The sequence below is a fragment of the Benincasa hispida genome, chromosome 9 (assembly GCF_027475165.1).
Source record: "Benincasa hispida cultivar pf3 chromosome 9, pf3_genome.v1.1, whole genome shotgun sequence".
Classification (NCBI taxonomy): domain Eukaryota; kingdom Viridiplantae; phylum Streptophyta; class Magnoliopsida; order Cucurbitales; family Cucurbitaceae; genus Benincasa; species Benincasa hispida.
In genome coordinates, this window is record NC_143486.1 from 79780898 (window position 1) to 79845027 (window position 64130).

Consider the following 64130-nt stretch of genomic DNA (forward strand, 5'->3'; position numbering starts at 1 on the left):
TTAACGTTTAATTTTATTGTAATTAAAAAAAAAAAATAGAGAGTTCATTTAAATAGTTACTACATGAATAGTGATTCATGTTTGAATTAGGTGTTTTATTAATTTAATATTTTATATTAAATTATTGTTATTTAATTAATTATTTAAAATAAATTATTTTCAATTTATATAATTCAATTTAGAATTGCATTTTAGTTTTTGTTTAATTTGATGTTAATAGAAAATTAAATTACATAAAAATTGAAAATTGAAAAATATTTTTTAAATGGATAGTGGATTTATCCCACATTATCCATTAATCAACACTTAATTAAAGGGTTTTGAAGTGTCAAAACCTCAATTAATTGATGATGCATGGTCAATTAGATTAGATTTCAGTTGAATTAATAGACATGCAAATCAAAATTATGGAAAAATTGGGGTGAGAAATTTGGTTTTCTCCCTAACTCTCATTTCAACCAAGTTCCCTTCAATTGGAGTTTTACCGCTCTTTTTAAGACCTGAGTATTGTAGAGAAGATTCATTTGGTGATCTACTGCAAGTATTGAGGATCAATTTCGTGGAGATAGCAAGGAACAAGTGGAATTCATCAAATGTATACAAATTGAAACCCTATTGTTTGAAAACTATGAGTTTGCATGCTTGATTACTTAAATGAATGTAATTATAGTGCTTATTGATTTTGTTAGCTTCAGTGTATTGAATGTTTACTCTAACACCTTCATTTTAGACCCTAAAGTTTCGCTTCAATGAACCAACCGAAGGGAAAAATCGTCTGGGGCAAAAACTAAAGTGATTCTATCCATTTATAGAGTTCACCTTGATATTGACCTAATTCACAAACCATCCAAAGGAGGATGCTCCCACGGCGTCTCGAGGTCGTGCAATAAGATCTCACGGTGCAAACTAATTAAGGAGACTATAGGACATGTTGACACATATCCCTCTCCCACTTACTATAAATACTCTCTCCATTCACCTTGATATTGACCCATGCAAAAACCATCCGAAGAGGGACGCTCCCAGGGCGCCTCGAGGCCAAGCACGAGTCTCACAGTATGAATATTAGGAGAGAAACGTGAGTAAAAATTTGACGTATCGTATACATCTTTTTCCTCTCACTGAGTATTTTTTTTAAAAAAAAAAATAGGATTTAATTAACTTAGGAAAAATACGGTTAATTATTTTCACTAAGTGATTGTTTGAGTTTGCTCAACAGTAATACTTATTTTGGATAGTTAAACAATTTTGATTAACGTTTGTTAAACACTTTAACAAACGTAATTTAACAATTGTATGCTTGTAACAAATCTATCTAATTCACCTTTCCAGGTCAGTTCCCAGGTGGGGGTATTCCGTTTCCGTTAACTTAAATACTCCAGCCTAGATAAAACTAGCCTTAGACAAAAGGTTCCTTATAGATACGTTTGCTATAATTTTAATCTTTTATTAAAATCAATTTAACCCTATTAAACTGATTAAAAAGATTAAATTAATTTCTAATCTCATTAGAAATTTGTGATCTTAGGTCGATATGAATCATATTTTAAAACTATTTTTAAAAAATGATTTTACCTAAGTTTGCATGCAACTCTGAATTATTGATTTTAATTTCTAGTTTCATTTAATTATAACGATTATAAAATAAATGAAATAAATTAAAACCATTCATTACATTGAATGACATAATAAAATTATAACATTTATAAAATTATCTAAAGTAATGTCATGCATCATGCAATTCACATTTCATTACTAAACATACATAACACTTATATTTTAAAGTAATGAAATAATTAATAACATACGTTGCATCCATATATAATATATTCAACTATATATTATAACTCTTATAATATAAATGATGCATGACTATGTTATTAATGCATGCAAGTATATACTACACTTATATTATATGATGCATGAGCATGTTATAAAATTAAATCATGCACCTATATATTATAACATTTATAATATATATGATGCATAATCTATGGTGGAATTTTTACTATATGACACAGATTATGATATAGATTAAATAAATTAAATCATACAACGTATGCATAACTTAAAATAACAATTTATGGACCAAGATTGGACTCCTAGATCATTAATTAAACTAATATAACATTTATATTACTTTAATTAATCAAAAGTGTAACTATTACAAATGAATAGTCAAGCCGGTTCAAAACAAGTGAACTGGCCCTTGAAACGTACGAACCGGACCGCCCAACCTCCGAATCGACCATGAACCGCTTGAACCAAGCGAATCGAATCGCTCACAATCGAACACTGAACTGCGCTTCTTTCTGTCTCAGAGCGTCGCGACGCCATACCCTAGCATCGCAACACTACGGAAAAGAACTCTGCCCTCCACATCAGAGCGTTGTGACACTAAGGCATAGCGTCACGACGCTACTGTACAATCGTCTATTGTATAGTTTTGAATTCTTTCGTTTTTGCTCCGATTTTGGCCTCGTTTTCACTAGTATATCATCGGAAATATCACGAATGACTCAATACTTCAATAATAAAAACTCGATTGCAATTAATGTCCAAAAACACAGGGCTCTTACATACCAAATATATTTAACAAAAAAAAAAACTAAAACTAAAACTAAACTAAATTATATTCATATTGCCATTTTTTAATTGGATTGATTCTTAAATCATCGAGTAAAGTGTATATTAACTAGTGTGGCTTTCAAGTTAAATTTCATAATTACGACAATTTACTTCGATATGTAAAAGTAACACCATCCATATTGGGATATAACAACGTAAGATTAATTATTAAGGTACAATTTACTAATCATATTTTATAGTTATTTCAAACGCGTGAGCATGATATTATATTACTTTACCTTCCTTGAGCATTCTTTTCTTTTTATTTTAAGACAATTAGATACCAAACTTAGGTTAATTTAAAATTGATACATAACTAGTCCCTAATTGACTCTATTTATTAATTGAGACACGTGGCGTACTCTTTTTGGTCAATTAATTGACAAAAAAATCAGATATTTATATAAGAAACATAACTACCACACCTAATACTATTTTTAAAGTAGATGTTAAAAAGACATAAAAGAGTGGCCATGATTCATTTTCCCTATAAATATATAATCCATAGTTTTTGTATTCTCTAGTAGAGTCCTAACCATTTGAATAAGAGCAAATTCTAACCATGATTAAGAATACACTATAAAGAATATCTTTAAAATGTTGAATATGACCCAATGTTGATATTTTTTCAACTAAATTTAATTAAAATTAAAATACAGATTAATTTTTTTAAACGACTAATTTAAACATAGTTCAACTGTAAAAAGAATTTATCTTTAAAATATTTGAATGGATCAAATGGACAATTTAAAATTATATTTAAAATCATTGAACAGTTAAATTTTAATATGTAGTTTTAAGGAGGAAATGGTGTGCGGATTGAAGAGGTATAGAATTAATTAATTAAAATAATAATAATTGAGCATTCAGAGAAACTATTGTTTTCTTAAAAAACTAAATTAATCTATTATATCAGTTTAGAAAAAAAAAAAAAAAAAAACTTGAATTTGTTTTATTTGATTAATATATTAATAACTTAAACGACAAAATTCTTTAAAAAAAAAAATTAATATATGAGAAGGTTAAATTATAAATTTAGTTCGTATAGTTCGAAAAAAGTTATAATTTAATATATATAATTTTAAATTTATAATTTAGTTTTTATGATTTTATAATAAAATATATAAATAGTTCATATGCTTTGATAAAAACTCATATATAGTCTTTATTATAAAAAATTATTTCTAACGATTTTATCAAACTATAGAGAAATATATAAGAAAGAAATACTTCTATTCTCATGAATTAAAAGGTAATAAAAAAATTAGTGCATAATCTTCAAAAACAAAGTAATCCTATTTTGTTATTTTTGATAAATGAAACAAAGTAGCAAGGTAAAAATTCAATAACAAAAATAAAATTAGTTAACTCTGACAAAAATGTGTTAAGTGACAATTTAATCATCAAAAAATATAAAGTCACTTCATCATTTTACTAAAAGTTGACAGAAACTTAACAACAAGGATCGGATAAGCAATTTTTAAAAATTTAAAGACGAAAACGAATGTTTTTTTTAAATCTAAATACTAAAATAGAATAATCTTCAAAATCAAAATAGAATTTAAACCTATCTATTTCCACTCTATTGACAAAAATTCTTCCACTATTTATATATATAGCTCCTCTTCGTGGATGAATAAAATAAATTAGTAAGAAACAATGAAAATCTCATAATCTAACTTTTTTTTTAATGATAATAATAAATTAAATTAATAATATTTTTTATCCTATTTTTAAAAGAGTGCTTTATATATATATATATATATATATATATATATATATATATAACTTGTCACATTTTTTTATATTCAAAAGTGGATTTTTTCTCTTAATAAAAATGTGTTTTTCTTCTTGTTGCATCAAGGTTTTGAGACAATTATAAAAGTACTCGATGGACCTTCTGTCTCTCAAGTAGTTTTTTCATAAATAAAAATTTAAAATAATTTAATTACTCATATTGATAACCATTCCATTCTTTGTATTTAAAAAAATCTGATTGTTTTCACATTTTCTATATAATGATTTTCATTTTTTGTTTAATATTGGAATTTTAGCCAAAATTCAAAAAATAAAAATTATTGTTTTAGTTTCTAGAAACTTGTTTTAATTTTAATATTTATGAGAATTCAAACCTATATTTAAGAAATGTGAAAACCATGCATACTAACAAAAAAAAAAAAAAAAACTAGTTAATCAACAAACATATATTAAAAAAAATCATTATCAAATGATACCTTGAAATATCATTTTGTTTATTAAAATTTTTATAAAAAATGTTTTTTTATCATCTAAAAACATTATAGAAACTATACTAACCACACTTTAAAATTTATTAATTTAATAGAATACCTTTTTTTTTTTTAGAAAAATGATTGATAAAGGGAAAGAAATAGAATATTGGCGTGGATGTAGTCAAAACATTAAACCGATGGAGATGCACTTGAGAGTTGAAATTGCAAAGAGAAAGCATGCGTTTGGGCACTAAAATAAATAAATAAATAAAATCAAATATAAACTATAATACATGGGAGTTGCTATGTAAAGTGGAGAGCAATTTATCGCATATATAATATTTATATAGATAACAAATTGGAGGGAAAATTGGGAAAAAAACGTGACCTTATCTAGGTTTTTTTTTTTTAATAAATATTTAGTTATACTAATTTAGATGTTTTATCTAGTCTTTATTATCTAAAAAAAAAATCTATTTTAGTTCATGAGTTTTCAGCAGTAATATCGTTTGGTTTCTAATGTTTCCAATGTACTTTTAATTAATTAAAACTAAGAATTGGAGAAGAAAAAGGAATGAGGATGGATATTCTAAAAGTATAAGGATCAAAATTTGAAAATACAATTATTAAAATGAACATTTTGAAAATACAAAATCTAGAGTTAAAAATACATGGATCAAAATAAAATTTTGAAAACATAAGGACAAAAATGGACTAAAATCGAAAATACAATACATGAGCGTGAAAAAAAAAACTACATAATGACATTTCAAATATATTTTTAATAGTTAAATTAAGCATAACTCAACTGATATACATATATACGAGTAATTTGAATCTTCTATCTCATATTATACTAAAAGAATAAATATATTTTTAAGAATGAAAAGTGTAGAGATTAAATGTAGTTATTATTAATAAGTCATAGACTAAAGAGATATTTGTCAAAAAAAAGAAAAAATAAAATTGAGGCAATGTGGCCTCATCTAGTCGTTGAACACATCTAATGTGTATGGTGTATAAATCTTTGAAATTCTCTCACTCTAAACATAAAGGACAGATAAACTAGCACAATTGGGTGAGTGGTTTTTTGACGGATGGATGGTGACCATTTACTCTTCTATTTTTCACATATAATTTAAAAGGTCGTTTCCCTTTTTTCTCAGTTGAGTCTGATTTAGAATCCGTTTGGATTGATGTGAGAACAAAAGTATTTTTTTAAAAAAATATTTATTTTTATTTAAATATATTTGAAAAGTTATTTTGCGTGTTTAATAAATATTTCAATTTCTTTTCAAATGATTTATTTTTTAAATTAAACACTTGAAAATATATTTCAAATGCTGTCTTAGACTCGTAATTATTTGGTTTCTAATTTTTAGTTTTTAAATATTCTTTTTACTTAATTATACACTTTTTACCAATGTTGTGAAATTGGGGGTAAAAAACGTGTTTTTACTTTTAGAATTTAGTTAAAAACTCGACTATTTTTATTCAAGAAAGATGAAAATCATTGTAGAAATTGAGAAGAAATATGCTTAATTTTCAAAAACAAAAAACCAAAATCGGATGTGGTAATTAGTTTATAAAATAAAATTTTTTTTTAAAAAAAAAAAAAAACATATTTTCTCTCAATTTTTTACAATAGTTTATAGGTAACAAAGAAAAAAAAAAGTGAATGAGGTGTTTATAGGCTTAAGTTATAAGAATCAAAAATAAAAAATCAAATGATTGCTAAATTAGGCCAAAATGGTTACCAGATGGGCCTTTAGATTTTGTTTAATTTTGACCCAAAAATTTCAAATATTTAATAAGTTTATGTGTTTTCAATAAATCTTAAAACTAATCAATACAGTTACATTATCATTATTTAAAATAATAATAATAGTGATTAGAAGTGTAAAATAAAACATGAAATTAGCTATGAATGATTAAATGCACGTTTGAGAGTAGTTTTGAATCTAACAAAAGTGATTTTCACCGTTTCAAAATTTCGCATAGACATATTCTATATCTATTTTTAAAAGTATATTTTGATTTATTTAAAAACTTTCAAGAAAATATTATTTTAAAAAATCGTGAACTAGTAAGACGTATAATTAAGTGAAAGATGAAATATGATTGAAAATGAGTTAGGACTTAGGACAGTCCTTTGAGACACCCACAATTACAACATTAAAAGACATTATTCATTAGGGGTGAGAATCTTATGATGGTTGGATTAGGTTAGATTGCCTTTCAAACCCTCTCATCATAGGGACCCCCCACCCCTCCCACAATAAAAGCAAATTCATGGAATATATGGTGTGTTTTTATTTTTCATTTTCAATAAAATAAAAAATAAATAATCTTGTGAACTTTTATAAAAATAAAAATTCAATATTTAACTTAAACAACTTATTTGATGTATATTATAACTTGTAACAAAATTTAATCTTTAAATTTTAACGAATATGTGTGGATTGTTTTTGTCTTAACAACTTGAATCTAAATTCGAAACAAGTGTTTTCGAGTGTTTATTTGAGAATTCCTCCTAAATTTTCATGATATATAAAAGTTATTTAAATATTCTCTCGCTTTCACTTTCATATGGTCATAGTCACTCATCGCTAAAACCAACAACAGATATGTGTTTAATTGTGTAGAAGCATTATTTGTATGTAGAGCAAATCAAACAAAATTGTGTTTAAAACGCTTTTGAAAAAATGTATTCAAACATTTAAGACCCCGTTTGGTAACCATTTTATCTTTAGTTTTTGTTTTTAAAAATTAAGCTTATAAACACTACTTTCCTCACCAAATTTCTTCATTTATTATATATTTTTTTTTACTAATAATTTAAAAAACAAGTCAAAATTGAAAACTAAAAAAATGAGCTTTTAAAAAGTTGTTTGTGTTTTTTGAATTTAACCAAGAATTCAATCATTATACCTAACAAAGATACAAATCATTGTAAGAAATAGGAGAAAATAGACTTAATTGTCAAAAATAAAAAATAAAAAACGACGTGGTTATCAAACGGGTCATTTTTAATTATAAACAACTTTTATTTTTAAAAAGAAAATGCATTTTTGAAAAACATTTTTTTCATCCAAACCGTCAAACTTTAATAATCCATTTTCATTATGTAATGACTCATATTTGGTTCCAAATTAGTCCATCTACCCATATAAGCAATTATATTAAATCAAAAAACAATTTTCATAAAGAAACTAAATCATTATAGATTTCAATTTATATAGAAACTTAAGTTGTTTAAGAAATCAAAATTTATGGATTAATTTATTACAAAACCAAGGGTAAAATTACTAAATAGTAGTTAGAATCTAAAGCTTAGAGAATAAATGTTTGTTAATTCTACAAATGTTCAAGAAAAATATGCCTTTTAATTTTCGTTAGTTGAGTTTCAAATTTTCAATTATATCTCAAATTATATATCTTTACTATATTAAAAGACGTGGGAGAATTTTTACTTCTCCGGTTTATCCTCTATTTTTAAGCAAATGATTAAAATACCGTTAGATTTGACGGTTAATCCTCAATTCTATTATTAGCTTTCACTTTTATGCTTTCCTGCATTCGAGTGGTTGTTACCTGATGATTCGATATATTTATAATTCCCTCAACTTCACTATTCACAATCACAATTGGGACATATTTAATTTTCAGATCAATTCTCATAGTGTAAAAGAATGTTCATCAAACTTTCAAGTGATTATCCAAACTCATGCATTCGAGACTTCAAATTGTCAAATTGTTTCATGCCTATGAATTCTCTTAGTAATCAACTCTCAATTTAATTAGAATAAATCTCCATTTTAAAAGCGATATTTGCTACTTTCTTTTTTAAAAATATTTTCATTAATGTTTAATAAATTATTTAATAGAAACTAACACGTTCAATCAATTGATTAACATATTGTTTTCCATATATTGAATTTGTGCAAAGAGAGACCATAGATTTAAAAGACAATTAATTAGTATTTGAGAAGATAATTGAACAAAGGGATATATATATATATATATATATATAGTTGAGAAAACTAGGGAGATAATTGTCCATTTTCTACCATTTCTTAGAATTTCGTTTCTAGAACTGTTATGTACATAAATGAATTTTTTTTTCCTCCTTAAACTTACAAAAAAAATATATATAACCTTATAGTTTTATTAACTTTTAGGTATGTTGTGTTAATGAGGTTTATAGCTTATATTAAAAATTGTTATTGTCCTCTCAAGTCATAAAATAAAAAACACTTTGAAAGAAATTTTATGATAAATTTTAAAGTAGCAAGGTAACGTTCCTTTTAATAAGATAAGAAAGAATGTTCATCATTTAAAATAATAAAATATAGTTTTTGCAGATTAAAAAAATGGTTTGATGTTTTACTTCACGGAAGATATAGGTTATAGAAATTAAAATGAAATTATATAATATTTATTTGTCACATGTTAAAATCTACTCTTTTTATAATCTTTAATTAAAACTATAAGATTCACGTGCACCATACGTTTTTCTTAACTAGTTTTTTTTTTTTAAAAAAAAAAAAAAAACAAGTTATTTCGACCATCGAAAGTATGAAGTTTCTTTTAATACTTAAGTGAATAAATTAAGATAAATTTGAGAATAAGATTAACGAAAGAAATAAATAAATCTACATGCTTAGTTTTAATTATATATAAATAAATACAAACATTTTCGTTTATAAATTGGACAAAAAGATTACAAGAAAGTGGATTGTACGGCCTTCAATATTTATTTATTCCCCACTTTGATGTCTCATGATTCCTCACATCCCATTCCATAATATAAAGTCGATACTCTTGTCCCTACGATCCAGAATAATCGTTTTCTAGGGAAAATAAAATAAAATTAAATTAAAATGATTTAAAAAATAATTTCGTCACTAAAATTTTCAAGAAATTGATGTTTTTAATTTGTGATGGTTTAATCTAAGAAAATAATTTGTAATAATTTAAACTTTTATATAATAATAATAGGTCGAAGAATCGAATTACCAATTTTAAGAGAGAATTAGTTATTAAATTATACAATTAAACTAAACTCACTCTAACAAAAGGTAATATATTTGAAAATCCCATTAAATTTCGACAATATATCTTGTATTTATCTAACATGTTTTTATTAAATAATTTATGATTAGGGACAAAGATATGTATTGAAAAAAATCATTTAATCGTAGTTACTTTTTGACTATAGGAAAAAGGCTCGAGGAAAGGAAACGATACTTTTTTTATATAGATATTTTTTATAATCATCAATTTGATTTATTAAATCCAATTAGCACTTAAATTATGAGTAAGTTAGGCCTTTTCATTATGACCAAGTTGCCCAATGTGGAAGGAATCAAATAGCTTTTTCCTTTTCTATGCCCACGTAAATCATGATTTTTATTGTACTTTGAAGAAATAATGTTTATTTAAAGAACACTTCAAGTTTTCAACAAAAGTATAGTAATTTTAGTTTACCTTCTTCTTATTATTATTATTATTCTATATTATGAATTTCTGTTGGATTATTATTTGTTTTTTTATTTTTAAATTTATGTTTTTTTAAATTTATTTTTTAAATAATTTGCACATTTATTAAAGAAAGTATTTGAACTTATAATCGTTTTTTTAATAAGTACTTAAAAGGTTATTCTGTTTAGTATTTAAAATTTGACTTAATTTTTTTAAAATATTGATAGAAAGTGGATAACGTAATAATGTAAAAATTTAGAGATGAAGATAGAATTTTCTGCTGGTTAGGAAGTTGCAAATCAATTGTGTTTTTATGATTTAAATTGTTTCAAAATAATAACTTATTATTATTGTTATTATACATTGATGTTATGTCTAAAATCTTATTTGACAACCAAATTTTTAGATCTTGTTTGGTAATTATTCTGTACTTTATTTTTGAAGACTAAATCTATTTTCTCTTATTTTTTTATAATGATTGCATATTTCCTAAGTATTATGGTTGAATTCTTAGTCAAATTTTAAAAACAAAAAAATAAATTTTTAAAAGCTATTTTTTAGTTTTCAAAATATGGCTTGGCATTTTTAGACCAATATTAAAAAGTGTATTGAATGGAGAAATTTGGAGGTGAAAGAAGTGTCTTTATGCTTAATTTTCAAAAACAAAAAACAAAAAATCAAATGGTTTCCAAATAGAGCCTTAGTTTTTAATTTTTAAAAATTATGATTGTTTTTTTCGATTTTCTTAATATCATGATTTTCATTTTTGTCAAATAAACATTTGAATTTCTTAGTCAAGTTCTAAAAAGAAAACAAGTTTTTAAAAACTACTTAATTTACTATTCAAAATCTGGATTGATTTTTTAAAACATTGGTAAAAAGTAGACAACTTAACGATATACAAATTTAAAGATGAAAATAGAGTAATTTTGAAAAAATTATATGAATTTGACAAATTAACCGTGGTTTTATGATTTAGAGTGTGTTTGAAACCTTTACCAGAAATTTAAATATTTGTTAACTACTCAAAATAGTTTCCATTTTGAACGAAAGTATTTAAATAAAAATGAATTTTTATAAAATACTTTTTCAAATCAATCCAAATCCATCATTAAATTATTTAAGATTTATCTAAAATCAAACTTAATAAAAATGGAAAAATAATAACCTTATCGAGTCTCGATGTAGATGCATTATTTAAAAGATAAGACAAAATGAGAAATAAAAAGTTAATTTTGACCCATTTAATTTATGTGTTTTATATAGTTTGAATATACTTGGATATGTATGAAATAAAAAACAAATTCTTGTGCACATAATTGAAGGATTATTTTTACTATATGTAAAGTTATACCAACTTAATAAAACACTCATTTATCTCTATAGAGTCAATAGCTTGATTATTGTTTTATATGTATAATAAAGACTACATGGTAAGAGTCCTTAACAAATATTATGAAACTCGAAAAAGGTGGAAGTTGAGATTTCAACGGGTTATAAAAAATTCTAAAATTTAATATTAAAAATTAGGACAAATATCAATTTACATCCCTAAATTTTAGAGGTTGTATCAATTTAAACCGTAAACTAATAGTTGTATCAGTTTAAACCTCGAACTTTGGGGTTGTATCCATTTAAACCCAGAACTTTCATAAGTATGTCAATTTAAACCATGAATTTTCATAAATATATCAATTTAAACTTTAAACTTTCACTGGTATATTTAAATAAAACATAATTGAGGATTTAAATTGATATGTTTATGAAAGTTCACGGTTTAGATTGATAAAGTTATGAAAACTCAGGTTTAAATTGATAAAATCATTAGTTTGAGGTTTAAATTGGTACATTTATGAAAGTTCATGGTTTAAATTGTATGATTTAAATTGATATGACTTCCAAAATTTAGAGATATAAATTGATATTTATCCTAAAATTTAAGATAATTTTTATAAATAGAAGTATCTAAAAAAATATTTACATTTTATAGAAAAAAAATGTATACTTTTGAAACTTTTTTATTTTATTAACAAAAGGGAAAAAGGGTAAAGAAAGAAGTTGAAAATTGGAGTAATGAATGTCAAGAAGTGAGAGAAAAAAGGGAAAAAGATGTGGACTTTGAATTGGAGACCTTAAACTAGGGTTTTATTTAGGGCACAAAATCAAGTTTTGTCTCTTTTCAATGGGCAATTCAATTCTTTTTCATCTTGGACCTCTTAATATAATATGTTTTTTTCAATCCCATAAAGTTCAATGGTGTACACTTTATGGCCAAAACACCTCTTTTTTTTTTCTTTTTTTCTTTTTTTTTTTTTCAAATATCACTTTATACTCTAAATTTCGAGGTTGTATCCATTAAAACCTTAAACTCGTCATAAATTTTTATAATTAAATAATTTAGACCCTTTATTATAATTCTATCTTAAACTATCAATTTATCAATTTTACACGTGTGTAAGGTTTATTTACCTGCAATAATTAACGGTAGTATGATAATTTTCGGATTAAAATCAAGTCCTACTCTTCCTACTTTGAAATAATTGTTAGAGAATAATACTTTTATTTAAGTGTTTTGAGCCGGTTTTCATATAAATAGTTTCAAATCATTGAGATGATCTAAATTGATTCGATTATGTACATGTTACTAATAATAATTTAATACAATTATTAATTTGAAGTTTTTAAATATGTTTATGTAAATATATTTTGTTTGATATTGTTTGCACAATTTATTTATGTAGTTCTTTATTTTTTTATAGTCCATGTAATATTTTAATTTGAAAGCCAGTCTAAATATATATTTTAACTCGATAAAGTCAACCAAATTGTAGTTTGAATATTCTCTTCCCTTTTATGTTCAACTAAAATTCAATAACGTTAATAAATTGAGAATTACAAAATACACTCAATCACACGTAGATAATAAATTACTAAAAAAAATTAAAATTATTCCAACAAACAAGTTTTCTGGCTCGAAATAGTATATATATTTGGTTAAATTACAAATTTTATTTCAATACCTTGCAAAATAAAATTAAATAAATAAATAAAAATTACATGTTCTATTTTAGTTCTATCTCAATTTTAAAATTTTTGTTTTGAAAAGTTGTTGGGCTTTAAAATTTGCATAAAAAAATATTTACAGTTTATAAATTCATCAATTTTTTTTAAAGTTTACGTACTTATACGTAACATTTTTTTTTTATATTTAAAAATTTGGAAATAAATGCAAATTTGAAATATTAGACAGTAGACAGGTTTTTTTTTTTTTTTTTGGTCAAATTTGGTTATGATTAAAAAAAATCTTTTAAATATTGAACATTTTAAAAAAAAAATGGTAAAAAGCTAATGAGTCGATTTTTAAAATTAAAGTAATCAGAAAAAATATAAATGACATCAAATGAGACGTCACATTTTACACACGTATATTCTAGAATATAAAAATTACTGTTGACATTTGGAAACAATTATTGATTTTATTGCTATTATTGTTGTTGTGCTTTTTGCGCAATAAGTAGCTAAAAAGAAAAAAATAAATTGCTGTAAATATGTACTTAATTTGTAAATTATAATAAAGCTTTAATTAGTAATGAATAAAGAAATAGTATCGCCATGAACTCGAAGAAAGTAGGTCAAGCCAGGAGATTTAAGTAATATTATAATGCTAATGCAATTCAATTATTGAGTTGAAAATATCACATGGGAAGAGAATCCCATAGTTTTTTTTTTCTTTTTTTTCTTTTGGAATCCCATAGTTATATAATAATAATTTTGCTTCAATTTATTGAAAATTATTTTATTATTGAAAATATATGGTCAAATTCATTGAAATATATAAACTTGCTGAATAGCAAATCAAATTATTTCAACAATAAATAAACAAATAAGTAAAAAGTTTGGCTTATTTGCCGACATCTACCTTATTTTGATGAATGCTATTTTATCTATTAAAATATTATTTTAGTCCACTTAGACTTCATTTTAATTTTGCTAATATATTTCTAAATATCTCAATTCACTATCAATATTTTTAATATATCTTAAATTTAGTCCATATTGTCAGTTTATTACTTTTTTAAGTATGTATTGGTATTTACCATTCATATTAAGATTTTTTTAAAGATATTATTATCATTATTGTTTATCAGATTTAGATAAAAATATTAACTTCGAACACTAAATTTAGGATCTATGGAAAATAGACAGATTAAAATTGAATAAAATCTAGAATGCACATGAGATGATATATTAACTTGTCTGATTATCCAAGTATTACATTTATTTGATTTCGTTTAACTTTTTTAAATAGTTGTTTTCACAAATATAATTTTTATATATTTAAAAAAAATATCTTACTTTCTTTGAGAAAATTTTCAAATGTGTATTTGAACCACTGTAATCTCTCTATATATAAAAGAATAAAATAAACCAATTAAAGAAATTAAAAAAATAACATTTTTGTGAAATTGAATTTAATTATATTTTGATGCACGAGTTTTCAATCTCAACATTCCGTTGGATTGTATGTCATAAAAGTCACAGTTTGTAAAGTTAAACATTTTCTATTATAAAAAATATATTATTCAACATTTATTCAATAGAGTTGTTATTGAATTTGTAAATTGCACTTATAAAAACTAAATCCAATAAACTAAGATCCATGACTATTATATGAATACTTGATCTTTATGTGGAGACATAAAGATAGATCAAGTTCGAGTAAATAGCCAAAATAGTCTAGAGTACACGAATAAGGTTGGATGTCTTGTTCTGGTAACACTGTCGGATGCAGTCACTCTGTAGTTATTACAATTTGTTGTAAGGTGCTACAAACAAAATGATCCTGATTTGTTCATAAGATGCTATAAACGAAGCGATCATGATTTGTTCATGTATTGACATGAGAAGTGGGAGCTTCCTATGCAATGAGTTTACATAAGATTAGATCAAGAAATAAGTCATAGATGGCTCAATAGTGCCAACTCAATAAACCTCTCATTTCAGGGATAAGATCGGGTATATAGTTGGAATTCACGCTTACCCGATTTAGGAATAGAAGAAAGGTTGTTGTCTTCAATACTGAATCCAGATCTTGAACAATGGGTTCCACCCTCTCATTGGGCCGAGAGATATGGTTTAGTGATTGGATACAAACCAATTGTTCATTAAAGGATAGTGGAACTTAAGGATCAAGATATAATTTTGGGGTAAAACAACATTTGACCCAGCCGTTATTATGAACAACCTATGAAATGCCAACTTAATGATTGTGGTTAAATCAAGTAGACATATATATATATCTATAATGAGGAGAGTGCAACTATCGTGGTGTGACTCGATAGTTAACGAATATTGATTAATTTAGTCTAAAGAGTTTTAGCCAATCAATTTCAAATTATTGGAGCTCGTGATTTGTAGGTCCATACAGTCCCTCTAGTAGCTTGTAAAACATGAACACCTTGAATTAGTAAATTGAATGAATTTGAAATGATTTCAATTTGAAGTGTTCAGATTAAATTTACAGTTTTCAATTTGCAATGTTCAAATTGTAATTAGGGTTTATATAATTATATTCGATATAATTAATGTTTAATTAATCGAAATTAAACGAAATTTGAGAGTTTATAATATTTAAATATTGATTTAAATATTAATTACACGAGTAGGATTCATATTTAAAAATAAGTGTTTGATTAATTTAATATTTGATATTAAATTATTTTTAATTAATTAATTAAAATAAATTATTTTATTTTATTATTAAATTTCAGAAATCGAATTTTGGGTTTTAATTTAATTAATTAATTTCGTATTCATTAACATAAAAAAATAAAAATAAAATGGAAATTAAATGTTGAAAGTGGATTTTTTTTTTTCACTTTTTTGGAAATTTCAATGTTTTCAATACAAACCAAACACCTACCCCACTAAACATTTCCAATTGAAGTGTCGATTGAATTTTATTATAGTGATGCATGCATTAGAGGTATAAAAGAACTACTGGAACTTGGAGAAGTTTTTCTGCAGAAAATTCATCAACATCCCAGACCCTCTAAAAATCCTTTTACCATTCACCGTGAGTTCCACTCAAATTCAAGACTGAGAATAGCAGAAAAAATCTCTTGATAGTTCGTTGAAGATTTGGAGCTAAGAAATCGTGAGAAACAACTTGAAATTAGAAAAATTCTTCAAAAATATAACTTATTGAAACCCTGTTTTGTAAAAATTATTGTTTACATACTTTTAGAACTTAATTTAAGTGTAATTAGAGTGAAAACTTAATTTAAGTGTAATTAGAGTGTTTATTGGTTATGATTGCTTCCATTGCATGCTTCTATATCCTATCACATTCAAACCTATGAGATTTGGAAAAAAAAATTGATTGGATATTAAGGGAACGTTTGGGACAAGAACTATCTTAAGTCTATAATAACCACCTCATGGAGTAAATACTATTTCAAAACTCCCAATTAATTACGGTCAATACTATTTCAAAACTCCAATTTACTGCATTATTTACTATGTACTATATTTTTTATTATTTTACATTCATCTTTTTTTTTGTTATAGTATTTATTGTTTTTTCTTAAATTAAAATAGTTCAAACATCATTCACATATTAATATAAATTATTATAATTTGAATATAATAATCTAAGACTATAATAATTAATTCATACCTTGCAAACGAGAAGTATGCTTAACCTTTTTACGGATGTGATGAAATTTATTGTTATTCTTTTTAATATTATTTTAGAAAGTGGGCGGTCCCCAAGATTCTGGTTGGATTGGACGGTTAATGGAAAGTCAAAGTGATAACTTTTTCAAGACTTCTCGGTGGCCGCTTGTTCAATTATTAAAATGACACATTTTCAGTCTCTAAATTTTGATTTTAGTTTTCATTTTATTTATATTTCAAAATATTACGTATTTAGATTTGGTAGGATAATTAGTTTGTTTTTAAAATTTAAGTTTATTTCATCAATATATTTTTTAAATATAATCGTTGAATTCTTAACTAAATTTTTTTTAAAAAAACAAATTTTTGAAATGTGGAAGTAATGTCTATAGACTTAATTTTAAAAACAATAACAAAAAACAAAATAATTACCAAACGGGATCTTAGTTTTAAGTTTTAAGTTTTATTTCAATTAATTCCTCAAGTTTAAAATGTTACAATTTTATTTTTGAGATTTAGTTTTTGATTTAATTTGATCATTGGATTTCAATATTTTATATTTCTAACTATAATTTTCATTAAATAATAATTTTCCGTCATTGATGTCAATTCTATTAAGTAACTAAAAATAATTATGAATTAAAATTTTAAATTTAATTTTAAAAGTAATGAAAAATAGTGAAGCTTAATTAATTATAATTATTTTAACGTTTTTTAATTTACTAACATAAACTGATTCTAAATATGAAAAGTAAGTATTTAATGACAAATTGTGCTCAAAAGAGTAAAATTTGAAACATAGAGACCAAAACTCTAATGTTAAGGTAAAATTGTAGCATTTTGAAATATAGGGACTGAATTGAAACAAATCTCAACACTTAAAAACTAAATGTGAAACATTTTGAAACTTAAGAAGTAAATAGAAACTAAACTCAAAATTTATGGACCAAAAAAGTCCTCGAAATCAAGGGACCGAAAAAGTCCCAAACTTCTTTTTTCTAATTTTTCCTTTCTTTAGTTCCTCCGAATTTTTTAGTGTAATTTTTATTTGGGTTAAGTTTCAAAATATTACATTTTTATTTATAAGTTATTAGTTCGATTTTGATTTAATCTGTGTGTTTTAAAATTTTATAATTCTACAATCGATTAGACATTTGTTTTCATTTAGTCTCTAGATTTATATATTTGACACTTTTACTCTTGAGTTTTCTTTGATGTTCGCTTGGGTCTTTTTATTTCAAAATAAAATTTTATAGTGGAAACTAATAAATTATACTTATTCCAATTTTAATAGTGAAACTATTCTTTTAAATTAATTTACTAGACGTCGATATTAAAGATTGAAAAGTTAGTATTTAGTGAAATATCAAAGTTAAAAATATAAATCTCGAAATTTATGGACAAAATTGAAACAAAACACACTATTCAAAAGTAAAATTATGACATTTGAAAATATATGAACCAAATTGAAATTAAACTCAAAACTTGAAGATTAAATGTGTTCCGTAAAGACCAAAAGAAAATTACACCTAAAATCTCAGCTCCAAAAATTTATTTTTTTATAATTTTATTTTGAACAATATTTTGCGTAACTACGCCATCTTCACGCATCTGGACAAAAAATATTTTTATATTAAGAAAACATATATGCCTTTAATCTATAATTATATAGATTTATTTATTTATTTTATTTGGTTGGGTTCCGTTTTTCCGCGTCGCAGATTTTTCCTCATATTGTCCCAACTTGTAGAAAAACCAAACCCAATCTGACGTCGTTTTACTTCGCCAAAGTCCCAAAGTCCGGAAGTGGGGATCTCTGTCATTGACATTTCCTCAAAATTCTCATTCTTAAAGAATAAATATTTTCAAACATTTTATTGGACACTGAAAATTTTATGGAATTAAAAATTATATATATATAAAAAATCAATTTTAATCTATAAGCTAAACACTCCCATGAAATTCTTTGATGCCTATTTTGTTAACGTTCAGATGATATGTCGTCATATATTTGTTATACTGATGTAGTTTTAATTGTTTCTTTAGATTAAATTAAAAAAAAAAAAAAAAAAAAACCCTACCTAATATCGAAAGAGATTTCTGAACTATACAAATGCTTTCTAGCCTAATTATTGATCATGTTACATTAAACAACCATGTGAAATAAGAATTATTCAACCCACATGCACATATTTAATATTAAACATTATATAATTTTAAATATATTTTTTTATGGTATATATATATATATAATATGGATACTTAATTAAATATTAGTTTAAGTCTAGAATTATGAATTTAAAGTCAATGTTCGATCCAAATATATCAACACGAATGACAAAAAGAATACAAAGTGGTCTAAGATTTGGTTATTTTATTGAAAACAGATAAGATATTGAAAAATGTTATTATTCTATTAAAAAAATTAAAAAAAATACTTGTAGTATTGAAATAGTTTGTATTCTCCCTATATATAGCAACGAACATGTGCAATACACGTGAAAATGTCGAAATTTTAATTCAATATGAGTATATGATATAACAAATCCATAAATTCGGATAGTTGCAACTAGCTTATTGATATCATGTATCTATTGGGTTCAACAGACACATACATTTGAAGAATCATGCCTCGTTTTAAAGAGTCGCATCCAGTAGGAATCAATTATATCTACTAGTCTCAACAAACACATATACTCGAAGAGTTGTGCCAACTAAAGGTTATTATAAAGCAGGATTATTTTAAAAAATAGGGGCAAAAGAGGAAATAAAAGATTCTCCTCCTTTATCCCATTTATATAGATTATGAATTATAGATATAGATGGATATGTAGATTATATATATATCAATTTCTTTGAGTTATGTGTGACCATTGGCCTTTGGGAATGTTAATGGATACATAGAAGAAAAATTGATGGGCAGCCTTAATTCCATTGTGGGTTATTAAGATAAGTATATATTCTAAGATTCTAAGCATACAGTTCCTCTTTATCATTTACCTACTTGTGAAAATTTGACACCAACTTCTCTTCTATTTCAAGAAACCCCAAGTTGGAATTTCAAGATGCTTTTCTTCTTCCCAATCTACTTCTCTTCCTCTTTGTTTATGGAAATGGAAGACTGAGACTTCCTACTAAATTTCTTTGAATTTTCCTACCATTTAGTTTCGATTGGTAGTAAAAAGAGGAAAAAAGAAAAACAACAACGATAAAATTGGTGAATAAGAAAAGACTATCCACCAAATTTTACGTATGTACATAGAGACGAACAATTAAGTTTGATTTGCAAGTTGAAAGATAATTTTCAATTAATATTTTTAGTGCATGTTTTTGACCTACGAACGAAAAGAAAGTAATGAATTGTGTTTTTTTTTTTTTTTTTTTCCGATTATGCTCTTTTGTTATTGTTTTATTAAAGTCATAACTAATATAAGAATGAAGAAAACTTTTTCACCCTTAATTTTGTTATAAAGTGATGTAGTTTTTTTGAAGTTGGACAATTCAAATTAAACACTTTTAAAATGTTCTTTATACAAGTCTTTATCGATTAGACTATTCCCATGAGACAAATTTAGGTAAGAATTAAAACTTTAAAGCTTGACATTTATGCAATGGGGAGAGAATAACCAAAATCATCAACTCAATTGTACTTTTAAAATAAAGGTAGGAAGAATAATTGCACCAACAATTGAAGGACATTGACAATTTGTAGTGAACAGGCAATATACCTAGATACCAACTCTCATTTCTCTTCATCATATGAATGGTTATCTCAATTCTCAACCCCATCTATGCTAACCAATCCAATTATCTTTTGAAGACGTTTTGACATGCATATTTGAAATATTAAGTCTGAGAATATTAAGCTTAAGAGGTTAGGTTGTGAGGTTTAGGTAATCTGGATTTAAGAAACCTGTGTTTGGGTATAGGTTTTTGAGGTATGGGTTTAAGAAGTCTGTGTTTAGAGTACGGATTTAATAGCGTGAGAATAAAGTGGAGATTTATAAATCTTTAGTTTGTGAAGTTTATATATATATATATATATATATATATATATATTTAATCATTGGTTAGATTTTAGATTAGTTTAATTTTGTTATCTTAATTATTTCAATATAGTTAGGTTTAAAATAAATCAGAAATTTTAGAAGAATGTTTTTTTTTTAAAAAAAATTAAAATAGAGATTTTGACTAAAACTATATTTTTATTTAATCTATTGTTTTAATAATTTGGTATTTAAATTTTAGTAGATTTTAAAATGAAATTTCATAGACTTTATCATTTTAACTAATTTGAAAATGATCATTTTTTTACCAAAATACACCAACTTAAAATTGAAATAAACTAATATTTTAATATTATATTCAATTATTGAAAAACTATATATATATTTTTTTCAAATTACATTTGAAGAATAAAAAATCATAAATTTTGAATTTTAGTTTTTATTTGGTCGCTAAGTTGTTTTAAACATTTTAAACCTTTATGTTTGTTATAAGTTAAAAATGTTATTAAATTAAATTAGGGCTTTATACACATATAGCTTAAATAAACATCCCTCTATTGGCATGTTTGGAATGATTTAGAAAAAAAAAATCTTTCAAAAATTCATTTTGTTGAAACACTTTTGATAAAAACTCATTAAAAAGAAAACACATGTATTGCGATTCTTTCTTAAAAATATTTTTATATACAAATTTGTCTAGTTTATTATATACTAAGAGCATTTTCATTAATGTTTTTCAAGGTTGGCTGGTAGCGGTCGTCGGAGGTGGCAGTCGAAGGTTGGCAGCCAGAATTTCGCTAGTATGGGGAAAGGAAGGTTGCCAGAGATTGGTCGATGGTGGTTGGAGTTGGCCAGTGGTAGTCGAAGGTTAGCCGAAGACGGTCATCGAGGTGGCGATTGGAGTTGGTCAGCAGCGATTGTCTGAGGTGACTAAAGGCGTTCACTAGAGGTGGCGATCAGAGTTGGTCGATGAAGGTCACCAAAGGGTGGCGGCCGGAGTTGGCCAATAATAGTCGCCGAAGGTGGTGTCCGGAAATTGGCCGACGTACTTCATAGATTAAATTAGAAAAAAAAAAGAGGGGTAACTAGGAGTGTTCAAAAAAATCTAGTGACCCGAAAAAATCGATCAACCCAACCCAATTCGTGCGGTTTGGGTTGGGTTATCAACTCATTTGAATTGGGTTGGGTTCAAATAAATAAAAATTTTATGAGTTGGGTTGGGTTGGTTCACAGGTTCATCTAATATAATCCAAACCAATATGAACTAACCCGAATTTATTATTAACTTTAAAATATATATTTTTTTGTTACTCATAACACAATTATTTATACATATATTGATTTTAATTTTATTTAATTTAAATATTTTTTTAATAATTTATTATTCAACAACTCTTACAAGTAGTTTTTTTTGCACTTTAGAAAGAAAATTTTCACTATATGAATTAAAATTAAGTTGTTAATCTTAATTCAATATATGAAAATAATTAAATAAAATTTTTACATATTTACGTTTTGCTTCGTTTTAAATAACATTTTAAATAAATGACCTAATTAACCTGAACCAACCTAACCCAAATATTTCATGATTGGGTTGAGTTCATTTTTTAATACAAATTATATGAGTTGAAGAAATTTATAACCCGAACAATTGGGTTGGATCTAAAAAAATTTTCAACTCAATTCAACCCAACCTAACCCATGAATACCCTTAGGGGTAATCCATAGATTTGAATAGGGTTTACTATTCAAACTCATGGAAAAAAAATGGACTTCCTAAATCCATACCCCAAACAAGGGTTGAACTTAGGATGCTTAACCCATCAAATCCCAACCCTGAAACAAACAACATCCCAATTGTCAAATGCATACAAACCACACACTTTCAAGTGGATTAATCTGAGAGAGACTTTTGTATAGATAATCCATTTTCAGACGCATTAATGTAAAATTATCTGATCTTAAAAATCAATGAAAATTAACATTTTCCTTGCGTTATAAAACGCTCTAGTGCTTGGAATGTTTCTCGAGTTAGGACACCTTACTCATCATGAAATAGGCAGTTTCCTAACGCAATATTTATTTACATCGCATTTTTTTTAAAAAAATCCCCTGTTTGCCAATTGGGGTTGTGGGTGCCTACCCACCGCAAAATTACACTAAAATTTTATTTATTTATTTTTATTTTTTATTTTTAGAATAGGTTACACTAAAGTTTTTAAAACAACACTTTAATCACCAAAGTTCCAAAAATAGTTATAAATGACCTTTCGACCTTTAGTTGAATGTCGAAAATATTTGGCAGTTACGTTGGTGATTATGTATTGGTGTGAGTTAACATTTTTTGTAATTTAATAATATTTTTGTTTGTGTGGTGGCCTCTTTCCCTTACAAATGTAAGCTTTCAATCCCAAAAATATCTACAAATTTAATATTACTTTTTTTCTTCTTACATATTTCTTTCAGAAAAAAATGTTTCAATCCATTAAATACCCTATTCTTGAAAAAATTTAAAGAAACTTATTAAATTACAAATTTGCTCTTTGTAGTTTGAAATTAGAATTAACTACATATTGAATTCTAACCTTTAAACCATATAGAGTAAATTTTAACGGTCTTCGAAGTATGGAAATCGAGCCGATTAAATTTTAACCGTCTCTAAAGTATAGAAAAAATGTTCTTGATGGCTATGGGCTCAAGAGGACTCAAGTAGGTTTATCTAATTGGGAACTTTTTCCTTGAGTTGTGTCTTTTCCTTACATTTGGTTTGTTATTTGTTTTTGTTCTTCTCTCAATTCCTTTGGTCGTGTTTGCATTTTGATTGACTTTGACCTCGGGCTGTTAGGTCCTCTTCGTTTTATTACAATTCTATACATTTGCAAAAAAAGAAAAAAGAAAAAAAATATAGGAACCAAATAAGGTTCGAAATATCGATGTCGATGGAAATATCGATGAAAATTTCAAGAAACTCTGTAGATATTGAAGGTATTTGTTATAATTAGTTGATGAAACTATGATTGTGACCTAATTATACTATATTTGACCATTTATAATCATCATTTCTATAAAGTAAGACAATATTAGAAGTATAGTATAAATATATGTGTAAATGTGTCGATGGAAGAGCAAAAAATTAAAAAATAAATGGAAAAATAATTACAAAATAATATCCATTAAATCTAATTGCTAAAAAAAATTCAAAATTTTCTAGAAAATTTTAAAATTTCGAGAAGGAGGGAAATTGAAATTTCTCTCTATCGAAATTTCGAGGTGTTTGAAATATTAAAATTTCGAGATTTCGATCGGAATTTTAAACTATGGAACCAAATTTGTAATTATTAATTAATTAAAAAAGAAAAAGAAACAATGAGCAAAAGAACGATATTTTAGGGAAAACCCCAAAGAATGTAAATGAGGCATTAGGCCCAATAATAAAATGGGCCAAAGCCCAAGCCACACAGCATAATCAGAGAAGTTAGAGCCGATTTAATCGTGTTTAATTAACAAAGACGGACTTTTAACTCCGTGAAGAAATTAGAGAGAGAATAAAAATCGAAGCTAATCCTTCTCTCCGACTGAACGCGGGAAAAAAGTATAAACCCTATTTGCGGTGCCGAGGAAGGTGGATCAGTAGTAGAAATGGCGCCATTGTTGCAGAGCTCTCAACCATGGGTGGAGAAATAGTACGTTTCCTTTTCCTTGCTTTCGTTTCGCTTGTTTCTCAGAAGGTGTTGCGTTTGTTCAACTGTCATTTATTTTTCCGGTTGACAGTCGACCGAAGCAAGTGAAAGATGTAGCGCATCAGGATGAAGTGGTTCGGGTGCTCACCAACACCCTCGAGACTGCTAGTGTACTTTCATTGATATCTCTTTTTTATTATAGCGGTGATCGTAGTTTCTCTTCTCAACTCGATGTTGATTTTCTATTCGATTGTTGGTTGAACAGTGTCCCCACATGCTCTTCTATGGACCGCCTGGTACCGGAAAAACCACAACCGCTCTTGCGATTTCCCATCAACTATTTGGGTTCGTACCTGCTCCTATCTGCTTTATATAGTTCTGTTTGTGCTTCTTCTGTTTTTGTTGCATTTTAGGAAGATGCGAATTTATGTTTGGGAGTTCTAAATCCCTTCTAAGAAATATCTTGGATTCTCTCCATTGAGGAGGTTTATTGTTTTTGAAAAGGTTTTGAGTTTATGAAGGTCCTCACACTCTTAATAAGATAAGATAGATGACTTACTCCTCTCATTGTGACTTTGAGATGGAATCCCATGCTATGAAGCACAGACTCAGATATGGATATGATAGGATGTAACGATAGATCAATTTCTAAAAAACTAGAATACGGACCCGATAGGTCAAGTATGTCTCCTTCACGTATCTAGAAGGGGATACTCGTATCAGTGGGGTATCGATATCTAATAGTAGAGAGGTAACTGTGTGTGTGGGGCATGTCGGTAACATGAGGTCTATGAAGTAGTAGTTCTTAATAAACCCCATGTTATCTGATAGTAGAGAGGTTAGATACATCATGAAACTATAAATCCATGGCCTCATTATCATTATGGTTAAATGCTATTATCAAGATTTTGGGAGGTTTTTGCTCAAGACATTCATGATTTGCGTATTTCATAATGAAAACCTTCAATCTACTTGGATTAGTTTGTATTAAACATGAAATGGACTATTTGAATGTCTTTTTAGTTTTTATTTGATGCACAAAATATTTGATAGAAGAAATATATTTGTAGTCCCGAACTTTACAAGTCCAGAGTTTTGGAGTTGAATGCAAGTGATGACCGTGGGATCAATGTTGTTCGGACTAAGATTAAAGATTTTGCTGGTGTTGCAGTAAGCAGTGGCCAACGCCAAGGGTAATTTTCTTAATCATAGCTATAACATTTTCATAACATTCCTGTTATGAACTCACATTTTTTAAAGAAGAAAATAAATTTAGGGGTTATCCTTGTCCACCATTCAAGATAATCATTTTGGATGAGGCTGATTCAATGACTGAAGATGCTCAGGTGTGATCACAATCTCGATATAATCTTTTTTCTTAGTTACTATGAGTTTATCTTTTTTCTTTTCCTAATATTAAACATTACATAGAATGCGCTGAGGCGTACCATGGAAACACACTCCAAAGTGACACGATTCTTTTTTATATGCAACTATATCAGCAGGTGAAGCATAGCTTCCTTTTATCATGTTTAATTTCTCTATATATTATTATTGTAGAAAACTTTTTCTTTTTTTGTTTGATGTTTGCAGTCTCTAATTTACTGTTGCTGCATTTGTTTTTGAATTTGTGCTTTTGATACTTATGACAGTCTTTAACCTTTCGTACATCAAATTAATAATGATAGCTCATATGATGTTTGTATTTTTAAGACACTTATGGAAAAGAAGATTGGGAGAGTTGGTGCTAATTTTCTTGTAGTAAAATCATCGAGAGAAGAGAGGGTATGAGGATGAAATCTTCAAAAACAATAGTGTATCACCACTATAGTCTATAGATTAGCATTTAACTAGACTACAATTTAATTGGCTTATAAGTTAAATTCATGAAGACTTCAGGAGTCTAATCTTTGAAAGCAATTGTGAATGAGCAGGAGCACGATAATAATGAAGCAGTTGCTACTTAATTTTTTTGAAACTTTGACATTCTCGATTTTGTATATTCATATTCTTTATGAAGGCATGCAATTATTTTAGATATTTTGCAAAATTTGTTCAATTTACGAAGATGTTGTATCTATGTCTTGTGCATTCTATATGGTTCACATTTGAATATTGATTTCTTTAGTGTTCTTGATTTCTACAATGGTCTATTTTTACTTGGTCTTGACGTGGTGCTACCATGGGGATGCTATACCTCTATCTTAGTGTTTTTCTTATCTCTGCAGGATTATAGAGCCCCTTGCATCAAGATGTGCAAAGTTTAGGTTTAAGCCACTCTCTGAAGAGGTTATGAGTAAACGTATATTGCACATTAGTAATGAAGAAGGTCTTAGTCTAGACGGAGAGGTTTGCTCCTTGTTGCTAAGTATTAGAAATTATGGTTTGAAATAAGCTATTTAGCATGACCAGTATGATGTAAACTTATAATCTATATAGGCTCTTTCAACCTTAAGTTCAATCTCTCAAGGTGACCTACGTCGAGCTATCACATATTTACAGGTATGATTATATATGCAACATTGCTATTCCCCATTATGTTAAACGTGATTATATTAGGAGCTATCACATTATTGCTATTATTATTTTTTCGGTTGACAACTTTTCGTTTGTTGTTCCCCATTATGTTAAACGTGATTATATTAGGAGCTTGGATGATTAAGGGGAAGAAAACCAACCACATTTTCTACTAGGATTAGTCAAAGTTCACTTTTAGTTGGGGCTAGGTTATCAGTTCTGATTTATCATTGCATGCCCTGACTAATTGACCTTCCCATTTGTGTACTTGGCTTACAGTGCGAGTGTATGTGAAGTAGAAAGAGTACACATGTTTGTAGCAACTATTGATGTATCCTTGCAGTTCCGTGGTCCATGTCTGTGTACTGAAAAAATATGCGTTAGGATATGGATTCCATAGTTGCTGCAATTAGGCAAGAAGTCTAGAACTACAAAAACAATTTCACCTTTAGTTCTTACACTAGTTGGAACTGCAAACAATTTTCAACTTTAAATTGTATAACCAACAAATGAATTATACATGATGTCTAAACTCTGAGATCCCTCTTAATGGAAATAAATGATGGTCTTGAGAGCCTCTGTTATGTTAATACATAGAATCAGATTATGGGAGAATTAGATTAGGAATAAATTGAATTGCTCATTGCTTATTGTCTGACAAGCTCAGTTGCTGTAGTTATTTATCTGCATCTTTAGAAATTAGATTTTTAGAACTCAAGGCTGTTTCTTTAGAAATGAAATTCGCTTAATAATTCGTTGCTGATGCTCTTGTATATTTTGTAGGTATGTGTGGTTAACTCAATTTGTGGTTGAAAATAGAACAGTTTCAAACTTTTCTAACTGCTTTATTTTTCTTTTTCCTCCAGTCAGCAGCACGTTTATTTGGATCATCAATCTCTTCCAAGGATTTGGTTAGTGTGTCTGGGGTGAGTAATGCGAATTTTGATGTCATTATCATTTCTAGGATAATAAAAAATGTTAAAAATGTTTATGCTCACTAGTGGTTCACTTTGCTCCCATTCTGCGCCTCAACAACACTTGCCTTCCCTTTTATCCATGTTCCTTCAAGTTCTTCTAGAACAAACCTACTTGGAGAATGACTTTAACTACGCAAAATGCTTTGTTGATTTTTTTAAATTTTTAAAATTTTTTTTTTGGACGGTTGAATTTTAACTAGATGATGTTTCATATTTTTGGTATTGTAGGAGTTTTGAGTGTCCTGTTTTCCGCCGTTAATTGTCACAAATAGAATATTAGGATTTTTTTGGGTAATTTAATAGTGGATGGATTCTCTTTTCTTGTTCTCAATAGTATGATCAATAATCTGCTTGTGTGATATAATGCATAGAATTTTCTTGTGTAATTAAATGGATGTTGATTGTACTATCTAATCCTTTTCATTTGTAGATTATCCCTCGGGAGGTTGTTGATGCACTTTTTAGTGCTTGTAAAAGTGGTAACTTTGATATTGCAAACAAGGAAGTCAACAATGTACTTGCAGAAGGATATCCAGTGGCTCAAATGCTTTCACAGGTTTTATTATTGCTCAATCTATATAATGTTGTATTTTTAATGGATGAATGGAGATACATAAAACTTCGATACTTCCTACAGATATTTGAGGTTGTTGTTGAAGACAATGATTTGCAAGATGAACAGAAGGCCAGGATATGCAAGAAGTTGGCCGAAGCAGACAAGGTTTGTTGTATCTATTTCCATGTTCAATTGCTAAAAAAAGAAAAAGAAAAACTATTTCCCTGTTCACTTGCGTTTTTGCTTTCTAAAGTTCATGTGAATTATGCATTAGGTTGGATATAGTATTTGTTATATCAGTAATTTGGAGAGTTGCACTTTGAATCAATAGATTATCTCAATCTATTATATATTGGACAATGATTAGGTGCAGTCTCCATGCAACTCCTTTCCCTTACATAGTAAAAAAAAAAGGGCAAAATGTACTTTTTGTCTTTCAAGTTTGGAGTTGATGTCTATTTGGTCCCTAAGATTTCAAAAGATACATTTTGGTCCCTCGGGTTTGAAAAATGATTCTAAATTGTCTCTGACTTAACATTAAACTAACATTAAACTAACAGAATTCTGACTGGACTGTTAAGTGCTGACATGGATACTAATTGTATTTGATGACATGTTAATTTTTTTTTTTACTTGAAAAATCATTTTATAAAATGAATTAAAAGAGTATTGAATCATTCAGCCCTAAAACTGCCTGATTTCTTCTACCATCAACAAATTGTTTCTCAACATTGCCGTCCATTCAATTGTCACAACGGGTTGTCCCTTCTCTTTGTAGTCTCCCAGCCTTCGCAATCAGCCATTATTCAAGTCTACCATAACCCACCAACATTATAGCTAAAACTTGGATGAAACACTAAAACCATAACTTTGGTGTGTGCCGGAATTCCTGCAACTTGTTCTCAAATCTCAATAATTCTTTTTGTAGAACTCCAACACTCAATTTTGAATTGAAGTTACTGCATCAATTTACAAAAAATATTTGGATTAAATCTAAAATTCCTATGGCCCTGTTCAACCCATCCAACCACGAATTATGTAAGCAATACAAGGGGAAAAGATGGGAAAAGTAACATTTCCTTTTCATAGCAGTTTTTTCAAGTTCCCAAAAGCAAAACTAAACTTGTCTACTGAATTATTTGAATCCCTAACGAAAAGGCTTTCCTAGAACTTATGCACTCCAAAGAAGGCCAGACAAAAAGTGGCATTTTCCCATGTAATGTACCGTTGCAATAAGGCCAAAAAAACTTGCAAGAAACACACAAAAAGGACAGATTTTTAGGGTTGCAACAATCGGTGGACATTGATAGTTAGAAATATTTGTTGATGGTAGAAAGAAATCGGAGATTTTTAGGGCTAATGATTCCATACTTCTTTTAATTAATTTTTTAAAATGATTTTCCAAGTAAAAAAATAATAATTAACATGTCAATTAGTGTCCATGTCAACATTAATGGTACAGTCAGAATTCCTTTAGTTTATGTTAAGAGGACCATTTAAAATCATTTTTCAAACCTGGTGGATTAAAATGTATCTTTTGAAACCTCAGGGATCGAATAGACATCAACTCCAAACTTGGGGGACCAAAAGTGCATTTTGCCTTATAAAAAGTTAAAAATAATATATATATATATTTTTAAAAATGTTGCCAGTTGCCACATGGTAACTGTCTAGACGGCAAAAGATGAGTGCAGTCGAGATTGGGTTTTTTTTTCTTCTTATATATTTAGAACGTGTAACAATAATTACTTCCCTGCAAATATTGCGCATTCTATAAGGAATGCTTTCCAATGATATCAACTAATTGACACCAAAATTTGGCCACAGACTTGCCATTTTAATTCTTTTTCCATGAAAAATATAAACGGGTTCTGAAAATGGGAGTGGCTTATATATTACCCTGTTTATGTTCTTGTATTAGGCCGCCTCGTCGTACTACATTGAAAATTGAATGTTTAGATTAAGTATTGGACTTGAATTTGTTTCTCTTATTTAGATTAAATGTTTGACTTGAATTTGTTTCTCTTAATGTAACATTGTCATGATATCAATTTGCAGTGTCTTGTTGATGGTGCGGATGAATATTTGCAACTGCTCGACGTGGTTAGTCAAACAATGCAAGCTTTAAGTAGTATGCAACTGTAAATCTTTGATTAAAACTCAGGCATGGGCAGTTTCAGGATCGGATAGATCTACAATCTACACATACCATGTTGTATAGATACTATGTAATTTCCGACTTGTAGAAATTGTTTTAGAACTGTATTGTAGCTGCTGTGTACTTAGCTAATTGATATGCTAAATCTTGTTTATTTAATCTCTCATCTTCTTATGGTTTGTTCAACATTTCCTTCTATTTCATTCAAATTCCGAGAAAGTATGGTTGACTCTTCTCCAATTTACCTAACAACTTTGTTTTGCTAACCTCGGCGCATATGATCTTGTCAATGATTGTTGTATAAATTATTAAGTCTGGGCTATATAGTATGGTATGTACGTGTATATACTCTGAATATATTGTAGTCTGTTTGTTGATATTGACTTAAATGAATTATGTGCCCGAGTCTTTTTTCGATCAATATGGTTGCAAATAGAGAGATACGTGCATGACTTTTTAGGCCACCATGGATGCTTAAATGTATATGTGTATTGATACATCCAACGTCCATGTCAATGCTCTATTGTGAAACTTATGATTATGGATTTAATTTTTCCATTTCGAATTAGGGAGAGACGAGAAACATCTAACCTTAGTTGGTTTGCAGTGGTTTGGGATAGTCGATTAAGGGTTGAGGCCTTGCTTACTATAACAATGAAAGACTTGAAGTTCAATGGCAACTTCAATCTTGACACTGAAATACAAGGTAATAAGCTTCAAGTGAATCTAATAAATTTCAAATGAAGTTGGTTTATGGAGCATGAAGAATATGTAATATGTGCATGAATCTAGGAAGGGAGATACAATGTCGGTTGGAATACTTGGTTGTTCGCTTTTTCTTTTAGTATTATTTTATTATTATAATAAAATCTGCAAGCAAAATGGAAGATGTGGTTGTTTCGTTTTGATTATTTTTATAGGTAGCAGGATTTTATTGTTTGCTTTAATTATTATTATTTTTCCCTTGTAACAAACCTCCTAACAAAATAGGTTAATATATTTGAAGATACTATCAGGGGCATATTTGTCTAGAAATTTTTAGAAATCTATCCTGAAAGTACTGGGTGGCACATTCCCAAATATCCAAACATTTGTTACATTTATCATTTGGGCCTCTAGAATTTAGTCACTTGACACTACCAATTGCCATTGAAATAATAACAAAGAATTATGGACATGATTTCCAACTCTCAGATTCTCATAATAGATCCTTTAGTAAGTTTCATGACATCTTTTTGGAGGTTTGAACACCTAATATGATTAGGGTTAAGTTATGTTCAAGTTGTCGGTTTCCTCATCATATCTATTATACATTAATTGAACTTGCAAGTAAAAAAGATGATGATACCATATCATAGAAGGAAGGTGGTAGAGATAGAAATTACTGGTCATTTGAATAAATACAATTATGCCCACTTCATGATTCGATATAGTTAGTTTCTTACTAGTTTTAGGTTAAATTGTACAAAATAATTCTTTTTTTTTTTTTTTTTTTTTTTTTTTTTTTTTTTTTTTTTTTTATGTATGTTTCAATTATGTGTCTAGATTTTAAATATTTTTATTTTCACTCTTAAAGATTTTGAAATTTGAATCAAGCCACCAGAAGTAGCCTTCGTGGAATTTTCAATTATTTCCCTAAATATTTGTCTAGCATTTGATTTGATGTGTTGAACTTTCTATAGTCCATGTAGACGTGCCAACCAATCATAGTATCTGATTGGATTAGCTCTTTTTCATTGACAATGACAATCATGTTGCCTTTTTTTCGCACAGACTAAGCATACTTAGTAATAGCAATTGAAAAAATTAGTCCAACGTTGAGTCATTTGATACTTTTCTTCTTCATCATTTCCATCAATCAATGTATTTAACATTTGTTGGTACTCTATTGACTATTTTTTCTCTTCTAATTCCAACATGAATTTGTACATATAATACGATGATGAACTAATTCCTTTTATGTCAGCTAGGGACCATCTTAACTTCAGAGAATGTCCATGTTCATCATTTCATGCAATAGATATTATATCAACACTAGTTAGATCATCAATGAATCCAAAATCTTTAACCTTTAGGTTATAGTAAATTTAATTATATCAACTCCTCAACACTAGAAGAAATTAGACCTTTAATGTCGGTTGAAATAAATAAGCACGAACATACAATGTCGGTTAAAAAAAAAAAATCCTCTCGTCCTCGCAAGTTCCCTCCACACGTCGGTGTTTCTATGGAACTTCTCCATTCACCATTACCGCTCGTACGCTGTTCATCCTATTCCTTATTCCCTCCCAAATCAGTCGAGATCTAATGACCGTCGTCGGATTTTCTCCACCACCATGAAAGGCTCATGCACATTGCTCGCCTCCGTCCTCGCTGCCTCCACCATGGCTTTCTCCTCTTCTTCTTCCTCCTCCAGTGGAGATTGCGACCTCGCTCTTTATCCTCCCTCTCAATAGGTATTATCTCCATCGCCTTTGATTTTGACTGTTCCTTTTCTCGATTCTTAGGAATTTTCATGACCTAATCGGGGTTTTTTTTTTTTTTTTTTTTTAAATAATTTTTTTAAAAAAATTGATTTGGTGGATCGTGTTTCTTTTTAGGGCTTCGTTTCGGAATCTGGTGCGAACAGAGGTTACGTCTCGGATTCTTCGTCAGAGGAGGAGAAATTCGCGTCGAGGTTTGATGGATTGAGATTCATACATGTTTAATGGTAGGTCCTCACATCAAATCCTCGAGCTTAAGCATCCCAGGCTAGTAAGTTCACTCAATTTCTTATCCTAATATACTCTATCAGTAAAAATGGAGAGTATCGTCTAGCCCTAATTTTTGTTTGCATTTTTTAAAACTTGTGTTCTCATGGGCTTCTGGTTTTATTTTGTTGTAATATAATGCACAAATGGGAGATTTGGGAAGAATTTAGATAAAAGCTTTGAAATCCAATACTAAAATAAATTATTTTGTATATGCTCTTAAACTATTCACTGAAATGCCTTAGAGAGAGCTGCAGGTTGGGTTTTTTCATCTGCAAACCCAATTCTCTCCCATATATTATTTCAAACATACATAAATGTTGTTTGTTTGTTGTGTTGGGTATGCAATGAACTTTGTTTCTTGCTTTCTGATTTGCTTTCGATGAGGTAATTAGAGAGGTCCTGCTTCAAAATGAAGAAGGTGAACTAAATTTTAATAGAATGGAAGTCTTATTTTCACATGACATTGCCACTTGGGTGAAATAAGTTAATAATATTTCTTGAGAACTCCATTTTGTGGTGTTTGATCTGAAATATGACTTGCAATTGTGATCCTCAAGGGTGAGGATGGATTTCATTATAATCTATTGACTAGATTCATGTTAAGATTATTTCCTCCATTGACTTTATTTGGATAATCTTGTAGGATCTATGTTATATATATGGCTCTTTAATGTATGTGATATTTACAAGATCATGATATTTTTTTTTGTCTATACTATTTATTGAACTGTTTACTACATTCTCTTCTCTTTCAATAGTTCTTTTCAAACCCGTCCTAACTTCCATCTTTACTAATTTTTGCATAGAAAGTTGCAATAAAGAATAGTCCTTTAATGGTTGTCTTGTTGGCTGTTACCTTAATCATACAGTGAAAACTTTTATTCTACAAAACATGTAGTGTTAGAGTATGTTAACGTGCATCGGAGAAAAATAGAATCAATAAGTACTCTAATTATACTTAATTTGAGCTTAAAACATGCTTCAAAGTAACTTTTACAGAAAAGAGTTTGCAGAATACCATACCTTTGAAGACTCCTCTTCAATACCAGCCAAGTTCCACGTGAAAGAGCTTCAATCTTCAAATAGACCACCACCAACATCTTCTCTACTATTCTCTTGCAAGGATTGTGTGGTGGACACACTAAATTGAACTGGATGTATATAAGATTTGAAGAGGGTTTGGAGGTTTCTGCAGAGTTTTTTTTGAAGTTATTGTAGGCATGGATCCATTATTCAACTCAACACTTCAATTTATAGAGCTTTCACCATGCAAATTCATGACTTGCATGAAGGTCAACTCATACTTCAGGGAGAAAATGGAGTTGAGTGAATAATTTGGAAATCTCCAATATGATTTTGATTTTCAAAAAAATGATTTCCAAAATCATTTTCTAATTTTATAAAAATTAATTCAATTAATTAATTTTGTTAATTTAATATCTAATATTAAAATTAAAAAACAATTTCATCATAAATATTATTCAATTAATATTTAAATTATATTTTAAACATTAATCGTTTATCCAATTTTGTTTAATTTTGATAAAATTAAACATTTTAATTGCATCGAATACAATAAATAGAAACTCTAATTGAATTTGAACCTTTCATATTCTAAACTCTAATTTCAAATCTTATCAAGATTACTCAATTTACTGATCCAAATTACGAGTTAGTAGAGGGGTCTTATGGACCTACAGATCATGAGCTCCAACGACTTGTAATTAATTGGTTAAACTCTTTAAACCGAACTAATCACTATTCGTTAATTACCAAAACATTTTACTATAGCTTGATAGTTGCAATATCCCCATTGTAGATATATTTCTGTCCATTTTAACCATAATTGGTAAAGTCAATCCTTCACAGGTCGTTCGTATTTATAACTGGGTCAAAGATTACCGATTTACTCTTATAAATACATCTGGCTCCTTAAGCTCCCACTGATTCTCCATTGAACAATTGATTTATAGTCCAACTTACAAATCATAACACTATCTTCCATGAGAGGGCGAGACCTCATTGTTCAAGACAAAACATCAACGCTTAAGAGAACGACCCATCTGCTAGCCCTAAATCGGGTAGGAGTGAATTCCATATTGCAAAACTATGTCTCCAGCTATCTATCCGGTTTTATCCTCAAAATGGGAGGTTTATTGAGCCATGCTGTTGGACTACTCTCACATATGCAGATCAAAAGATAATATCGAATAAACAGGAGTTCATAGTTAGTTCAGAATTAAGATTGAGTTACCTTAGGTCAATGAGTTTGAGATAGTTAGTTTTAACAGTTATAAAGAAAAACGACTATTTCGAGGTTCGGTCTTATGCAAAGTCATTGTACAGGACCATTTTGGCTACATACTAAAACTTAATTAATTTTTATGTCATCACATAAAGTTAAAATATTCATGTTATAGCTATGGATTCGTTTATTGAATTTTCATAGAACGATGCAATATCAATAGTAATTTATTAAATAAAAAATTCAACAACATTGTTATTTAAATAGAATATGTTAACAACGTTTACGCATTGCGAGTTTAGGCCATTCCAAATATATGGTCTATCTGAAAACTTTTTATGCTTATCCCCTACTTCACCATAATCATACAAATAGTCTCCTGTTTGATTTCAATGTTATAAAGGGTTTTGGCCATGCTTTCTAAGCACATTTGAAAATTTTAATAATTTGAAGTGTATAACTCTTCTTTGGTTTTGTTACCGTTTATATTGGAACGAGAAAGTAAATGACAGCTTGTATTCACTTTTGGCCTTCCTTTCATGGAGATTTTTATATCGATATACCATTGAAGTGAATTCCAAACAAGTGTTGGAATCGAATGCGATGCATTAAAAGTGAATTCATTTTAATAAAATTGAAATGCATGGTAGAGTCAATGCATTTATATAATGAATATGATTTTGGTTATTAGGAGTATATGGAATAGGGAGGGCAAGAGAAATTTATCTAGCTGAACCTAATTATATCATATATAATTAAATCTCTTTATTAATTTGAACAATTCAAAGTAATCCAAAAACTGATTCTCATTTAGTTCTATTGAGCTACCTAGAGAATCTCATGAACTTGTAGCTTGAAGTTCCAACGGTATATGAATAATTAATTAATCTCTTTAATTAAATTATTCACCATCCGTTAATTTTCGGGCACTCCACTAAAGACCGACAACTGCACTCTTCACACTACAAATATATTTATGTGTCTATTGGATATAACCAATCAACAATATGATGACCATTCACAAATTGCTCGTAAGTACAATTGGGTCGAAATTATTGTTTTGCTCCTGTAGTTACATCTAACTTCTTAAGTACCACTGATCCCTCTAATGAACAATAGATCATAATCCAACTATGACTAAACTCCTCTCGAGCTAGGAGAGGGTGTGGCGCCATGTGAAACCTGGATTTCAATTCTTCCTACATAAGCACAACATCAAGGAAATTAACTAAGTATTAGTTAAATCTTACAATTTAGAAAAAGGAAAATTCTAAATGTTGAATAGATTTTCTTTAAATAGCTTTGAGATAAGCTTTAACTAGTAAAAGTTGGCTAAGTATGAAGTCAAAAAGAAACCATGTGTTTGGTGTTAGGAAACATCAATGCATGAGACTTTAATAAAACTAAGTTGCAGAGGTTATGCATTGAGCTCGTGAGGTGTGGACGCATGTTGACCAAAGCATTAGCAAAGGGGCACTGCCAAAGGTTGCTCATGCGTGGGGATGATGAGATGATGCGTGAGCATGAGCAAAAAGGAAAGATAGTGAGCGCAAGGCGCATGACGTTGAGGCTGAGCATGCGTGCTGACTGGTATGCGCTAGATGTTGTGCGTTGGAGTGATGCGAGCGGACGATCGTGTAGATGCATGCGACGCTAAACGATAACACTAGACGATAGCGCTAAACAATGAGCTCGGACGCGCCAGACGATAAGCGTTGACGCTAGACGATGCGTTAGGCGCGGGCGTTGGGCGATAGACGCAAGAGCTACACGATGGGCATTACATGATGAGTGTGAGCGCTACACGATAGGCGAAGCGCTAAACGATGGGGCGTACTTGACAGGCGCGAGCACTAGATGATGGCGCTACGCGATAAGCGAACGCACTAGCCGATGGGTGTAATGCGTTAGACGATAGGCGTTAGTGCTTTACGATGAGCAAGAGGTATGCGATAGCGAGATCGTGAGCAAGAGGTTTGCGATAGCGAGATCGTCAACAACGAGAGATCACTAGACGATGAAGTTGTGTGATGGGGCGTAAGCGCTATGCGATAGGCACAAACGTTATGCAATGGGCTATGAGTTAGATGATGAGTGACCGCGGGAGATTACTTGGCAATGAGCGGAAGAACTACACGATGAACCGAGCCATGGTGGACGCATGGTGAAGTGTCTATACGTTGCAAAGGCTTACGGTATATAGGGCTTGCACAGTCAGATTGCGGTAGTCTTGAGCAAGAAACTAAGGACGTTGGCAAGCAACAAGGGTATGTTAACGTGAGTCATGAGGTACGTGTTAGCAAGAGGCTAGGTGATGGTAAGACAAACCATGAGGCGACGAGCTGAGACTTAGATGATCCAAGGGTTGGTATACATTGATGATACGCTATGCACTAGGGACATCCGAGGACATATAGGCGCATAAGACAAGGCTGGAGCAAGCGCTATGCGTTGAAAGATTATGAGGATCATAGGCCTAGTAGAGCGAATATGCCAAGAGTAAGCCAGACGAAGAAAGATATACGACCAAGAGAGGACTTGCGATGTTTTACGGGTTAGTACAACATCGTGGATGCATTGATAAGAGACCTATGGGTGGATAAAGTTAAAGCCGTGCGACCAAGCAAGCATGCGATCGAGTTAAAAGGGGATGCGTTGATAAGGTAGAACTTGGAGGACAAGTTGGAAGTACCAACTTGTCTGGACATGTGGCCAGCTAGGGAAATTGGAGATCTCATACAAATGAAGTGGATGATTGAGGATGCATGCAAGGAGAGACTTGTGCGTTGGCTAAGGGAAAAGAAGACACTTTAGTGTCGTTGTGGCAAGGGGTTGCGTTGGCAACATGAGGAGAAGACGACTGGCCATGTAGCCAAGCAGGAGGTGTTGGGCTGGGGAAGATTTTGGATGTCTATAAATAGGGGGCTTGGGACAAAGAACTCTCACAACTCACTGCGTTTGAGGCGCTGAAGAAGAGGAAAACCTGCGTTAGAGTGAAAGTGGTCCAGTGGCCGGCATAGGTTGTCGCCAGCAGCCTTGTCACGCGTTTCCGCCAACCCAGCGCATGCGCTCTGTGGGACGTATCACCAGGCAGACGCACGCCGCATCGCCCACGCGGTTAGCAAGACGCGTGCCCAGGCGTCCAACTACTGTCTGTGCAGGAATGACCGCCCAGTGTGTCCCTCTATCCATCTGCGTGCACCAACGTGTTCCTCTGCTTCCTAACGCCTTCCAAAGTGTCAAAATAACCTCTAAGAAGCTATTTTGGAATAACTCAGCCTATCCTTGTGTTACTTTAAGTGGGTAAGCTGGTTGTTATGACTTTTGAGGTTATTTGTGAATAAATTGAGATTATTGAAGAAATAATGGATTAATTTGAAATTCTTGGAAAAAGAAGGAATCCAAGGAGCAAGACAAGGTGCTGCCTTAAAGAATCTTTACAGGAAGAACTGTGAGTGGTTACTCCGTTGTTTGTATGATTGTTTTCTATATATATATATATAGGTTATAATTAAAATGTTGGCATGATTAGGAGAAGTATTTTGTCTGGATTTGTTATTGTTGTATTAGTATAATGCATAAGTAGTTATATTGGGAATTGGACTTGTACCCGAGATATTGTTAGCATACTTTGTGGTCGCGTGTCTGGGATTGCCAGGGTATTTAGCTGGGATTGTCAGCGTACCCAAACATGTCTAGCAGGAAATGTCGACATGTGAACATTCGGCGGGTTATAGGGTACTGAGACTGTTTCCACATCGGTCATTGCGGGTTATAATGCGGAAAACACCCGGGGGTTGGGATTACATGATCTTGCCAGGAACATTTAGCTGGCAAGATGGGGAGGTTACATTTATTATTATGTGATATGTATTTGTTTCTAGAATTGTATTTCCCAATAATGAATTTCTAAAGTTAAGCTTGATTTCTTACAAAGGCACCACTCACTAGGCTTATAGCTCACGTTTTCCATGTTTTATTTTCTTTCCCCTCCCAGATTGCGGACGTCGATTGGTTGGGAGAACCACCAGGGGTTTGAATTAATTTTATCTCACAGGGAGGGACTTGGATCATGTTAAATGGAAGTCATTAGTTAAAAACATATAAAACAACATGTCTAGTTATTTATTTTCATTAATGAGTTATAGAAATCTAGTTGTCAAGCTGACGAGGTCAGACAGTTGATACCATAAAAGGGTGGTATTGGCTGGCTTCACATCCTCTTCCGGTCTGGGTGATAAGACTTGAGAGGGGGTGTGATTAGGTGGTATCAGAGCAATGGTTTACGAAAAACCTTGGGAAGTAGTGGTGAGCGAGGTTTACATAGAACCTGAGAAGGATAATTTGATACCTAGTTGATATTAGGAAATAATAATATGGGAAGTTTTGGCTATCTCATAGTAAGCTTAGGGGAAAAAAGGGTACAGGAGACCTTGAAGGAAAATAAAAAGTTAATCTAGTAAATAATCTAAATGACTTTCAATGTAGGAAATGAATCCAAGAAACAAACCTTGGAGGTGGCAACATCCCGACCATTGGAGGCGATCCGCGACGGCGACCATAAATCAAATCTTGAACTTGATGATATTTGTTTTAGTAAACCTGAATTGAACTTATCGGCATTCGCCAATATTTTGGGATGTCCGAAATACGGAAAGATCATAAAGGTCCGCGTTTGAAAGGGACTGGTATATGTTTTGGCTGCGGGAAACATGACCACATCCGGAAAAATTGTCACTATTTTCAGAAAAAAAAAATAGAGAGAGAAAGGAACAAGTCTTAAATCAATTACAACAAATCAAATCCATAGACAGTGGGGACTAGAGGTTCTTACCAGAATTAACCTATGATAAAGAAATAAAAATCAACGTAGCAGGAAGTTCATCTCAAATAGCAGAGGCATTACGAGGCACCAGGACAGAGGTACCTTGGAGAATATTCATAGAATTTGATGGGAGCTCTTCATGTAGGTTTGGTGTTGAAGAAACCCACAAATTCTGTCTCTTTTGCTAGCAGTTTAGGCATGTTAAGGAGGACTGCCTTTGGAGAGACGAACGACTTACTCCCCAATCAGATGAATCCCCAAAATGGTAGGCATGTTGAGTCGAAAATTTGGCCACTCTCACCCATACAAATCAAAAGACGACCCTGATAGCCAGTAGTTCACAACTCACTCAAGATTCATGTCATGTTACCTATGGTCATCCTAGTTAAATGTAAGTATCTATTATGAATGGTGTTATATAATGAGACTATATATTTCATGGTCCGGTCTTATACAAACTTCTTTGTATAGAATATCCTCATGCACATGTCTATACATGAATGATCAGGATCATATTATTTGTAGCACTTTACAACAATTGTAACACCTAAAAAGCGGGCTATACTCGTAGTATCACCAGGATAAGACACCTAGTCTTATCCATCTACTACATACCATTTAGGTTATCATTTAAACATGATCCACTTGTATGTCTCTACATGAATATTTAAGTTACTAGATAACCTTGGATGTCAGTTTATTGGTTTGTGATTAATGCAAATAAAATATCATATATTTTATTAAATAGACAATGAGCTTGAATAAAATATCATATATTTTATTAAATAAACAATAAGTTTGTTTAATATATTTACAAACTATAGGATCCTACGAGATTTAGAGCATTAACCCCAATAGTTGGTAAGTGAGTTTTTCTTTTCTTTTCATTTACGTTTTGAAGTTTATTTTAGTTTCAGTTTTTGTTTGGATATATGCCCATTTTATTTGCGTTTAGAAATGTTTTGTTAAGTTTAAGTTTGGATTGCCATGATAAATTTTGATTCTAAGTGATTTGGAAGAAGATAGGAAGATTGCATTAGAGTTTTTCAGAAAACTATGAAAGCTTATTCACGAGAGCTTCGTAATACAGAAGAATGAATAACATTGATCAATGTATAGTTAGTGATTTGTTACATGATTTCATGGGAGATTAGCACCCTATTCCTCTCTACTTTTTTTTCTTTAGTAATAATTGATAGGTTATTTGGTGTATATATTGAACCATAATAATTGATAGTTGTATGGATATATTAATCAATGTAACTTTTGATAGGTTAGTTAAACAATTTATTACTTTCTTTGTTGTTAGTTAATTTGTGTTTGCTCAAAGTTGAGTTATATATACAAAAACAATTAAGATTTTATTTTGTGAATATACAGGTAAAAGAGAAATATCATTGATTTGTACATGCAAACATTTTTTTAAACTCAATAACAAAACCATGACAAACATTGCCTATCACAAAAACAAATATTTAATGTCAGACAACCGACATTAAAGAAGGTGTTTAGTGTCAATTGAATGTCTTTAATGTTGGTTGAAATCCGACAATAAAAACGACATTGAAGACCTTTAATAACATGATCTTAAATATCGGTTGACAACCAATATTGTACCCCTATAATATCAATTTTAAATTAACATTAAAGCCTGGATTTGTTTATGAAAGTTTAGGACTTTTCATAATCCAAGCAAAGTGATTTGGCCCTAATAATGAGATCAAATCTATTAGGGTTGGTTCAATAACATTTCCGTTTATCGTTTTTTGTTCTTGCTTCTCATGTTTTAAGACTTCATCGCATTTCTTAACTATGATTCAAATTTCCAAAGAGGTTTCCTTCATTTCTCTCTCTCTGTTTTTTCCCCCAATATGAAAGAATAAGGCTTTTTCTCCTTTGTTTAGTGAAGGAGAGATCGCTCCAGACCTGAAATGAAAGAAAGTTTTCAAAACTTATTCATCCAAGATTTGGAACGAAGGAGAGGTCTCATCAATCAACTTCCAAATCAAACAAATTCTTACATGGAAACTTGCAATGACAATAAGAAAGGAAGACAACATATGAATGGAGATGACAATGAAATTTGTTGGAGGGTTGAACGTGGGAATGGAGAAAAGAGAAAGAAGATAGAGGCCACATTATAAAAAAAAAATATTAACAAAATTTTCCAATAGTTAATTCATCAATCTAACCGTTACATCATTTTATCGTTAGTCAACTAACGATCATAGGTTCCTTATAAACCATTTAGAGTAACTTGCGTACATTGTACATTGAAAGGCATGATAGCATATATTAGAATTCCAAAATTGGGAGTGGTCCTATGAAAAACTATAAATGCTCACTAATGAGGTAGTTAGTTGACTAATCATAATTATGGGAGTTGGAAGAATAATCAAGGCAGTGTTTGGACTTGATTAGTTGCTGGTTTGGTTCAGTGGTTTTTGATGAACAATAAATATAATCTGTTTGTCAAAGATAAGTTTTAATATATAGTTTTCCAGCCAAGAATATTCCCCATCATCATCATCATTAATACTTTACTTATAAGGTACGTACATCATTAATACTTGTATAATTATTATTTAAACTTAGAACATGCAGTTTCTTTCTTTTTTTCTTTTTCTTTTTATTATTATTATTTTTTGAGTGAGTGAGTGAAGGAGATCTCGATTCAAACTGTGTATTCGAACAATAAATTTCAGTTTACTCTAACTTAGAAACAATAATCTAAGCCACTTGATTTTTTTGTATATTTAGGGCATAGGTTTCAAAAAGGTTTGAATCACTTTTGTATATATAATTCGAAAATGACTCTAAAACATATTTTGAATTAGTTTTTATAGTATGAAAACCATGTCTAAAATTGTAAATTCAAACACTAAGGCTGCATTTGGTAAACCCCTTGGTTTTTTAAAATTAAGTCTATTTCTTCTCAATTCTTGTGGTGATTTTCATCATTCTTAAGTGAAAGAGTTGAATTCTTAGTAAAATTTGAAAAAAAAAAATCAATTTTTAATTTTTTTATTTTAGAAATATTGGTTGAAAGTAAATATCAAATAAAAAAATATTTAGAGGTGAAAGGATGTTTATAGATTTCATTTTCAAGAACAAAAAACAAAAAACGAAATATAAACGAGACTTATTATGGGTAATTTTGAATGTAAGAAGAAAACCCAAAAACGAAATTGAATGGATTGAAATTTCCTGCAGTGAAATCATGTCCCAATTTTAATTTTACAAAACAATAATTAAAGGATGGAAACACAAGATAAACAAAACTAATTAAACATGTGTTCTATTGTACAAGAAGAAGAAGAAGGGTTAGGATATCACATACCTTTGAAGACCAACTCTTCGCGTTCTTCTCCAATTCGCGTCGTCTTCTCCCGATCTTACGAACACCGCATCAGACACCACCATTCTTAGGGACGAGAATTGTGCAGAGGTGTGGGCTTGCAGTTAAATTTGGAATGAGGGAAGGAGAAGAGAACTGAGAGATTATTCTGAGAAAAATTGATTTTTGCAGAACAATGAGAGAATGAGATGAAAATCAGAGAGCCACTTTTCTCTCTCTTTTTTCTTTACGTAAAAAAAATGGAGAGATTTGAGGATTGAGGGAGTTATAATTCCCTCCCCTTTTTAATTCAAAATTCAAATTCAAAATTTACCAATACCATTAATGGAGTACGTCTTAAAATTTGTATTATATCACATATAATATAACCTATAGATTTTATATAAATCACATCATATAATTTAATATTTGAATCACATTCAAATTACAATCCTTCTAATCAAACTATATAAATTTAATATGAATAGTATTTATATTAATTTTAATACATAGTTTCTATAAAAATCATATTCACATAATTAATGTTTGAATCATATTTAAATATTTATTATCTCATAAATTAATATGAATCATATTCACATTAAATTTTAACATATAGTTTTTATATGAACCATATTCATATAATTAATATTTAAATCATATTCAAACATTTATTTCTCTCATAAAACTATATAAATTTAATATGAATCATATTCACACTAAATGTTAACATATAGCTTTTATATGAATCATATTCATATAATTAATATTTAAATCATATTCAAATATTTATTTTTCTCATAAAAATGTATCAACATACATTATGTTATATAATGTATTAATATGCATTATTTAACTATATCTTATACAATTAATTTTCTTTAATTAATTTGAACAATTCAAATCACACCAAAATTAATTTGATTCCCATTGGTTCTTATTGAGCTAACAAGAGAACCTTATGAACCTATAGATTGAAGCTCCAATAATACGAGATTAATTGATTAAACTCTTTTAATCAAATTAATAAACATTCATTAACTGCTGGCCACTCCACTAAAGACTGACAATTGAACTTTTCGCACTATAGATATATTTACGTGTCCATTGGATATAATCAATCAACAATGTATTGATCCTTCACAAATTGCTCGTAGGTACAGCTAGGTCAAATTACCGTTTTACCCTTGTAGTTACATCTTACTCCTTAAATATCACTGATTCTTCTAATGAATAATTAGTCATAACCAACTATGACCGAACCCCTCTCTAGCCAGGAGAGGGTGAGACGCCTCATTGTTCAAGCCTCAGAATCATCCCTTAAGAGAGCAATTTATCTTCTTACCCTAACTATAGGGAATGAGTGAATGCATTATTGTGTAACTGTGTTCCTAGCTTCCCAATCTGACGAATCTCCAAAATGGTAGGGCGAATCTGGTCACTCTCACCCATACAAATCAAAGGATCGCCCTCACAAACAGGAGTTCACAACTCACTCAGGATTAAGGTCAAATCACTTATGGTCATTTTGGTGAAATGTAAATCTCTTCTAGCGACGACGTTATGAAGAGAGACTTAACATTTCGTGGTCCGGTCTTTATACAAACACTTTTGTATAAAATACCCTCACTCACATGTCTCCACAAGAATGATCAGAATCAGATCATTTGTAGTACTTTACAACAATTGTAACAACTACAAAGCAGGTTGTATAAGCAGCATTACCAAGATAAGGCACCCAACCTTATCCATATACTACAAATCATTTAGGTTATCATTTAAACATGATCTACTTGTATGTTTCCACATACATATTTAAGTTACATCAGATAACCTTGGATCTTAGGTTAATGGATTATTGCACAAGTAATAATATAAAGCTACGAGGTTTTAGAGCATACACCCCAACAAAAAATAACATTGATGGAAAAACTAGAACAAGTATAGCCAAAATCTAACCGAGCTTGAAATGCACAAGAGGCACACTCGAGAGGACCAAATGAGATCCTAAGGAAGAGGTCGATGCCAAACCATGCTTTATGGGGCCTACTTCTTGTAGGCCCCCAACTCTTTCCTCCTCTCTCATTACAAGCCCACAACCGGGGGCAGTTGAGCCATTCGGCCCAAAAGGCCCCATCTAGGAGGTCGAGGCCAAGACCAACCCTTCCTAGTCGATTCTCTTGCTCAAGCTCAACCTACACTTCCTAAGTCCTATTCGGAAAGGGATAAAGGCAATCCTAGGTTTAGCGTCACTATCAATAGAGCATGATATCTCCATATCATGTAATTTCATTTTATTCCTTAAAAGCTTGTTTTGACTCTTGGGGTGAAAACTAACTTAAACATCGAAGTATTTGTATGTTTTCTAATTATATTTTGCAGACGACCTCTTCCTCAAAATACAAATTCACCAATTGGTGGCACCCCCAAATTTTACCATCAATAGCGTCTAAATAATTAAAAAAAAGATGATGAATTGATTTTGAATACGATAAAAATAATTCCAACTAGGACAAAACAAACTATTCATAGATTAGGCATTGAGTTATTTAATCTGACAAACTTAAAATAAGATTGAACTAAAAGAAATAAATGAAACTTCATAATTGAAAAGGGTAAAGCAAAGCAAAAAAGAACACAATATAATAAATATGAAAGGTAAAGCCTAAAGGTACAAACTAAGAATTAATTAAAAAAGAAAAAAAAGACAAGAAATCTATGTAGATGCATTCAACCTAGACAAATGGTTTGTCACCTAAATGGGGTGCTTTGTAAGAGAACCATTACTCAGCTCCATGTGTTTGACCTTTTAATTTATTTTGATGATGAATTAATATGGCAATATGTCATGCATGAACTTACATGGTTTAAGCTGCACCAATCCCTAAATTAAAACTCTTATGTCAACCATTATGCCATTTTTTTAGATTGGATCTCCAGCCAAGCTAGGAAAGAACAAGGCAAATCCCCCTTTAAAATATGGCTTTTAAATCTTTTGAATATTTTTTTTAAAAAAATTTACATCCCTAAAAATAGAGAGATTTGTCGATTTAAATCCTATATTTAATTTCTGTATAAGTATATCAATTAATACATTTTTCTAGATTTAGTACCAAAATTATTGTGCTAGGCATATAATCCTTTCAATCAAGGACATATTTGGAAGTGATTTTTAAATAGTTAAAATCACTTATGTCGTATTTAAAATCATTATAAAACAGTTTTTATTCCCTCCAAATCATTATATTGTTTAATTTTATATTTTTAAATGTGATTTTTTTTATATAATACAATTTGATTTTGAACTATTAAAATCATGTTTCGGAGTAATTTTGTACACGATAAAAATGATTTTACCTTTTCAAAATAACTCCCAAACATGCCCTAAACTTCTAAATTGCTATAAGTGAATCAATTTAGATCTCCAATTAAGATTACATTTGAAAATTGTCCATACCTTCAATTCTTACATGTGTATAAGCTTCTTCAAATGTCGAATCAACAAAATGGACGATTAGAAATGTTACATGAACAATTTTCAAAGGAGGTTTCAGTTGAGATTTTAAAGTGATTTGCTTATGAAAGTTTAGAGGTCTAATTGATAAATTGTAAGTGTCGCACGATATTTATCTAAACAAAACATAATAAAAAGGGTAAATTGATACAATTACGAAAGTTAGAGTTCAAATTTATGTAATTAATTCGTGATTTAAATTGATACAATTTGTAGAGTATAAATTGATATTTTTTTTAAAAAAATCACTAAATAATTCATCATGACATGACAATATCTTCAATGTACTTTTAATGAAAAATTACCTCTTTAGTCCTTGAAGTTTGAAGGATACGTGTTTGGTCTCTAAGTTTTTGAAATAAACATTTTTAGTTTCTAAGTTCTTAAGAATACATTTGATCCACAATTCTCAAAATGTAACTTTTTAATACTCAAGTTTCTAAAAACAAGTTTAAAAGTCCTTAAAAAATTGATTATTATTATTTTAAATAATTAAGTGGCATTTGAAGTTAGAAAATTAATTTTTAAAAATGGCATCTTCTCTCTAAAATTAATTTTAAAAATATATTTTTTAATATTAAATAACATATGATAATTTTAAAAAATAAAAAAAGCTTCAAGGACATTTTAAACCATTTATTCTTAAAAATTTAAAAACTAAAAAAATATATTTTAAAAATTTAAGGATCAAATGCATCTATTATTAAAATCTTCAAGATTAAAAGGATACATTTTAAAAATATAAGAATAGAATCCTTATAATCTTCCAAATTCGAGGATTAAAAAGACAATTTTTTATACTTTTAATTTACCAAAACCATTAATGGAGTACGTCTTAAAGTTTGCAATAAAACATTTGCTTCTTTAAAAAATATATATATTTTTGCTTTTTTGCTGTTAATATTTTAATTTTTATTTTTATATTCAAGAAAATCTCTAGCCATTTAGTCCATTATTAATGATGAGAGAGAGAGAGAAAAAGGTAATACTTTCTTTTTTTAAAGTTAATTGGGAATTATTAAGCCCGATAAATGGCTACTGACTTGGCATTATAGCACGAAAGAATATACATGAACCCATGCATGTTCCATTAAAAAGAGACAAAATTTATAAAAAAAACAAAAAATAAAAAGATCCCCACTATGGTAGGGGTAGTCTATTCTAGAAAATATATATTTTTTAATTTTTTAATTTATTTTTTTTTAATTTTTACACGAAGAGCCCATTGTGCACCATAGATTTGGAATGATTCCTTTATAAATTTTTGGACAAATATCAATTTATATCCTTAAATTTTATGAATTATATCAATTTAGACCTAAAATTAAGAATTGTATCAATTTAAATTTTAAATTTTGGAGGTTGTGCTAATTTAAACTTCAAACTAATAATTATATCAATTTAAACTCTAAACTTTCATATGTGTATCAATTTAAACCATGAACTTTCATATGTGTACCAATTTAATCCTAAAATTTCATAGATATATCAATTTAAACCTTGAAAATTCATAAGTGTATTCAAATGAAACATAATGGAAGGTTTAAGTTGATATAATTATGAAAGTTCACGGTTTAAATTGATAGATTTATTAAATTGATATAATTATTCGTTTGGATTTAAATTGATAAAATTCCCAAGATCCAGGATTTAAATTGACACAATTATTGGCTTAAGGTTTAAATTGATACAATATTTAAAGTTCAGACATATAAATTGATATTTGCCCTAAGCTTTTAGTTTTAACTTTAATTTTGGACCAATTTAACCTTTTCAACATTATTTCAAAATTTGCTAAATATTTACTTTTTTCTTTGTTAATATCATTTTCAAATTTTGACTTTATTTTTATTATATTTATTAATTTAAGTTGATTGAATTTGTTATAGAATATTTCAAATTAATGTTTCCTTAATTTTAAGAGATTTCGTTTATTTATATATTTTTTTTACATCTAATAATCTCTCCCATAAGATCTCAAGTATATATCGAATATAATGGTAGTATATAGAAATATGTAAATTTACCTCACATATACCTTGTTTATCTTTGGCATGTCTACAAATATATTGAAATATATAAATATATACATCATATATATTGTTTGGTATATATTATATAAATTGTCTTATTCATACTCTTATCAAATATATCCTAGTTTATTAGGCTATTCCGAAAAAAAATGGAAAATCCTCCTCTTTCTGTTTTTTTTTTTTTTTAGTATAGACTACAAATCAAATCAAGATTGAAGAGTAATTTAAAATGAATTAATTTAATATGAAACAAACTAATATTTAATAAATTTCATATTTAAACCTTAGATTGGTTACAGTAGTGTTTGGTAAAGAAATAATAAATGGTTATATATATATAGAAAACCTATTAAAAATATAGTAAAATATTATTATCTATCAATGTCTGACATTTTACTATATTTGTAAATAAATTGACTCATTTTTCTATATTTGAAAACCATCCATATATATACCTATAAACATATATATATATATTCAATTTTTTTTAACATAAATAATGTAGCTAAGGGAATATTTTAACATACATGATAGGCTTGTATATAATTATTCAAAATGATACATGTATAATAATTTCTGTTTGATTTTTATATATAGATCTTTGGGGCCCTAAACTTGCTACACTTGGAATCAAATCAAAATTATGTGGATTTGTTAAGCATATATTGCAACACATAATGAATTATAGGTCATTCTCCTTTTATTTTAAAAGAATAAACATATTAAAAATAAAGTAGAGTTAACTACCCTCATTATTTCATTTTCATGACTTATTATTTCATTTTCATGACTTATTATTGTCGATTATATCTTTAATTGTCATCTATTGATGTGACATTATTTATAAAAGTTATGATCCCAATATTATTGCAAAAGATATATTGTTTTTTTAATCGCTTTTAAATATAGTGTTAATAAATAATTCTATGACACCTATAAGTATAGACTAGAACTTTCAAAATTATCTCAATCTAAACATAACTCAATTAATTAAGACATATGTAATTAAAATTAATGTCGATGCAATTTGGAAAACCTCTACTCCCTTAACAAATTACTTAACGTTATTTGAGATTTTGCGAGCTGCTTACTTACGATCTTTGTTATGTCTTACCATCTTTACTTTGATCTTCCTTTGGCTGAAATTCAGACTATTCTGAAAGGCATTCAATTGGCTAATAATAGCGTAAACCAACATCGCATCTATGTGGAATTTGATTGTATGGAGGCAATTAACTTGATTTTGAAAATTCATGTTAATGTCTTGTTTGAAAATATCGAGTCGATTTCAGTTCCTTTGAAGAAGTCTCATTTTCTTTTACCCCCTAGGCTTTAAAATTTGTGTATTGAAGGTATTCCCAAAAAGACAGATTAGTAATTTGTTATATATTTGAGTCCATAAATTTTTAAAAGTTAGAGATTCAAAATTTTCATCTCTTATACTATCTAATTCATTTTTTTTTTCCTTTTCTAAACGAACTACTATAATTTATTTAAAGGTAAAAGACAAAGCTCCTAAAGGGATAATTGAGTCAAGGAGTAGAGTTATAAACTCTAAGAAGATGTGAAGTTGAAGAGTTGAACTGTAAAGAGTTAATAAGACATAAAATTGACGTTTTTTTAATAGTAGAACTCACGAACTTCTTGGATTAAACAAAGAGTAGAGTTCACAACTTCACGCTTACTAATAGTTTTTATCACTTTATTTTTATTTTTCTTATTCAAGTAGTACTTTGTGTCATATATTTTTCTATTATTGTAGTAGGTTTCTACTTGGCTGCATCTATATGGCATTTTATTAGCTTTTTGACTTATTGACACGGATGTTAAAGTTCTTTTTATTTAATTTCTCTTTCAATTTGTGATATTTTGCCCCACCTTACACTATATGATTTGATGGTCTATTTATAGAAACCCATTGATTTATTAGATGAAACAATATAATGCATGAGCTTAGTTTAATTGTTACTTACACTAACTTACATTTGTTATCTTAATAAGAACATAGCACATTAAAAAAATCATCAACCCCCAAAATTAGTTGAGGATCAATTTTTTTAATCATTTACAAAACAGAGAACGAGTACACGTGGCATGCACAGAGCAACTCGTGTGGCAATGTCAATGAAATCAAGTATATAAGTTTTGCAAATTACGATACGTGTTCGAAATTATTTAAAAATCTAAAGGAGTGTAATTTAAAATTATCCTCTGTATACAACTTCTAGAGGGGAAGAAAGCGTTGACAAATGAAATAATTTAACTTATTTCTTTAGAAATCTAACATTTCTATAAAGTGAATATCTAAATTACCATATTTCTTTTACACTAATGTAAGAAGTTCAGATACTTGAAGATTCTCAATAATCCTAAGACATTCTTACAGAGGATATCTCAAGAGTTTTCGACATCCTTCTGAAACTTGAGTTTTCTAGATTTCCATATTGAAGACATCCCTTTTTCTTTTTTAACAATTTTTTCCCCATATATATACAAACATTCCTATTCTTTATTTTATATTTTTTTAATTAAAATAAATATTTTCAACCATATATTTCACTTTCTTTGATTTTATTGTATTTATTTTTACTTGTTTAGAAAGATGTTCAAACTCAAGTTTAAATTGATATTTATTTTATAAAAATAAGTTAATATATATTATTTTGTTGAAAAAAATAACAAATAAAATAATTAAACTACATTAATTTAAAAATAAATTCAAATTAATAAAAACAAATATGTTATGTAAGTTAGACTTATATTAAATTAATTATACATTAGTGAATAGTCGTAAATATATTTTTGTAACATTATGTAAATTTAAGACATTCTTGACTAGAAATCCTACGAAGTACAAAATAATACAGTTATCTAAATATTCTTATATATCTTAGAAAACATTTCTACAAAACAAACATGACTATCTAAATATGTTAGATATCTACAATTTTAGACATCTATAATTTTGGACATCTAAATATTTCAATTACCTGTATTCCTGAAAAAACAAACCACCCCAATAGTATTGTTCTCTATATATTCCAATAATTTTAAATTTAATACTTCAAAATTAGTTTCAAACAAAAATGGTTAAATAATAATATTTTTAAAATTTATTGCCGCCACAAAAGAGATTGCGAATATATTTTTAAAATCCATAAAGAAAATGCTGACAGAGATTAAAATTCTGTTGAAAATTCAACAATAACTTAAATTGACTTTGCATGATTTATTTTTAAGATTTATTGAAAATAGAGATTGAAAATTGATATTAGTCCAAATCCAAATGCAAAAGTAGTTTTTGATAAAAATTATAGTTTAACCAATAATTTACCTATTAATTAAGGTGCTTTTCCTTTATGTATGTATATTATTATTATTAAAACTTGAAGGCATGACATTATGTAGCCTCTTCCTTAACCCAAAAACTATGCCTTCAAATCAGTGTGTGAAGAATTAATTATATATGTGTAATGCAAATCCATGTGAGAGAGTCAAAGTTAGGACCTTGAAGATTAAAAAAAAAAGTCAGCAATATGAACGGTAGTCCGCACAGATTCATGTTTGAGTAAGATTAGTATCATACATAATTAGCTTTATATGTTTTCAAATTGGACGCTACATAAAAATATTTTTGCCACCTGTGACAAAGATTTGGGGTTACATTTATCATTGTTTTCAATTGCATCCTTATGATAGGATATTAAGTTGGTTTATATTTTTTAAAAAAAGAAAGAAAAAAAGGAAGAAGATAATAAGCTGGTTTAATTTAAAGAAATTAAACCACAAAAAGAATAGGCAAAATTGTTGACAAGATTATAGAAGTTGGAAAGAATTGGAAGCTTTCTTGGGTGGTATTCCTTTTCTTTACCAACTTAAGCCCAACCCATTCATTTTTGGTTGGTAGTTTTTAAGATTACCTCTAACTTTTTTGCTTGGTTTGTTATCTACTTTCCATCAATATTTAAAAATTAAGTCAAATTTTTTAAACTAATTTTTTTAAAAAAAACGTGTTTTTTGTTTTAAAAATTTAGCAAACAATTCAACTATATTACCTAAAAATGATGATGAAAATCATCGTAAGAACTTGAACGAAAATATGCCAAATTTTTCAAAACAAAAAACAAAAGTGGAACTTTAGTAAGAATCTACAACCCTAAAAAATAATAATAAGAATTAATAATAATAAGAATCAACCATAGGCCAACCTGAACACCAAAAAAAAGTGTAGACCAATTTTTGAAGGATACTTTTCAAGCCCTAGGTTTTGAGAATAGTATCTACTTACTCCCTAATTTTCAAAAGTTGAAACTTTAACCTAACTAAGTTTTTGCCTTTAGTTTTTATGTTTCAAAATGTTATATTTTTATCTACGAGTTTTGAATTTAATTATTCTTTAATTTAAAATGCTTCAAGATTCAATTTTACACTTGAATTTTATCTCATGTCTACTTTTAGTCTTTATGGTCTTTCTCGAATTATTTCACATCATAAATGATTTTAAGTTAATTAATTAAAAGTTAACATTAAGGATCAAAAGTGAGCATTTAATTATTGAAGTGTAAACGCATTAACCTAAAAACTAAGAGGGAATTTGAGGCAAATACTATCTTAAGACTATAATAACCACATCTTACTATAGTAAATACTATTTTAAAATCCCCATTTGCTACCATATTTACTATTTGTTACAGTTTTTACTATTTTGCATTCATCATTTTTTTATTCTTTGCTACAGTGTTTACTATTTCTTTTCAAACTAAAATAGTTTACACCTCAAACACATACTATTATAACCCAAACTAAAATAATCTACACTCAAAATATAAACTATTACAACTCAATTATAATAACCTAAGACTATAATATCCAACTCTTTATCCCAATAGCCTCCCAAGAGATTGTACTCAAAACTTAAGACTATATATATCGAATGTAGCCCCTATGATTAGCCTGGAAGTTCAAGAGATTGCAGCCAATAAAAAGGGGTCGGCAACGATTAATGAAAGAACAATTAATCAAAACCAAATAATTAATTACTCAATGAGGTGTATGTGGGGCCCCCCTACCTGAAGTTGAGTGCTTCAGTAATGTGTTGCAAACAAAGGTAGAATTTGAGAGAGAGCATTGACTTTTTCAATAATATTTTACTAAAAAAGTCACCGTCCCATTTCAAAGGAGGGGACTTGTTTTAAAAGAAAAGCGGATTTAATTACTAAAAGGGTTGACATCTAAGTTGGAGGAAAAGTCTTATAAATAGGAGCAGCCCTTTCCTTTCTAAACCCATCAACATAAACTACTCTCTCTCATCAACTTCATCCCCTTAATCCATTTTTCTCCCTAAAAATACCGATCTTTTCAACTTCTAATGGCAATTCCAGTCATTGATTTCTCTAAGCTTAATGGAGAAGAAAGACCCAAGACATTGGCTCAAATAGCGAATGGCTGTGAAGAATGGGGATTCTTTCAGGTACTTTCTGATCTATTAGTTATATTCTTCTGCTCGTTTCAGGTTGATGTGAAGAACGTGTTTTAGGACATGTTCAAAGTCAATTCAAAACATGTTTAAATTGATTTTGAACGTGACAAGACATATCCAAAGTGTGTCCAAAGAATAGTATTTTTAGTGCATCATTCTAGTGTTTCTTTTCTAGGCATTCTATTGACTCAAGTAACATTTTCATGTCATAGCACTAATTAAAGCCTCTTTTGATAAACATTTAGTTTTTTATTTTTGAAAATTGTGATTATCTCACAATACCTTACTCGTGGTTTTCATATTTTGTATCTAAATATTTGAATTCTTAATTAATTTCTAAAACAAAAACAAGTTTTTGAAAACTTTTTTTTTCCCAAAATTTGTCTTTGATTTTGAAAACACTCCTAAAATGTAGATGATAAAACAAAGAAACTAATAAATGAAAGTGGTATTTATATGCTTAATTTTCAAAAACCAAAAATCAAATGATTATGGAGTGGAGCCTAGATGTCTGGATTATGGTTGACTTTAAAAAATATTTGTTGCTTGAATATCATCAGCTGGTGAACCATGGGATTCCTGAAGAGCTCCTAGAGAGGGTGAAGAAGATTTCTTCAGAGTACTACAAGGTGGAAAGAGAAGAAAGTTTCAAGAGTTCAAAACCTGTGAAGCTCCTGAATGATTTGCTGGAGAACAAGAGTGGTGAGAAGCTGGAAAATCTTGATTGGGAAGATGTATTCCTCCTCCATGATAACAACGAATGGCCCTCCAACATTCCTGGATTCAAGTAAGCAACCATCTACACTCCAAACTTTAATGAAGATTCAGTCAAAATATATCACGAAAATGCATTTTTTTCCTTAAAATCAGTAAAGAATTTATGTATATGAATCCAATTATGGCAGGGAAACCATGAGGGAGTACAGATCCGAGCTGAAGAAGCTAGCTGAAAAGGTAATGGCAGTGATGGATGAGAACTTAGGTTTACCTGAGGGATACATAAAAGCTGCCTTCAATGGCGGCGAAGGGCTGGAAAAGGCCTTCTTTGGCACCAAAGTCAGCCACTACCCACCATGTCCACACCCAGAGCTGGTGAATGGGCTCCGTGCCCACACCGATGCCGGCGGTGTGATCTTGCTCTTCCAAGACGACGAGGTGGGAGGCCTTCAAATCCTGAAAGATGGGCAGTGGATAGATGTGCAGCCATTACCCAACTCCATAGTCATCAACACAGGTGATCAGATTGAGGTGCTGAGCAATGGGAGATACAAGAGTGTTTGGCACCGGGTTTTGGCCACCCCAAATGGGAACAGAAGATCGATTGCTTCGTTTTACAACCCATCGATGGAAGCAACCATAGCTCCTGCAGCACAGCTAGTGGATAAAGCAAACCAGGAGGTGGAAAAAGGATATCCAAAGTTTGTGTTTGGAGACTACATGTCAGTTTATGCTGAGCAGAAGTTCCTCCCAAAGGAACCAAGGTTTCAAGCTGTCAGAGCAATGTAAGGAGCGTGAATCAAAAGGAGTTACTGTTAGATTTCACTCTCCTGATGGCCTTTCATTCAAGGGTTTTCATATAGTAGTGACAAAATTTGAATAATGCTACTTCTTTCCGCACTCTCCCCCCACGAAAAGAAACAAAAGGAACCACTTTCCCCTTAGGGTTTGTGTGTGTTTGCTTTAGTAAATTAGTAATTTGCTGTTATATCTCCATTTATGGTTGTATGTTATGGAATGTGTCCGAAGGACTAATAATATTCAGTATTCAGTATTGTTTTTCAACATTATATTTTGACCTTAGAAGATCAGAGTTTATTTTATTCGTTCATTCGTTCATTTCCTTTCCTTTATGATTAACTTTTAAGCATTTAAAACATTGCTTATTATTCAATTAATTAAACTTATTAGCTTGACATTTAGTTTTCTTCCATATCCAACGCACATATTTAAATCTTATATTAAGCTATCAAATAAATATTCATTATCTATGTCCATATAAAACATACAATCTAAATAGCCTATAGACATTAAATTGTCATTTTCATAAAGAAAACAATAAATATCTTCCAAGTGTTTATCTTTAAAAGTTTTTTTTCATACAATAAATAGGAATGAAAAATCGATCCTCTAACCTAAGGGTAAAAATGCATGTCAATCGCCACAGAACTAAGCTCACTTTAGCATTCTTTAAAAGTTTATTAGCAATTAGCAAGAATATATGGAGGTAATCTTTACGCTAAAAGAGTACTTATTAATGTTAGTGCAATAGACACAATCAAATTATCAAAGGTATTGTCCACCTAAGTACCTATCCTAACACTCCCCAGCAAAATGGAATCGCGGAGAGAAAAAACAGACATCTCTTAGAAGTTTCTTGAGCTTTAATATGTCACGCTAACACCCCCACCTTTTTTGGGGAGAAGCTATTATAACAACCACCTACCTTATTAATAGAATGCCCTCTCGAATATTAGGTTTCAAAACTCCCTTACAAAAACTTAAGGAAGTATTTCCACATGATAAATTATTTTCTCAAGTCCCTTTAAAAATATTTGGTTGCACAGTCTTCCTCCAAGATCATAGACCCAATAGGAGTAAATTAGATCCTAAGGCAATAAAATGCATCTTTCTTGGTTATGCTCCAAGCCAAAAGAGATACAAATGCTACTCACCAACTACTAAAAGGTTCTATACATTCATGGATGTAACCTTCTTTGAAACTCAACCTTATTTCCAAAAGCAAGACACCACCGAACCTTCCACTCTCATAGAAAACGAAAAACGAAGGAAACCAAAAACTAGATCTCATTGAAGAGAGTGCTCCTTGTGTTCCTTATATACATGAAATCGATGTTCCCAATCAAGGCCCACCGGAAAGTAGGAAAGATCCTATAGTCTATACTAGAAGGAAGAACACCCTTGAACGTGAACCAATACTCAATCAGAACCCAACCGAAATACAGGAAAATCATGTCTCCAACTCCACAATAGAAACACTTAGAAGGTATTTGATAAATGGGTATGAGTTATTGGGTTGGGTGGGTATTTATTACCCATGTTTGTTAAGCCCATAAAGAAAACCTGTGGGTTATTAAAACCCCCATTTTTACCCACTCAAAACTCCCTTTTTTTATCCCCTCATCAATATATTTTCATTTCTTTCTCTCTTCTCTCATCTTTGCCGTTTGGATCCAATTTTTTTTTTCTTTTATCGTCAAACCTTTGAATTCTATTTTCATTTCTTTCTCTCTTCCCTCATCTTTGCCGTTTGGATCCCCCAAATATACTATCCATATTATATAAAAATAAACTGTATGATATGTGAAATAATAAAGTTAAGTTAGCAAGATTCAATATATATACATACAATATACCAATTAGTAATTGGGATAATTACGTTCAATATATATACATACATTCAATATATACATACAATATACAATATACCAATTAATTAAGCAGCAATATGAAAATATATTTTGTTGGTATGTTTTATCGATGGAAAAGAATTAGAATTATTACAGTTTTTGAAAAGAATATATGAAAAATAATATATTGTGTTCTACAAATTAAGAAAAAAAAATTGAGATTGTCCAGTTTATGTCATAAATGATTTGAGAAAATACGTGTATATTTCAAAATTAATCAACAATAGCAAAGTATAAAACTAAAAAATAAAAGAATGAAATAAAAAAAAAACAAACAGAAAAAATAGAACTAATCTCATTCACAAAAAAATTGCATCAGATCCTCCAACTCAACTCAACTCAACTCTGCACAACAAACACAGACAATAATTACCAACTCAACTCAACTCTGCAAACAAACACAGATAATTTAACTCCCCAGATATTTAACTCTCCGAATAATAATTACCAACTCAACTTAACTCAACTCTTTACTTTTATCACATACCAAATACACCCTTACTGAAGACATTGATCTCCTCATTACAAAAAGGAAAGGGGTAAGAACCTATACGATGCATCCCATCCAAAACTACCTTTCCTACAAAAATCTCTCTCCTAAGTTCAAAGCATTCACAACTACACTATCCCAAGTACACATTCCGAATAATGTCTATGAAGCCCTCAAGGACATTAATTGGAAGCAAGTTGTATTAGACGAAATAAAGTCCTTGGAAAAGAACACCACATGGGAAATAACAGACCTACCTCCAGGAAAGAAAACAGTAGGATGCAAATGGATCTTCACCATCAAATACAAAACTAATGGAGAAATAAATAGGTTCAAAGCTAGACTCGTCGCCAAAGGGTTCACCCAGTCTTATAGCATTGACTATCAAGAAACATTTGCCCCGGTGGCAAAATTAAATACTATCCACATCCTTTTTTTCCTAGTTGTGAATAATGATTGGATTCTTCACCAATTAGACATAAAAAATGTCTTCCTTAATGGAGATTAGAAGAAGAAGTATATACCTGCCGGTGTAGAATCTACTCAAACCATAAATAAGGTATGCAAACTCAAAAAATCCCTTTATGGCCTAAAACAATCCCCTAGGGCGTGGTTTGATAAATTCTCAAGAGTGGTAAAGGAAAACGAGTACTCACAATGTCAATCTGACCATACTCTCTTCATCAAACATTCTTGCACGGGTAAAATAGCAATTATCATTGTCTATGTAGATGATATTATCCTTACAGGAGATCATGAAGAAGAAATAAGAAATCTAAAACTTCTCTTAGCCAAGAAATTCGAAGTAAAAGACTTAGGCAACCTTAAATACTTCCTAGGGATGGAAGTGGCCCGCTCAAAAACAAGCTTGAACTTTTCTCAAAGAAAATATGTCCTGTTAAAGGAAACTGGAATGCTTGGATGCAAGCCCGCTAATACTCCAATTGACACAAACAATCACATGATCAAAGAAACCAATCACAAAATGGTTAACAAAGATCAGTATGAAAGGCTAGTTGGAAAATTGATTTACCTAACTCACACAAGACCTGATATCTGTTCTGCAGTAGCTTTGTAAGTCAATTTATGAACAGTCCAATAGAAGACAATATGCAAGCTGTATACAGAATACTCAGGTACTTGAAAGGAACTCCAGGAGAGGGATTATACTTCAAGAAATCTAAGAGAAGAAACATCGAAATTTTCACAGATGTCGATTCGGCAAGCTCAAAAATAGACAGAAGATCAACTTCCGGACATTGCACCTTTGTTTGGGGAAATTTAGTCACCTGGCAAAGTAAGAAACAATTTGTAGTATCCAGGAGCAATGCCGAAGCTGAACTAAGAGCTCTAGCTCAAGGAATATGTGAAGGAATGTGACTCAAAAGCATTCTATCTAAATTTAAAATCAAATCAGAAGAACCAATGGAGGTACACTATGATAATCAAGCTACTATAAGTATCGCCAAAGACCCAATCCATCGTGATCGCATAAAACATGTGGACATTGATCGACAATTTATTAAAGAAAAAAATTGAAAACAAAAGCATCTCACTCAACTACATACCTACCAAGAAGCAAATTGTTGACATACTTACAAAGGCCTTATTCAAGAATATGTTTGAAGACTTAAAAACCAAGTTAGACTTAATCAACATATACTACCCAACTTGAGGGGGAGTGTTGAATATGGAAAGCCTCCTCTTACCTTGTCCATATGAAATTTATTCCCTGTAATTTGCATTTATTCTTATTCTTACCATATGTACAATTTTTTACCATTATAAGTTTTTCCATAATTAGCTATCATAGTTGTATATATAAGGGATGCTCCCTCTTGTAAAATCATAAGAAATATAGAGAAAAGTTCAGAATTACAACATGGAACTATGTTATAATGCATGTGATTACTATAGTGATAGCATCCCTACCGTTAGTTAGATACTCAGTAGAGGTGATGACCTCTTTCGGGGCTCACCAAAGGTTGTACTTCCTACGGGATGCACTAGAGATGGTGTTTCCTTCAAGATTCACTAGAGGTTGTGTTTCCTCCGAGATTCACTAGAGGTAGGTATTCACTAGAAGTTGTGTTTCCTTCAGGATTCACTAGAGGTGGAGCTTCCTTCGGGATTCACCAAAGGTCGTGTCTCCTTCGGGATTCACTAGAGGTTACGAGTACTTTTAACTACAGTAGGATGAGTTCAGATATTATTTATGCTCCATGAAAACTAGAGATTTATGTACATTCACCAAAGGATGAAATCTAGAGGACATAGATGCCTAACCTGATCCCGGTAGTGGGATTACTTACTGAGTATTTTATACTCATCATTTCCATGTTTTATCTTTCAGTAAGGGTAAGAATACCTCAACAAATGACAATCAGAATCCGTGATCGAGCCACTGGGACCAGTTTTATGCTTCCACTCATGTCTTAAGATTTCTTTTATGTTTTAAACTTTCAGTTCTAATGTTTGAAACTCGCCGTTTGGAATTATTTTCAATCTTTTAAAGTTCCTAAACTTGTTTATATCTATTTATGATTTATGGGTACCCTGTTACTGAACTTTTTTTTTTAAATGGAAATCTTTTATTTGACTTCATTTATTTAGCAATTATTTCGTTATGAAAATGTGTCATTTTAAATTCTATGTATGCATGTGTATAGTAACAGCCTAGCTTGAGTCCTAGGAGGCCGATCGTTACAATATGTAACATTTCAAGTTTTTTCGTGATTTAATTAAGCATTTTCTTTGTATTAATTAAGGACAATTGGGTCAGTTTCGAAATTTAGTTTGCTTAAAGGAAAATTTTGGATTTTTATGTCGCATTAATTTAATTTTAAATTAATGTAACAAATGAGATTTTATTTGGGAGAATTGGTTTAATTTTGAAATTTGAATTTTAAAGAGGAAAAGAAATGAATTTTAAATATATATATATATATATATATATATATATATATATATATATATCTATAAAACAAACCCCCCCCCCTCCCGAAAGGCCAGACGCGACCCCCGCCTGCTGAAAAAATAAAAACCCTCACGTCGCCTCCTCCTGCCGCTCAGACCTAGTTGGCCACGTGCCGTCTCCCTAGCCTTCACACTGCCTCCTCCCGCCGCTCAGATCCAACCGTCCGCTTGCGCCTCGCCGTTGACACCCAGCCCTCCAGCCGTCCGCTCGCTCCTCGTCGTTGACACTAAAGATGTCCAATTTCCTCATGAGGACGGGGATCCCCCGATTAGGCAGGGAATGGGGAAGGGAGTGGGGGAAAAAAAATCCCCGTGAGCTAATGTTATGTTATTATTATTATTATATAAATATTACATTTAAATTTCAAATTTGATTATTTACTGGGAAAAGTAATGAATATGTTTAAATTTAGATTATATATATGAACAAATTTATATTTATTTCTTTCTACTAAAAAATTAATTAGTTTTTTAGGCCAAAATTTGAGTAATTTATCTTTAAATTCAAATTGTCATATAAAACTAACCATAATAAACAATTTAGTAATAAAGTTAATTATTTAATTAAAATTTGCTTACATTGGTGATTTAAATTAATTGTCATTTTACAAAAAAAAAAAGGTAAGAGGAAAAAATTCCCCGCAGGGAACCCGATCCCCGCGAATTCTCCGCGGGGAATCCCCATCCCAATCCCCATGGGGAATTTCACGAGGATGGAGAATGAAACGGGGAGCGGGGACGGGGATAGGGAATGGCATCCCTCGCTCCGCCCCGTCCTGTGGACATCTCTAGTTGACACCCAGCCCTCCACCCGTCCGCTCACGCCCCGTCATTGATGCCCAACCCTCCAACCGTCCGCTCGCGCCTCACCGTTGACGCCCAGCCCTCTGCGTTGTCCTGCTTTCGTCGCTCATCTCGTCCACCAACCGTTCGCTTCTTCGTGTCGCTGCCAGCCGTAGACCTGTGCGCCTGAAACAGCACCGCCTCCAGTTTTAGTCGCATGACACTACCGTCACCGTTGGAGCCACCATCGACACTCCTCAAACCCATGCGATGCGCCTCTGCAGGGTCCCAGCCACGCCGCTGTCTCTCGTCTCAGCCCCTTTGCGCGCCGTCCCAGCCTCGTCCACGTTTTTTAGCCGTTCGGTTCACCACCGTTCAACCCACCTACACAGTTCAAACGTCGTTTTGGCCAAAATTCTTGTTTTGGGGTAAGGTCCAGTTAGTTTGGTTGAGTTTCTTGAGAGATTTTGAGATGCCACTGAGTTTTGATTTTGTTTTGTCCATAAACTTCATGGTTAAATGTAGGATGAGTTTTGGAAGGAGGGGCACTGTTGTCCGTTTGGTTCGAGTCAAGAGCAGGCAAAGAATTGGTAAGTGTTGTGATCCTTGTTGGTTTTTAGACACCCACTAATTATTGAATTAAACGTTGGCTTGATTTCTGATATTTTGAAGGTTCCAAGTCGTCATCAGTTGGAATTAGAATCCGTTTAAGGGGAGATTTTTGGAGTTAAAATCTTGGGAATGGCCATAATCAAGTTTCGTTTAGGGTAAATTATTTGATGATCATTGAATTAAACTTGGTACGTTTTGGTTTTGACTCCAAAGATTGAAATTTAGTATTGTGTTTTGTGTTAGGGGATTTAACTCGGGAGTTATTTTGTGGAGACTATTTTGGTTAAGTTGATTTTTTTTTTTTTTTTTTTGGAAGTTCAATTCGAGGTAAGTAATCTTATTACTGGAACTGCCTGTGTGCCAGGTAACGAAAATTTAAAGTTTTATTGCGGTTCCGAGGTTGTTTGTTTAGTTTGATGTTTATGTATGACTTCATTTGAGACTTTGAGGAACTAATTACACATGAAAGATGTTTGAATGCTGGCATGACTTCGATATTTTTGTTATATGCAATTCTGCTATGTTATGATGCATGTGATGTTTACTATAGTGATAGCATCCTTACCACTAGTTAGATACCCACTAGAGGTGGTGACCTTCGTCAGGGTTCACCAGAGGTTATGTTTTCTACGGGATTCACTAGAGGTGGTATTTCCTTCGGGATTTACCAGAGGTGATGTTTCCTTCGGGATTCACCAGAAGTTGTGTTTTCTTTGGGATTCACCAGAGGTTGTGTTTC

The 64130-nt window shown here is 30.0% G+C and overlaps 2 protein-coding genes and 2 long non-coding RNA genes across 5 annotated transcripts; 3 read left to right on the forward strand and 1 right to left on the reverse strand.

Annotated features, from left to right (window-relative positions):
• Positions 1-24520: 24520 nt before the first annotated feature.
• Positions 24521-31075, forward strand: EMB1968 (ATPase family associated with various cellular activities (AAA)). Its single transcript, XM_039041100.2, has 12 exons — positions 24521-24711; positions 24800-24878; positions 24974-25053; positions 25779-25901; positions 25985-26054; positions 26140-26213; positions 26937-27057; positions 27148-27210; positions 28092-28151; positions 28633-28758; positions 28840-28923; positions 30817-31075. The coding sequence occupies exons 1-12, from the start codon at positions 24668-24670 to the stop codon at positions 30901-30903; spliced, it is 1011 nt and encodes a 336-aa protein (XP_038897028.1). The 5' UTR covers positions 24521-24667; the 3' UTR covers positions 30904-31075.
• Positions 31076-32890: 1815 nt separating this feature from the next.
• On the forward strand, positions 32891-34943 carry LOC120085233 (uncharacterized). Of its 2 annotated transcripts, none has more exons than XR_005483851.2 (3): positions 32891-33372; positions 33517-33670; positions 34683-34943. It is a non-coding gene; the product is annotated as an uncharacterized LOC120085233 (long non-coding RNA). The 2 variants fall into 2 exon arrangements; XR_016531807.1 differs by having other exon boundaries at positions 33144-33372; positions 34674-34943.
• A 1844-nt stretch (positions 34944-36787) lies between these two features.
• Positions 36788-44399, reverse strand: LOC150034089 (uncharacterized). Its single transcript, XR_016532215.1, has 4 exons — positions 44080-44399; positions 40842-42665; positions 40425-40615; positions 36788-37113 (listed from the first exon to the last, which is right to left on the reverse strand). It is a non-coding gene; the product is annotated as an uncharacterized LOC150034089 (long non-coding RNA).
• A 10445-nt stretch (positions 44400-54844) lies between these two features.
• Positions 54845-56884, forward strand: LOC120086275 (2-oxoglutarate (2OG) and Fe(II)-dependent oxygenase superfamily protein). Its single transcript, XM_039042830.2, has 3 exons — positions 54845-55093; positions 55663-55889; positions 56008-56884. Exons 1-3 carry the CDS (start codon positions 54992-54994, stop codon positions 56606-56608), a joined length of 930 nt encoding a protein of 309 aa, XP_038898758.1. The 5' UTR covers positions 54845-54991; the 3' UTR covers positions 56609-56884.
• Positions 56885-64130: the final 7246 nt, after the last annotated feature.

What these genes read in the sequence shown, in the direction of transcription:
- EMB1968 (XM_039041100.2), top strand. Translation starts at nt 24,668, where the DNA reads ATGGCGCCATTGTTGCAGAGCTCTCAACCATGGGTGGAGAAATA. An exon ending in CAACCATGGGTGGAGAAATA is followed by an intron (nt 24,712 to 24,799) that starts GTACGTTTCCTT and finishes TCCGGTTGACAG; the next exon opens with TCGACCGAAGCAAGTGAAAG. An exon ending in TGGCTCAAATGCTTTCACAG is followed by an intron (nt 28,759 to 28,839) that starts GTTTTATTATTG and finishes TACTTCCTACAG; the next exon opens with ATATTTGAGGTTGTTGTTGA.
- LOC120086275 (XM_039042830.2), top strand. Translation starts at nt 54,992, where the DNA reads ATGGCAATTCCAGTCATTGATTTCTCTAAGCTTAATGGAGAAGAAAGA. An exon ending in AAGAATGGGGATTCTTTCAG is followed by an intron (nt 55,094 to 55,662) that starts GTACTTTCTGAT and finishes GAATATCATCAG; the next exon opens with CTGGTGAACCATGGGATTCC. An exon ending in TCCAACATTCCTGGATTCAA is followed by an intron (nt 55,890 to 56,007) that starts GTAAGCAACCAT and finishes CAATTATGGCAG; the next exon opens with GGAAACCATGAGGGAGTACA.